General features: G+C 49.9%; 2 protein-coding genes across 3 annotated transcripts; one reads left to right on the top strand and one right to left on the bottom strand.

Annotated features, from left to right (window-relative positions):
* Positions 1–1052: 1052 nt before the first annotated feature.
* On the bottom strand, positions 1053–21027 carry HADHB (hydroxyacyl-CoA dehydrogenase trifunctional multienzyme complex subunit beta). The gene is made up of 16 exons (XM_054022649.1): positions 20948–21027; positions 20150–20224; positions 19745–19786; positions 17368–17464; positions 16119–16163; positions 14555–14654; positions 13353–13440; positions 12072–12259; positions 9481–9661; positions 8687–8808; positions 5516–5595; positions 5382–5429; positions 4411–4498; positions 3403–3477; positions 2710–2874; positions 1053–1602 (listed from the first exon to the last, which is right to left on the bottom strand). Exons 2-16 carry the CDS (start codon positions 20214–20216, stop codon positions 1567–1569), a joined length of 1422 nt encoding a protein of 473 aa, XP_053878624.1. The 5' UTR covers positions 20217–20224; positions 20948–21027; the 3' UTR covers positions 1053–1566.
* Positions 21028–21278: 251 nt separating this feature from the next.
* Positions 21279–60439, top strand: HADHA (hydroxyacyl-CoA dehydrogenase trifunctional multienzyme complex subunit alpha). Of its 2 annotated transcripts, XM_054022192.1 has the most exons (21): positions 21279–21436; positions 23179–23264; positions 26813–26854; positions 26952–27022; positions 28180–28313; positions 29685–29823; positions 31000–31119; positions 31196–31298; positions 36075–36197; positions 37121–37239; positions 38236–38292; positions 43923–44032; positions 46871–47005; positions 48024–48195; positions 49038–49124; positions 53193–53333; positions 54786–54854; positions 56418–56613; positions 57524–57638; positions 58329–58474; positions 59922–60439. In XM_054022192.1, exons 1-21 carry the CDS (start codon positions 21279–21281, stop codon positions 60065–60067), a joined length of 2469 nt encoding a protein of 822 aa, XP_053878167.1. In that variant the 3' UTR covers positions 60068–60439. The 2 variants fall into 2 exon arrangements, with proteins under 2 accessions (XP_053878167.1, XP_053878168.1); XM_054022193.1 differs by lacking the exon at positions 23179–23264 and having other exon boundaries at positions 21318–21436.
* The last annotated feature ends 5578 nt before the right edge of the window (positions 60440–66017 follow it).

Consider the following 66017-nt stretch of genomic DNA (forward strand, 5'->3'; position numbering starts at 1 on the left):
GCCTCTTATGCAGCCGTCCCAGTGCTTGTGGAGCAAGAGCATTATTCATGGCTTCCGAGTAAAGGGGGACCAAAACTAAGGCGATTTTGTGACTAGTATTTTAATAACCACGGGTGAACTCTGCTCTTAACCTCAGTTTCTGCCTCTGCTAATCCCGTGCATTATGTATTCAAAACCAGACCTACAGCACACGCTTCTTTTATACAAGGAAACTAGGGAAAATGGCATTGTTTAGTCAAAACTGTTTTAGAAAAGTCTGTTTCCTCAGTTGCAAACGGCACAAGTTGTTCTGTTTAATGTCCTGAGAATTTTAAGCATATGACAGAAAAAAAACCAAGCCCAAAGTTACAGGCTGCTGTGACATATCCCATGTAGTTGTAGCCATGTCGGTCTCAGGATATTAGAGAGACAAGGTGTGTGTGTGGGGGAATAGCTCTTATTGGACCGACTTCTGTTGCTGAGAGCGACAAGCTTTAGAGCCCCAGAGGTGTGGGAAAGGTGCTCCCAGCGTCACAGCTAAATGCAGAGTGGAACAAAGCGTCACCCGAAGAAGAGCTCTGTGGGACTGAAAGCTTCACTCTCTCTCCCCCCCAACAGAAGTAGGCTGACATGAGATGAATCCTCCCATAATCCTGGTTTGGAGAGCACAGCTGATCTGCACAGCCGACAGCAGACAATGGAACCGAGAAACAATTTGATCCTGAATTCAAACTCTTACATTGCTCCTATTTTTTCCCTTCATGGTTCAATGTACAGCAGACTTTTGTATTAAAACATGGAACTAAGCTGCCCTGGGGGAAGCTGGAGGGTTTGGAAGATGAGTAGGGACAGTTTCACATGAACATATTAGTTTTATTTCTTAGCATGCAATTCTGGAGCACAGTTCTGCAGCACAGTGTGGATTCTGGGGCAAATTCTGCGGAGCCCCTTACTCCTATTTTCAAGAGCCCAGAATAGCCTGGTGATGTTTCCAAGCAGACAAGCCTCAGAGTACATAGCGTGTGAAACCATCAGAGTAAGTGTAAATAATCAAGAAAAAAACCTGCCCAGTCTTCAAATTCTTCTCTGGTTTATTAAGGCTGCCAAGTATCTAAAGCAGTTACAGTTCCTTCCCAAGGCCATTTGGACTCTGCACCATCCTTTATACACACTACCTCCTTCAACTCAGTTTGTGCCTCCTCTTTGATAAGCCACATCCCTAACTGGACAGTTGCGCCTAAGAGGTGGAGCCTGTGGACGGATACACTAAATACTTGGCAATTCTGTTTAGAACAACTCTTCACATTCCTAGACTGCATTACTCATTTCTTCCATAAGAAAAACCCCGTTTATAAAAAGTTACCGGTTTTTTGGTTAACTGCAGGCCGAAGAGCCACGCTAACTGTTTGGTGGTGTATTTGACAGAGCGTTAATTTGTTCCAGGTCACTGACAGGGTAACGAGAAGATATTTACAAAGGCCACCAGGAATCCTTTCCAAGAAGGATCATAGCTATGTTATTAGTGCATTGAAATGGCATTGCCTGGCACAGGACACGTCCAATTCCATTCAGCAGTTCCTTGTCCTCTTACTGGGGGTAGAGTTCCACAATCATTGCATGGCCCTGAAATGGAGACGCAAAGCACGGTTACTCTAGGCTGAAAGGCACTGTCTGCAATAAACGTACAAGTCAGCAGAAGAGCTTCATTTCCAAAGGATGTTAGTCATATTGTAAAAAGCAACAGAGGGTCCTCTGGCACCTTTGAGACTAACAGAAGTATTGGGAGCATAAGCTTTCGTGGGTAAGAACCTCACTTCTTCAGATGCAAGAAGTGAGGTTCTTACCCACGAAAGCTTATGCTCCCAGTACTTCTGTTAGTCTTAAAGGTGCCACAGGACCCTCTGTTGCTTTTTACAGATTCAGACTAACACGGCTACCCCTCTGATACTTGAGTCATATTGTAGGAACAGGAAGAGATTAATAGCAGGCGTTTACTCAGTGGCAGCACGCTACAGACATGGGTTGGATTATCTGGTGCCATTCCCGAAGCACTGCAGGAAGCAATGCATTCCTTTCAGGGGATGGGATTAGAAAGCATGCTGCAGGCTACTCAGGGGTATCCCTCTCCCCCAAACTAGAATGATTATGCAGCTTCCACAGAGAGTCTCAGCTAGCCCTCTTTAGATCGGTTAAGTGAGGATAGGACTGGTCTGGATGTGGCCTCTCAAATTACTGCGTAACCCAATCTACTGCCGCTAACCACAACTGCCTAACAGCAATAGGTGTAATACTTCTCTAGAGCTTTCCAAGTGCCACTGGAGAACAGGTGCTATCTGCCTTTTTCACACAGAGGTCCTCGTTCCTTACGCGGGGAGATGGAACCTAACAAGCCAGACTTCAGTAGGATCCTCAGGGTTCGTGAGACACTGAAAACCACCCCCGCAGTAAAGAATCATTCCTCCCTTTCGTACTATATCAACGGTGACATGCAGCACTGGCCACCAAATAAGGGTCACTCTCGGACAGCACTGAAATGCTGCAAAAGCAAGACTGGCTGGCTCCTTAGCCCAGCTGCCTGGATGGTATTAAGGCCACCTGATGGTAACAAACTTCAAAGCTGCACCGATGGCCAACGTACACAGGACCTGACTTCTTGGTACCAAGAGGAACAGAGGAATTCCTGCCCTTCTCAGCAGAGGGCACAATGCCAGCAAGCCCATGCAGCATTACCTGTCCTCCCGCAGCACAGGCAGCAACCACACCGTACTGCCCTCCTTCTTTCTTCAGCCGGTGCGCCGCAGTCATGACTAAACGGCAGCCAGTGGCACCAAAAGGGTGGCCCAGAGACAGGGAGCCACCCCACTTATTGAACTTCTCCAGAGGCGGGGCTCCAACCTGCAAGAACAAACCAAAGGAACGGGCTTGCCAACCTCTGCCTCCAGGGAGCCTGTCCCGCTCCCTCGGAGTCCTTCCCGCCGCAGATGAGAACATAACCAACGTGGAGATCAGGGACTGAAGAGACCTACGAAGCCAGCTAGTCTCTGCTGCGTGTTTCACTGCAGTGTAAGCAAATGTAAGAGGCTTTATGGTGCTAGGATGCCATCTACAGCCAGTTAGCTGCTAGAGGCCAGTGGTTTAATCTCACCTATCATTTTTACTGAGAAACATTAGCCCCACAGCTCTAGGTCTTTGCCTTCTCTTGGTGCTGAAGTGCCAGAGGTCACGTCAGAGTAGCTACAGCTCCTCGAACTAGGAAGAACTGAACCAAATTATTGATTTTTAGGAAACCGAGTATTTCTCCCTTGGATCAACACAATACGGGCCTTAGAATTGCTATGCAGTTCAGATGTGTTTTTACAGCAAGGAACGAAAATTGCAAAAGCAACACTGACCTTAAAACCTGCTTCCTCATTATGTCCTTACCTTAGACTTTCTGCCCATGTAGTTTTGTGCAAACCAATCTGAATCCATAGCTTTCAGGTTAGCCAGAATCTGCCCCTAGAAGGGAGGGGAAAAAGACTCAAGGACTACAGCAGACTCAGAATGAAGTACAGTAAAAGGTGTGTTATCCGGCCCTGTACCAACCGGAAAGCTCTATAAGCCAGCATTTCTAATCTTCAGAGAAAGTCCAGTTTATATAGTCTGTCTGGCACCTGCCTGGCTCCACATGGCTCCCCGGAAGCGACAACAGGTCCCTGATGCTCCTAAGTAGAGGCTCCGCCCCCGCAGCTCCTACTGGCCGCGGCTTCCGGCCAATGGGAACTGCGGAGCCAGCATTCGGAGCAGGGGCAGTGCGCAGAGCCGCCTGCCACACCTCCGACTAGGAGAGGCAGAGACAGGTTGCTGCTTGCGGGAAGCTGCCCAAGGTGAGCGCCCTCCCCGCCCCCGGATCCAGCACCTCGAAACCCCAACCCCCTGCCCCAAGCCCCCTCCTGCACCCAAACTCTCTCCCTCTTAGTTAAGTAGCATTTTCCACTTACCAGCACCCCCCATTCCCAACTATCCCAACATGCCGGACGGAAAAGCTTTTACTGTATATGGTGGAGAACTAACAAGTTCGGGGTATCTTAGTGATCAAGAAGGATGAACACAGCTGGCTGTACAAAGGGCTCAAAGGAACATCATTTGCAAGAGCCTTGTCCCAGTCAGTTGACACCTTAGAGAAAAACGTTGCCTCTGATTAACTGAAGAAACTGTCTGCACAGAGCACCTCAGCCCAGACTAACTGTTAATGTACAAAATCATAGTGTGCATATATAAAACCCTACATCCGATGAAGGAAACCGAATAAGAAGAGAGCTCTTTCCACTCCTGATATAAAACCCAATTAAATATCCTTGCTATAGATCTTACGCAGGGGAACCCAGATCTGCAACGCAAGACACACTGGTATGTCACCTCCTCCATGCATGTTCCTGTGCAGATACTTACAGCGAAAGCTTCATGAAATTCAAACACATCAATATCAGCCAGTGTTAGACCAGCCCTCTCCAACACTTTGGGAGTACCATACGTTGGCCTAAAGAGTCAGAAAAGCAAAAGTGACATTAATGCAGGTGTTCCATGGACTCCTCCCCACTTCCTTCACTATGATCCCTATTATATCCTCCTCTCTCGCAGAATGGAGCTGCAGCGTTTAAGATGCCAAACAAGTACGTGCTCACGAAGCTTTCAGCCTCTCTCACTCAACCTGATGTACAACCCAAAAGCCACCACCATCCCATACAGAGATGCGTTAGGCAGGTGAAGACGAGCATTTCACCCCATTTCTAAAGTCAATTGACCTCTTTTGGCTTTGTGTGCAAGTCTGGGAAGTCCGGGCATCAAATCCGATTAGCTGGATTTTAACCACATTCAAATTCTCCAAGTCTTGAGATGTATGCTAACATCAACACTAATGAATCATAGAACTGGAAGGGACCTTGAGAGGTCATCTAGTCCAGCCCCCTGCACTCATGGCAGGACCATCCCTGACAGGTGTTTGTCGAACCTGCTCTTAAAACTCTCCTGTGATGGAGATTCCACAACCTCCCTGGGCAATTTATTGCAGTGCAAAGTCTTGTGACTTGTTACTTGGCTGGTTAAGGCAGCTTAATACTGCCACATGTATCAATAACCTGAGGCAACACCATGCCTTGCACATGCCTGAGTACCCATGTAACTGTGTTGCTATAATCCCCGCCTCAGCTCTTCCCTATTCTCAGTCATCTCCATTTGTTGCATCATGTCTTGTACCCAGATTTTCTCAGCCCTTTGAGGCAGGGCCCAGATCTGTGTCTGGCTGGAACGCGCCTAACTAAACGCTCAGATATTCTACAGCAAGCGAAGCATTTAGTGCTAGTAACTGATAATGTCCAGCAATGGTAAGTGTTTGACTATGCTGGCCAGAAGCCAGCACTTACCCCAGCAGGAGCTGGTCCTTTGGATCCTGGGACACGTACACAAAATCCCTGCACAAGAGAAGCACCATTAGTACCAGAACAGAAAACAAAAGCAAGCCCAGCTTTCAGAAGCCAGATGGAATGGTTCCTTGTACCTGAGGTAGGCCTTTGGTTTATATCCCATCGCCAGAGCCTTCTCCTCAGACATAATCAGAACTGCCGAAGCACCATCCGTCTGAAACAGCCAGACAAACTCAGTCAGGCAACTACTCACAGAGCGCTCACACCATGCAAAGGCGACAAGTCTCTAAGTGTTTGTACAGGGCCCCAGTCGCCATAGCAGACACAATCTTAGTACAAACTATACAAGAATGTAAATACAAATGCTGCTCTATAACCGTATCTATAACCATCCACCAGAAAGTTACATTACAAGTCACACTTGTCCGCGTGTAATTCATTAGGCTGTGGAACGGAGAGCTCCCAAGAAAACTGGCAGAAGCCTCATCACTTGGGATAAAGAACTAGGTAAAATACACCGTAGGGAACAATGCAGCACTGGTTGAGGCAGATGGTAAGATGACCTAAGAGTGGGTTGGCCAAACCAGTAAGGCTGCTGTGATAGCAATGTATCAGAGGGGTAGCTGTGTTAGTCTGTAGCCACAAAAACGAGGAGTCCAGTGACACCTTAAAGACTAAGGGCTTGTCTATACTTACCGCGCTGGTTCGGCGGCAGGCAATCGAACTTCTGGGTTCGATTTATCGCGTCTAGTCTGGACGCGATAAATCGAACTCAGAAGTGCTCCCCGTCGACTCCGGTAATCCTGCTCGCCGCGAGGAGTACGCAGAGTCGACGGGGGAGCCTGCCTGCCGGGTCTGGACGGGGGTAAGTTCGAACTAAGGTATGTCGACTTCAGCTACGTTATTCACGTAGCTGAAGTTGCGTACCTTAGTTCGATTTGGGGGTTTAGTGTAGACCAAGCCTAACAGATTTATTTGGGCATAAACTTTCGTGGGTAAAAAAAAAACACTTCTTCAGATGCATGGAGTGAAATTACAGATACAGGCATAAATATACTGGCACATGAAGAGAATGGAGTTACCTTACAAGTGGAGAACCACTGTTAACAAGGCCAATTCAGTCAGGGTGGATGTGATCCACTCCCAAAAACTGATGAGGAGGTGTCAATACCAAGAGAGGGAAAATTGGTTTTGTAGTGAGCCAGCCACTCCCAGTCCCTATTCAAGCCCAAATTAATGGTGTAAAATTTGCAAATGAATTGTAGCTCTGCAGTTTCTGTTTGAGGTCTGTTTTTGAAGGTTTTTTTGTTGAAGGATGGCTACTTTTAAATCTGTTACTGAGTGTCCAAGGATACTGACAGGTTTCAGAGTAGCAGCCGTGTTAGTCTGTATCCGCAAAAAGAACAGGAGTACTTGTGGCACCATATATATATATCATCCGAAGAGGTGGGCTGTAGTCCACGAAAGCTTATGCTCTAATAAATTTGTTAGTCTCTAAGGTGCCACAAGTACTCCTGTTCTTTTTTTCAAGGATACTGAAGTGTTCTCCTACTGGCTTTTGTATGTTACCATTCCTGATGTCCGATTTGTGTCCATTTATTCTTTTGCGTAGAGACTGTCCGGTTTGGCCAATGTACATGGCAGAGGGGCATTGCTGGCACATGATGGCATGTGTCACATTAGTAGATATGCGGGTGAATGAGTCCCTGATGGTGTGGCTCATGTGGCTGTGTCCTCTGATAGTGTCGCTAGAGTAGATATGTGGACAGAGTAGGAAATGGGGCTTGTTACAGGGACTGGTTCCTGGGTTGGTGTTTCTGTAGTGTGGTGTGTAGTTGCTGGTGAGTATTTGCTTCAGGTTGGGGGGTTGTCTGTAAGCGAGGACTGGCCTGCCTCCCAAGGTCTGTGAGAGTGAGGGATCATTTTCCAGGATAGGTTGTAGGTCGTGGATAATGCGCTGGAGAGGTTTTAGCTGGGGGCTGTATGTGATGGCCAGTGGTGTTCTGTTATTGTCCTTGTTGGGCCTGTCCTGTAGTAGGTGATTTCTGGGTATGCGTCTCGCTCTGGGAGTGGCTGGCTCACTACAAAAGCAATTTTCCCTCTCTTGGTATTGACATCTCCTCATCAATTGTTGGGTGTGGATCACATCCACTCTGACTGAATTGGCCTTGTTAACACTGGTTCTCCACTTTTACGGTAACTCCATTCTCTTCATGTGTCAGTATATTTATGCCTGTATCTGTAATTTTCACTCCGTGCATCTGAAGAAGTGGGGTTTTTACCCACGAAAGCTTATGCCCAAATAAATCTGTTAGTCTTTAAGGTGCCACCGGACTCCTCGTTGTTTTTTCGATAGCAGTAGCATACATACCGTAGATGTGGCTCTTTAGTAAGTGCGTTTTTAGCAGAATGCTGGTCTGGGAATTGGGGGGAGGGGGTGCCATTTTGGCAGCTACAGTGCTTGCATAGTCTGAGTTTCAGAGCATTGTAATTGGTTCATGTATACAAAACTAAATCCTAATATTTTACAGCACAGCGTCCTTGATGCATCGATTTTATGGTGTCTCAAAAGGAGAATGTATCTCCAAGTTAATCTACAGCTCTGCTGTAGGCAATGGCCCTTATATGCCAATATTTTGCAGTGGAGTCAATTCTGAAGTAGTATTACACCTCAGCAAGTTCCCAGGAACTCAGGCAGAACACGCTGTTGCTGCTTGTGAAACACCAGCATTACTTTATAGCACAAAGAAAGGAGCAGTTATGGCAAAACGTGAACAGGATCTAAACACTAGAGCATCTCCTTTATGCTGCACATGGGGACAAGAGACATACCTTGTGCATTCTGGGGGAGACTTTCAAAGGCATAAGGACAGTTAGGCACGCAACTTCATCCAAAGTCCCAGGGAATTGGGTGTGGAACTCCCATTTGTGCCTTGGGAAACCTTCCCCTGTCCTCTTCTGAGGGCAATTATAACGAAGCCAACAGGTAAAGCAGCCTCAAGTGTTTATAATGAACCTTCTGTTTTTATTTCGGGGGGTTGCTAAATTTAAATTTGTTTAAGAGAAAATGCAAGTGTCATTTTTCAACTTAAAGTGGATGACATTATGGAAAAGCCAACGAGGTTGGAGTAGTGTTCCTGCTTTGAGCTGGGGGTTGGACTAGATGACCTCTTGAGGTCCCTTCGAACCCTGATACTCTATGATTCTAGTGTTAAAGTCACAGAAATCTAGTCTAGGTAGCTGCAATAGGTAGAAAGAGCTCAGTCTCACATATTGCTACCCAAATGGATGGCGGTGTACGTTACCAGGAAGGAGGAGTTGGCAGCTGTGACAGTCCCATAAGGTTTGACAAAAGCAGCTTTCAGTTTGCCCATCTGCTCCATGGAGGATGGACGGACTCCATTATCTTTGATAACAGTATCTTTGCCTGTTAAAACAGAGCATTAACCTCAAAAGGACGTGGGCATCAGACCCCACTTGACAGAAAAGAATGTGAGAGGGAATCTATTTTCCATGGGAAAAGGAGTGTAAGGAAAGAATGGAGGCGTCATTCATTTGATTTCTTGCCAAAATAGTTTAGTGTTAAGGGAACAGTCTTGAGTACTGAAAGAATTCTGCTTCTTTCAAATGGATGATTTTCTGAAAATAAAAGCTTTCTAAGGAGCACAACTGCTATGTGGTTCATCACACTGGCACTTTTCCTAAGCAGGTTTTTAAACTAGACTAGTTATTCCTCGCAAACACACATTCCCCTGTGGTGTAAGTTGTTGCTTGTTAACTTTTGATACAAAGAGCAGGATTCCTCACCTGTGAGCTCCTGATCTGACCCGTACTAAGGCAATAATCACCAAATAAGCAGGGAAATGGAGTAGGGTGCTTCAAGATTTCGATCACAGACTCAGCAAGGACACATGCTCCTAGATCACTACTTTCTTGTGCAGGGACAGATTGTAAATGAAAGATTTTAAATCGATTTAACACTGCTGAGGAGTGAAAGCGTGCCGAGAGATACAAAACTCCATGACCTGGGCCCTGGCCACTTTCCCTTATAAAGGGAGTGGCGCTATTTTGGGTTAGCATTAGAACACATGGCTTTTACCTGGCACTTTGAAGGGTACCACATCAGTGAGCAGCCCCTCATCCTGGGCTTTCCTGGCCAAAGTGTGGGAACGCAGGGCGTACTCGTCTTGTTCCACACGGGAGATAGCAAAGGCGGCAGCCAACCTGTCTGCTGAGTGTCCCATGGTCTCACTGGTGGAAAACTCTGCTACAGCTGGGAGCTAGAGGAAAAGGAAGCACAAGGTAAGTATATGTAAATACCGTCTGTTCCAACAGTGGCTATGGGCAGCACACTATGCTATACCATTGTAACTTAATATTTGGATACGTTTCATACATGTAAATCCTAGACGTCCTCCACTGATAAACAGAGCAATTAGCTTTATACAGATAATGCACATTACCCTACGAAGATCCACCGAGATCCAATAAACTAGAGGAATCCCCACTTCTGAACCACAGATAACACAGGAATGCCCAAACTTGGACTGAGTAAGGGCCATACTGGCCACTTGCCAGGGGCTTGAGGCCTGCTCCCAGGTTGCAGACAATGAGGCAGTTAGCACCTGCCCTTGTATTTAATATGGCGCTGCAGACCAGAGAGACAAGAGGCCCCAAAATGAAGTGAGGCCAGGCAGCTTGGAGCAATGCATGCTGGGGCCTGCAGCCTCCGTGGCCCACACCTCCCTAGGAAGTAGTATGCTACACAAGTGGGCCAAATTCAAGTCATCCCTTATTTAAGATTTAGTCCTCCTCCATCCTGAGAGGATGGATGACAGCTTCATCCACATGCATGTGAGCCAAGACTCCCACGCTGCTGGGTGTGCTATTTTTAGGGCCCTTTATTTTCAGTTTTTATTTTAATTTTTCCCAGGAATTTATCAGAGTTTATTACCACACCAGCACAAATGGGGAAAAAAATCAGTGCAAAAAACAATTCATAATTTTTCTGGGTAAATATCAGGGTTGTTTTGGTGGACAGAAAGACAGGGAAAAAGTATTCAGTGGATTGATGCTTTGAATTCCGTTCAATGTGGTTTGCTGCAGAACTAAAACAGAACTCAAAACACAATGCCACCTCGGAGTTGAAGAAAACAATACATCTCTAGACCCCAAATAAAACTTTTCATTTGAATAAACAGTCACGCCATTCGCAGCGCATTTACTCAACTTCATCCTTTTCTCCTGTTTGATTTTTTAAAGCTTTCGAATACTTCCTTGTGTTCAGAAACGTATTCTGATACCGATTTTTGTTTTCCCACTTTAGTGTGTCAAATCTTTAAACCGTTATCTGCTAACGGCTTGAAATGCATACATGGTGGGCGTGAGATTCATCAGTACGTTCAGATGTGCATGCACTTCAGAGCTTGCGTGCGTGTCTGTTTATTGTGTATCTTCTAGACTAATGCCTTACTTCAATAGGCAGCTTTGCATACACACCGACTAATGTATTATCGTAATACATACATCTCATATAATGTACTGGATTTTCCTAATAAAACAAGTTACTTTTTATATATTTGAATGATACAAAAGTAGGGTAAAAGTCAGAAAAAAAATCTGAAAAATACTCTCTGTAAAACCCAAGAATTTTTCAGTAAAAATTGGTTTAAACTGCAAACGAAAGGGCTTAGCTATTTTCCAGTTCAGGGAGTCTGCAGCATTCAAATCTGGGTGTCTTATCTCTCAACTGCACTTTGAGTATCTCTGCACTTGTACCATTAGCTGACAATAAAGGAGACTCTATTAATAGTATGTGGGCAAAAATAGCCTCTCTGGTGAGGACAGAACTCCAGGAGCCCTCAAATCATTCACTGTGAATAAAACCCTTTTCCGACCTATTTCCACCACTTTTCAAGTCCCCTTTCCTCCGACCAGGAGAGCAGGTGGTGGGGCTTCCTTTACAGCATGAAATGGAGAGCCCACTATCCAAATGGGCAGGCTGCCTATTCTCACCTCTTATTATGAAAGCATTCAGTCTCCCGCAGGACTGGGTCCCTGGAGAGTCAATGGATTGTGTATTTAAGAGGTGTCAATCAGATGCACAATCCCATTAATAGTGGGAGGGGAATGCTTGCCTCTGTATTCGATGTGCCGAAAATGCACCTGATGCGTCACTACTAGCTTGAAGAGCAATTCATTTTGTCCCTCAAACTCCAGGTTCTAAGAGTTTCAGAAGGTCAAGACGACTTGCACGGCATTTAGGCTGGCAGGGTACATTTCCCCTTCACACATTTTAATGTCTTCAATAACCCCTCTACGCTAGCAGTTCGATGAGTTGGGAAAAGAGATATTTTGAAGTTTAAATAGGTGAAGCTCACCAAGTGCGAGCCTGACTGTCAGGGAACCATGTAGGCAAAAGGCATAAATAGTTCCTCAAAGCATTTTAGGAGCTATCCTAATTCACTGAAATCTTGGCCTAAACCTAAACAGGCAGCATGATGCAGAAGACACATAGTCTGCACCCCCACTTAACCATCACCATGTTGAATTCTCCACAGGGGCAAAATTAAATTCCTTTCCCCTAGAGCGTGTGTTATTTTACAAGCAGCTATCAAATGGCAAACTACGAAGGAGGACAGACTTGAGAACCCTAGATGCCTACTGAGAGATGAAAAGGAGGAGATTTACCTCAGGGGCAAAGTAATCAGGACGGATTTTAGCAACCAGCGCCAGCCTCTGGCCCAAGGTCTTGGCCCTGTTAAGGGAGAGCAGAGTCTTCCTCATCTTCCTGCTGTGACGAATGGGAACATCCGACATTAACTCCACACCACCAGCTACCACCACATCACACTGGCCAGATGCAATCAGACCAACACCTACAGGAAGCGATGGAGAAGATCATCAGAAGTGTGGGTGGACATCTTTAAAAGAAGCTGAAATACTTCTCTTCAGTAAGGGAAAGTAACAACTAATCAAGGATTTCTCAGGAGCAGATGCAACCAACAGAAACATCTCAAATCAAGGAGAATATTTTGCTTTTTTGCACAGTTGGTCAGCAAACAGATTTTTGATCAGATGAAAAATTGAGATAAAAAACAAAGTTGTCCGGATATGGGACCAAGCACCAAAAGTTCAAAATTTTTCACAAAATGAAACTCCAGAAACCTTTGTTTCAGGTCTATTGAAATGAAACATTTCAATACATTCAAAAAACTTTTTTTTTCTGATTTTGACAAAATTAACAATATTCTAAACTGAACTCTCCCGTCTTCTGTAATTTTGCTTCTACTTTCCACTATTTTCATGCAAGGCTTTGAGGCAACAATATCCCTCAAACAATTTGGGGTAGAAACCTGGATCTTCAATGTTTGCTCAGTTTGGGCTATCCTGAAGGTGATGTTAGCATAACAGGCTACAACTTTGTCAAGTTCAAGTCTTTCCCTTTCAGTTCTTCTGGACAATTTTGAATCTGAGGCCTGGTCCCCACTAAGTCCCCACTTCGGACTAAGGTACGCAAATTCAGCTACGTTAATAACGTAGCTGAATTCGAAGTACCTTAGTCCGAACTTACCGCGGGTCCAGACGCGGCACGGAGGCTCCCCCGTCGATGCTGCGTACTCCTCTCGGCGAGCACTTCCGGGATCGATTTATCACGTCTTAACCAGACGCGATAAATCGATCCCAGAACATCGATTGCCTGCCGCCGGACCCTCCGGTAAGTGAAGACGTACCCTCAGTGGAGACTGCTCCTGAATGAAGCTGATGACCAAGAGCTCCTGAAGGCCTGGAACACGTACTTCAAAAATCTCTGCTAAATGTTACTGAACCAGTGGTTCAATAGCCTCCCCACCTAAGCCTCCTCCAGACACTTAACCACGTTCATTGAGATGTGCAGGTAGGACAGGGGAAGAGAAGAGAGGCGGCTAATGCCATCTTCTAATCTACTACCTGTTTTTTCAGCCAACATACCTGTGGTCATAGCTTGGTTTGAAGAGATGCAAGCCATAGTGACCGTGTGAGCTGGAGTTTTGTCAGAGAAGCCAGCTCCCAAGGCAGCCTATGGGCAACACAAGATAATGATTAAACCCCCCACCAGCTCTACCTCACAGTACTTGCTTCTTGAAAACTTTTTCTATTTCTGAAAACTTCATGTACTTTTGCTTCACCCTATCATCTATTATTTATAGATGCAAGAAAATGAATGTAATTTTGTTTGAGAACTTGAATACACTGCAGTAGAATACAAGCTGTAATTCGCATATAACTGAACAAATGTTTGTGGCAGACCAAGCTTTCCTGAAAGCAAGGCTGTACAATGGGAATGAGAACAAGTTCTAACAGAGCAGGGAGTGGAGGCCTCTGTCACAAAAGAATAACTATTCTGGAATACGTCTTGCCATAAGAAGACACACCTTAACTGACACACAGCCAACTAGTTTAAAGTTCAAACCTTCTCTGGAAGTTAAAATTAAACCACAGTCTCGGTTGACTGACAGGAGGTCAAAGAAAACACTTGCACATACAAAAATAACCTGATGATTGAATCGGAGAAGTACTGGTAATAACAAGTGCAGTTAGGTGAAATTATGTAACAAGTTTTAGGTGGGATCCTGTCTGGTGGAAGGGCGCTGGCTGCTGTGCAGATCACCAACTGAGGTTTCAAAAGCTAGGTTGATTAGAGCAGAATCATGTCTAATGTTCTGGAGATGGCTTTATAGTCACAGATTTCTACACTTTTCCCTGCATTATGTGTAGTCACTTCTCTCTTTACATCTGCCACCAGGAAAGGCAGCTAAGCTAGCAATCTCCAGAGCATTCAAATGCTGCATCTTGGATCTCCCAGCTTTATTTTTCAAAAAGATATTGTAGTGTTCTCAAGTATTTCTGGCAAACCAGATCGTGATCCCAAGTGGACAGTTCAATGATTAATCATCCCTTATCAGGGCCCTGCCTTTCTGGTATTCCCCCAGGAGGGATTTCGCAGTGCACAGTATTAGAACTGACAGGGTAGATTTATGATTTTAACGGGATGGGAGTGCCATTTAATTACTTGCTGCACCACAGTGTGAATGGCTTATTTTCCCAATCCACAAGGAGCAGTGATGAACTGATTCTTTCCTAGAGGTTAGTTCCCTCGGGTTAGCTGTTTAAACCTGCTTCATTTAACCCACCTCTCTAGCAACATTGCTTGTTTTCACCTCCTGAATAACTGTGCCATAAACAATGTAATCAACAACTTCCTTCGGGACGTTGGTCCGGTTCAGCAACCCTCTGAAAGAAGAAGTCAGACAAGAAAATCTGCACCAACAAATAAAGTGGTAACTTTGCCAAGGTCCCCAGGCACCCAATTTCAAAAGCTAGCTTGCAAAACAGGGACAACAGCGAGCATGCTTCCCTAATTCAGAGAGGAGGTTGCATACATGGCTGCCCACAGAAAGAGCTGGAAATGGACTCAAAATAAAAAAGGGAAACTCCACCTCTTCAATAACCCCCCCTTCCCCCAATGCACAAGTGGTTACTACCTCTCTTCCCCAGCTTGGGGCAGCCTCAAGTCAAAACTAGGGGAGAGAACAGGGAGTCAGATGTCACACCAGCCTACCCCCCAGTGTTTGAACTCCTACTGCTTCTACAGGGATACACAAAAGACAAGCAGCAATTTTTTCATATTTCCATAGAAAACACCGTATACAAATGCTCCAGGATATCTGTACAAACAAGCCTATACACCTCTGCACCCCATTGCAGGGATATATATAAAACTAAAATAAACACAAATTTGAATTCTGACTTCCTCAAACTATCATGTAAAAGGTAAAAGTAAACATGATGCAGGTAGGGGTCCCTATGGCAGCTTACTAATGCTACTACCAAATCCAAGCGGCCAGTGCACCACTTAACCCCAGCACGCAGTCCGTGAATATAAAGTGCACTGTTTGCACGCCGCCAGTCAATCAGATTGACTCCTCTTTGAATCCCTCCTCTGGCTCCCCCTTGGCGACTGCATCAACCTCACAGCCAAGGCTTTGCATGACTCCAACCCAGCCTTCAACGCTTTCAGAGTCATGTCCCCACTGCCCATCAACAATGCCAGCCTTGACAAACTCCTCCCCCCATTCCCCAAACTCCTGCCTTCACACCTTCTTCCACACTGCCCCCAGAGGTAAATACGGAATGACCTCCCACAGTGCCAGGACCCCATCTTCCCTCCTTCAAATCCCTCCTAGTGACCCTCCTTTTCCACATGACCTGCAAACGCTGTCAAGCTGCAGGCTGGAGAAGGCATGGGAGAGAAGAGAGATGAAATGAGAGAGGAAAAACACACACAGTAATAAGGTAGCTTTCCCTGGGTCTCAGTCACTGCCCCAATTTGCTCATCGTTCATTTTTCGTATTATACAGTGCCAAGCACATTCAATAGTAGATCATTTGAAGCAGAGCTGGCCAGGAGGATGACACAATATCCCCCTAACATGCACTTAGACAGTGCCTTCCTTCTGAGGCTCTCAAAGTGCTTTACAAGCAGTCAGTAGTATCACCATTTTGCACGTAGGTAATCTGAGGTAGAGAGGTGAAATGACTTGTCCTTAATCACATAGCTGAGTGACAAAGCGGGGAATACAGCCTAGGAACCCTGGGTCCCAGTATTGTCATCAGCACTAGATCAACCTCCCAGCACAAAACCCCAGTGCCAGCTAGCTTTCTGAGCTCCTCTTCCATTTAATTCTTGTTTACTCACTGCAGCGAGGCTCTGGCCAAGTCATGCGGCATCAGATCTGCATATCTGGAAGTTAAGACACACAGGCTTACAAAATAATCCCTGTAGTTATTTTATCATATCATTCAGAGCATATATTAATAGAACAGACACAGTAAGGCATCAGATAAGTAATCATGGAGCTTTTTCACTTAAAAATGGCCATTTCACAGCCTTGTTTTGTGGAGACATGTCTACATGTGAAAAATCAACGTACAACTGCTGTATTAAGGAAAATCCTGAAACAAAATATCGCAACAGCAAAAGTCGAAACTCTATCCCTTATTTACTTCCCTATGTAGGGAATTGTTAGTAATGGTCCTGATACAGCTATGAAGTTAATGGCATTCAGTAACAGGTTTCTAACAAAGTCATCTGATGTAGTTTAAAGTCTATGCCTGGGTCTTGGAAGCAGTTTTCAATCATAGGTGCAGTCACATGAATGGCATGTGAAGACAAATCAGTTGGGCTGCACATTACTTACTGTGAACAGCGGACATATGTGAAGCCTAGAGAACCAAACATCCCAACCCAGCCCTTACACATCCCAACATACACAGGATTTTCTTTGTATTATTTAGTAATTCATCCTCAGTTCTCATCAGAATGTATTCTCTCCTTTCCCAAGCCAGACTGTCACACCAACTATGCCAGTTTCCTTATAGTTATAACAAAGAAGAGAGGAACCACTAGCTCACCTCTGCTAAGCAGAAGGTACCACATGTTTGCAGTTACAGCCTTAGTTGATTGCCATCTTTTAGGTGGTGCTAATCCCTGTCAAGGAACACTGGAGTTGCAAGATATGTATTCTAACTCTTGGGGAAAATCAAGTAACTTTGGAATGCCCAATCCCTTCAAGCTTGTAATATGTAGCAGGGCTCACACAGAGTTTCACCTGTATAACAGCAACCAGTGACCTCGCCAAGATTAAAAACACAATACAAGAAGGAAGGGATCAAAACAAACCACCAAGTTTATCAACCTGGTAAAGATCAGAAAAAACAAGTTGTTAAACGCCTTGCAGGTATTACATTCATTACTCTTTCCTATGATGAGCAAGAGTAGCTACAAATGTCAGAACACGTAGCAAGCAAACATCAGGCACTGATCGAAGTGAAAGCAGTTAGAGAAGTACAAATATACCAAGCCCAATGTTTTCCATTCTGATTCTACCTGAATCTTTCTGTATGATTAACCAAAGCAAAGAGGTGTATTTTCTTTTCATACTTACGAGGTGCCAGACTGTAAAAATGGAATGCGGACCCCATCGACCACAACAATATTCTTCACACCATTTTTGGCTAAGGTTTTCTTACTCTTGGGCTGGACTGTTTGAAGAAAATATTTAAACAGCTATTGGCTAGAATCTGAGCAAGTCTGCAGCAAGATTTTATTTTAAAAATAACTACTACTAGAAAGTTTGGGTAAACATTCCTCGGTGATTAAGTCCCACATCAAGTAACTAGGAAGCCTGGATTGAACTCTTGTCTCCCCCATGGCATGCAGCCTGATCTTGGGCAAGTCACTTTACTTTCTGTATCCCAGTTTCCTCATCTGTAAAGTGATTCAGCTAAGACCTTGCAGTGAGCCAACAGCAGAACTGGGAACAAGACATCCAATTCCTGACTCCCATTCCCAGTTACACTAGGATACTGTGGCACCAGGTGTCTCTGTAATGCTGGATCACAGACATTAGAAACGAAAGAGACCTACTTGAACACCAAATTTACCCTGTACCTCCCATCCTTAGAGTAAGATAAAGTAATCTATTGCAATACAGTAACCTCTGACTGATCACTGTCAGGAGGCATTCTGGACTTGGTCCTAGAAAAATACAATTAATAAAAAGACTCAGTGAGTCAAATTTCTAGTGCAAACAGGGATTAAGAGTCTCCTGCTTTGTTAAGACAACAATACAAAGTTGCTGCGTTTAGAAGACTGAGAAGGGCCATGGGATGTAAAAGCTGCTTAAATCCAGCTAAGCATGAGAACTTAAGCAAATGAAAGTGCGAGTATGAAGATTCTGCCTAGTACTTGTGTTATTATAAGTGGGTTATCTGAGTAAAGCTAAGGGCAAGCATGCGCTATTTCCCAAATCAGAGTTGCTAGGTCCAAAATGGTTCCGGGGACCACAGACACTAAGAATTAGAACAATCAACAGCTAAATGAAGCAGCACTTAAGAACCCCAGCAGGCATTTTTAGTATCTAACTGTATATACCCACACTAAAGCCTAGAGCCCCTTACTCTGCGCCAACTGGACCTTGTACCCAATACCACAAGCCTTTTCTGGCCAGGGACCATCTCTTGGTCGGCAGGAGGACCTACGTATAACTATCAAGCCTAGGCCGTTCCAGTTTATCCCCTTTTTGTATGGATCCTCCAAGTTAGGACACTCTCTCATCTGTTATGATCTGAGCTCTGGTTCAAGTCCTTCTTCTAGGCTGTGATTAGCCTCTTCTATTGCTTTTCTGCAGCTGTTCCTAACAACCTAGTGGGATCCTTAGGGTCTGTAGGGCTGCCTACACAAAGACCATCCTACCTCCCAGTACCAGAGCCAGACAAACTCTGTCTGTTCCCGACCCTAAGAGAGGCTTTGTCTCTCACTTTCTGAATTTCCCTCTGCTTAGATGAAGAAAACCAATTAAGAGTCAGTTTCACTGTCAGGCTCCTAATGCTGGAATGTTGAAAAAACTCCAGAGAAAGCTTTGTTTTAAAGTCCCAATATATTTCCATTGGTCTTAGGTTTTATAAAACAAGCCAAATATTAACTGACAGCCTCCCTTGAATTGTGCACATTGAGTTCTCCCCACCTCACCTTTTTTCACATTCTATATCAATAGGATATTAACTATCTTGACATAGCAGGATATAGAAACTCTACTGAATATTAGGATGTATCAGATATCAAGGTGTGTCATGTCATTTTATAGCTACCTGCTACCAGCTCGGATAGTCTTCAGCTAACGGTAGGATTTGCACTCCATATCTTCTCAACAAAAATTGGGGCTCATCTCTGACACATTAGACACATGTGAGATGCAAGGTGTTAGGTTTTAAGACTATTTTAAACATTGACATTTGCTATACGTTAGGAATCAGGAGCCATCTCTTATAGCCATAGAATGAAAGGAATAAGTACACAAATCAGAGACATTAGTTTTGTTTGTCCTTATAAGAAAGGGACTGACAGAAAAGGAATTTATATCCAGCCTGAAAATAAGCAAGTCCTACAGTCTGAAGGGTTGGAGTTTTGTTATTAAAAAAAAGAAGGTTAGGGAACAATTCTTTACAAAGCAACCTCATTGCATAAAGATTGGATTCTCTGTAATAAGGCAGTGTAAGATGAGCACACTTGCTTTATGAAATATGCTTAGGTAGAAAAATCAGATATTTAATAGACTTGTTCTTTTCACAGACCAGCTTGGATGTACTGAAAAAATACTTTGGTAACATATTTCTATGTTCATACTTTTAGAAATGTACCCCCCCCCAAAAAAAGGAAGATTACACTGCATTCCTGTATCTGTCTAGGATATGTGCAGGGATGGGGAGGCAACTTGCCAATTTACCCTTTCAGCAGTCAGGTTTTTAGTGTATTCACTTTACCTGCGGCATGTGACAGAGGGGAGCAGCTGAAGGATCTTGCAGCTGAAACACAAAAGACAGAGGCAGAACAATTACTGACAAAAAAAATTACTGATAATACTTTACATTTTTCCTACCATTGTAGTACATTTTAAACAAGTAATCTGTGGTAACTGCACATTTAGAGAAAAATGTTGTGTACATTGTGTATAACCAGTTTGTGAGTTTTTCACAGCAATGGGGGAGAAAAACACTTTAAAAATAGGAAAAGTGGTTGTAAAAAAAAAATTTACATGGTGGCAAGGAGACTTGGGTGCAGTTGGCACACCTGAATCTACTTTTAACCCATTTTTAAAAAACAGCTAAATGACAGTGTCCTTTTGCATGGCATCCACTTAATTTTTTAACAATAAGAAGAACACTTACAGAATCTGACAGCCCACGTGGAAGAAGCAGGGAGGCTTCTGATAGCACGGCTCAACATGGAAGTCATTTTGATATCTAAAGCAGCGGAGGAGGTGAAAGACAACAATTCGTTTGTTCAGAGGTTTCAGGATGGGCAAGCTACCCAATTCACACACAGCCAAAGGAAATGGAGATACAGATACATTTGTCAGTCTCTAAGGTGCCACAAATACTCCTGTTCTTTTTGAGAAGAGCCTAGGGTCCAGTGGGGGAGGGACTGTCTCTTTGTGGCGGGTTTGTACGGTGCCTAACACTGGAGCTTTAGGCGCGATGGCAATACAAGTAAATAATAATTACGCCTCTTGTAGGATCAGGGCAGCACAGGGTTCTGGGCAGACCCATTTTAAAATGCCGCCCGCCCGATCTCGCTGTTGGTTTGTTCATCCCGGCCCTGATTAGTCACCAACACCCCCTTGGGCTGCCCCCTCCTCCCGGGGATCCGATCGGGGCAGATGCCCGGGCCAGGTGGGACGAGCTGGGGCCGCTGCCCCCTGAGCTCAGCTCCCTGCAACCGCCCTGGGGATCAGCTCCAGGGCAGGGGCACAGGCCCGCCCCGCACTGCCCGACCTCTGCCCGCAGCGAGAGAAACCAGCTCCACACCCGCCCCCTCCCCGCCGCCAGCCGCCCCCGTCTCAGAGCCCCCCCTTCCGCCAGTCTCCTGCAGCCCCCCCCTTCCCACACCCCGGGGGGCCCCGCCCCGCCGGGCCCCGGGCGCCCCGTCCGAGCGAGGCAGGGACCAGGCCTGGCGCCGGGTCCCACCTCCGGGCTCGGCCGCCGCTCCCGTCACTCCGCGCTGGCAGCTCCCTTCGCCCTAACGACGCCCAAGGGCCCGCCCCGCCTCTCCCGGCCGCGCCCCGCCTCAGGAAAGCCCCCTCCTGCCGGTCCCATAGCTACCCGCGGCAGTGCCTGATGGGAGCGCGCTCCTCCCCACGTCTGTCCGACCCCCTCACACCCCACCCCGCACCTCGCCTTTGCTGTAACGGGCCGAGGGAAGGCTTGGGGGCGTAGCGAGGGGGGGCGGGCCAGGGTTAGGATGGGGGGAGGGTGAGTGAATCAGGCAACGCCAAGGGCAGCCCCGAGGGACCGGCGTATGAAAAGCCCCCGCCCCACACACGGGCGGGTCCTGTCGCCGCTTCTCTCATTCGACCTCCCTGAGCAAGATGGCGGCCGCGGTGCGGGCGATCGGGAGCCTGACGCGCTTCACGGCTGCTGCCAAGTACTGTCCGCCCCGCCGCGCCGGCCTCCCCGGTGAGGGGCCGCCCGGGGGCTGGGGGGGCGAGACTGCGTCTCTCCCGGGGGGGGGCAAGTCCCGCTCTCGGGGGGGGGGGCTGGGGGGCACCTCTGGGGCTGCGCTTCTGGCGGGGGGAGGGGGCAAGGCCTGCTGTGTGCGGACTGGGGGAGAGCTGGGGCTGCACCTCTCCCTGGGGGGGGGCAAGGTCCGTTCCGTGCGGGGGTTGAACTGGGGGGAGGGGGGCAAGGCTCGCTCTCTGGGGGGGGGGGTGGCCCGCACCTCTGTCTGGGCGGGGGTTATGGGGGGGCAAGGCCTATTGTCTGGGGTGGGGGCTCTGCCTCCCCCAGGGCGTCCCCTGCACGTGCTGGGGTCCCCCACTGCCTGCCCCAGGCTCCCTGTGCCCATGGGGAGGCCGCTGACTGCAGTGTCTGGGTAAGGAGTCGGTGCTGCCCTGAGGGGGAGGGGAGGGCTCTGTCTAGTGCAGGGCTTGGTCCGCGTTGCTTGTTTGCCCTAATCCCGCTGCTGTAGGGGCCACGCAGCATCTATTGACCTCCTGGGGCTGTCTGAGGCCTGGCACTGACCGGTCCTGCCTGGGAGGGGGGTAGGCCTGAGTGTTCCCAACTGACAGGTCTTGGGATCCTCTCAGGCACCTTCCAGCCACTCTAGAAGTGTCGTACTCCCAGTATCTGGACCTTACTGAGTTTTAAATCCCCAGCGTGGGGGGCTCTGAGGTTGTAATACGTCTCCACTGTTCTTTTTCCCACTGGCCTTCTTCACCCTGGGGTTTTGGGTGGTGATGGGTTTTAATGAATAGATTAGTTTGGTTTAAAATAAATTGCGGTTAATGGGCTCTATCCAGGAGTGTGGCTGTCTCAGGGAACTGGGATTCCAATGTAAAACCTGTCCACTGGATTAAGAGCCCACTGAATTTTGCACAAACCAGCTAACTACAATTGGATCTCAGTTAATTGGGGTGGCTACTGATTTACGCTATCTTTGTCTGATGCATAACTTGACTAAATCAATAGTCACAAGAACTAATTAACATCTGAGCATAGTTTGCTGGTTTGTGAAATTTAGTGGGCTCTTAATCCAATGAACCAGTCTTCACATTAGAATCCATCACGGCAGTTGTCATTAGTTTGTTCCCTTCTTGTTAGTCTAAGCAGAGGTGCTCAAGACACTGATCTACAACTATTCCTGGAGGGGCTTTCTCCAGGTCAGAGTGGAGGGTCCTTGAAGGCAGGGTTTCCTTCTGTAAATACACAGTTAGATAGTTTGGAGGGAGCTGGGTTCCCATATGAATTTAGAATTGTGACTTTGTCAAAATGATACATGATCAGGAGGGGAGTGCTAAAAAAAATAACATTGCGCTTTTAATTGCCAGAGGCCTCTTTGTCTTTTTAGTTTCTTGTTTTCAGGATTCTCACTTTGGCTGATATGCTCTCTTAAAAATGTGGTGTTTGGACTCCCCTATTCATCATAGTTGATAGCAGTCTGCCTGGAATAGTCTTGTTCTTCACACCCCCTAAATGGCTGTTTGCCAAAATGGGGGTTGGGGTGGGCAGGACTTCCACTGGCAGGGTAAAAACTGAGGACAAAAACAGTGCACATGAGGAAAGTTACATGATCTTGGAGCCACCCCTATTGCAGACCGATTCCCCCAGCTGCTAGTAAAACAGGCGGCTTATTGTAGGGTGGAAATGTGGGCAACTGCCTGCCATCCCAAGTTCTCTTTTTCTGCTCCCTTGATGCTCAGCTTAGTTCCAGATCACAAGAGGCCTGGCCCTATGGAGCCACCTATGGACGCTGTTGTCCCCACCTCAAGCAGCATGCAATCTCCTGGTGAGTCGGGGAGTAGGGAGGGGAGTACAGGAAAAGAGACCAAAGTAAATAAAATGGTTAGGAAAAAATGAGACAGCAAATGGTGTGGGGGGTGTCATCCATATTCCAATTCATTGCAAGGGAATGGGATACTCCACCAAACATTGGGAGCCACTCCCCTAAATAAAAGTTCTAGTGAGCTCGGCACTGTACTAATACTACTTTGCCCTTATAGTGCTGTCTGTCCAGAGGTTTACAAGGTGGGTAATTTCTCTGCCTCAGTCTCCCCATCTGTACAAATCCAGTTATGTTCTGCAAAATAATAGCACTGCATAGTTGTGTGTCGATCATATTACAAGTAAGCTGGTGTTTCTCCTGGTATCAAAGTGCCTAAGTCCAGCTGGATATTTTCCTCCTTATTCAGTCTCACCAGGAGTGAGTCTTGGTCAAATTCTGCCTTCAGTGACTCGTGTGCATCCCCTTTGTAAACTTGAATTCATTAATGTCTGTAAAACTTTTGATATCCTATAATGGGGAGTGCAGAGTTCTACAGAGGTAAAAAATCAATTCCCTCCCCCTCCCCCCCCCCCATTTGTTTGGTTTGCAATAGCTTTTTACAAAAAACTGTTAGAAGTTTTTTTATTAAGTTCTTTTAGGCATTGAAACAGTTCTTAACAAACCTTTTTTTCCTGCAATGTTGGAAATCTAGTAAAAAAATGGAATTGACTAGAAACTACCAACAGAAATGAAACTGGCTAATCTCTTTATTGCCCAAGCAGGGTGAAGAATACAACATAAATAAAGAAAAGTAAATCTAGATTTAAGTCTTTCAGTTCCAGTATAATGTTGAAAATATATAAGAAAATAAATAAATAGAGGCCTGCTGGTGTTCCTTTAAAAAGCGCAAGAGGATTTTATCTATAACCTTGATTTGTACAAATTCATGCTCCTAGTTGTACATGATTTGCAGTTTAAAGTAGCAATGTTCTTACTGTAAACTGACATTTTATTGTGGTTGAGTTTTAAGCCTGGTTACTGCTTTCCAAGAGGGTTCTGGCCTTTGCAACTTTATAAACACATTATCCTGGAAAATTTGTCATCAAAAGTATTTCACCGCTTTTGCATAGTTATTAGTAGGTCACCAAAATTTTTAGGTGTCTTGCAGTAATGATAGTGACAAGGTCCCTGCCCCGGAGACCTTGCAGTCTAAATAGACAATGTGCAGGCAAAGGAAGGGGGAGGGGATATAGTGAAGTTTAGCATGTTTTGTTCCAGATTCTTGGGATCTTTTTATCTTTGTGTACCTTTAGACTGTTTTGCTGAAACTTCTTAAAAATGGTTGTAGAGAGCTTCCCGGAAAGTGTTTAAGGGGAACTTAAGAAAAGAAGCAAAGGCGTGTTAGACCATGGAACTGGGAGGGGGCTAATTCAGCCAATCAGTTACTTGCATAACTTCATGAAATAAGAGATTCTGTATCTTTTAAAGGGTGGAGCTATTTGGTGAAATCTAGGATAAGTTGACAATGTCCAAGTGCAAACCCTTACTCTCCATATAAAAATACATCTGTTAGTGACCCATCCCCAGACTTTCCTATCTGGCTATACTCTAGTGCAGACTCCTGGGGGAGGAGGGAAGGGTTGGGGAAGCTACCAGTCGTGGTCTTGTAATTTAGTCTCAATCGTTCATCTCATTTCTTCCTCCTGCTTCACCTGATAGTGTGGTGCAACCCCAGGGCTACATTGAACAAGTTCGACAAGGCAGCGCACTCCTGCCCTTTATCACCGGAATGTGGCCTGCGAAAGCCGTACTGTGAAATGCTGCGTTTTACTCCAAATTACAAGACAGATCATTTCGTGCTGGGGCCTCTAGTCTCAAGTTGCTGCATCCGTTATAAAGACGCGGGCAATGCGAGCGCTACATTTTGGCGATCACATTTGGTTGGCTGGCCTTTCAATGACTGAAGCCTAGGCACTCCCGAGCCTAGAATTTTAAGGCTATCAAAGATTTCACACAGGGTTTGTAATCTGGGCCTCAAACTTGGTCAAAAATCCTCTTAAAAATACATTCTTGGAAATCAAAACCAGGAGACAAATTTCTTAAGATGTTGCCGAGAATAAATCACTCCCACCGTTTCAGAAAGGAACTAAATGTGACACACTTTTTCCCGTCTCCCAAAGCAGTTTACCTTGCTTATGTTCCTGGGCATGATGAAATGTAGGACAAAGGTCACTCCCTCCCTTCAGAGGAGGAGACCATTTAGAAATGTAGGGGAAAGTGCATGGAGCAGCTCTGAGCCAAGATGACATGGCTGTGGGGGAAGGGATAAGTGCTTATTTGCGAAGCAAAGTGCAGGGTGCCTGATTAATCATTGTCTGGTCTGAGGGGTTGATTGGAGATTCATCCCACCCTACTTATTCCCCCTCCTGGATTTCCCACGTTGTTTTGCCTTTGGGCTAGGGCTGGTCTGCCTCCTGGGTTGGCACCCTGTAAATAAACCAATGTGGTATTCTGTAATCTAATGGCTGGCTGCTGCCAACCGTACCAATTAGGATACGCTGTTTGAAGAGCAGCATTTTTGGTTGTTTCTCACAATAGCTCATAGCAGGGGCTCCCATGGGGAAAGCAGTTGCTGCCTGCTGTAGCTAGGGGCAGCCCAGCGTTGCATTGGAAGAAGCTTTTGTCCAAGGTGAAGGTCACTTGAACAGAAGTGGGAGGTATTTTAGGGTAACAATAGGGATAACTGGAGGCAAAAATGTAAGATGCTGGCTTCAGGGGGCAGGAAAGGGGATTCTTTTGCTGAGGTTCTGCAGGTCAAAGCTTAAATGTCCCTTTTCACTTATTCTGACTTGTGGGGCCCTCTGACTGCACTAGAAGAGGGCAAGCTTATCTAAAGATTTGCACATGCAGTTGTCAGGGGTGGTGACTGAGATTTTGTTAGCATAAAGGGCAGGGGGAGAGAAGAAACATGTATTTATGGTGGCTTCATTTGTAGCCAGTCATGCATTCCTTGTAGATTAGACTAATCCCCCCAGGGAAGGAGTGGAAGATGTCATCCATGTGATATTTAGGACTGCACTGGAGAATTCATTCTGCTAGGGCAGGTCTGCCGTAGCTGAGGAGGAATTTCTAATGTCAGATTTCTAGGCTTGGAACTCTCCAGGATGCACCATGTCCTGGGATCTCTGTAGTCTGAGATGGCTCTTTAGCTTGCTACACATGAACAAACAGATGTTGAACTATGCATGCTGACAGCAAAGGCAAACACTCCGTTCTGCTCGCAGCATCCGTGGTTAATACCAAGGTCTATGGACCTCTTGTGTTGGTATTCGTGATGCTGGAAAGTCACCAGTACAAAGTCTGTGGCACGAAGGTCACACAAACAGTGGCCTGCGTGAGTTCTATGCTCTTTTATTGAAGAATCTTTGTAGAAGCTATTGACTACTTGATATATGGGCGGGGGGGAGGAACTAAAAATCTCTCAGTGGTTACCTTGAGGACAATCCAACTTAAATGTGTCTGCACTCATTTTTTGGGAAAGCCTGTAACTCCTGTTAACTTCCCTTCCTTAGGTTACGCCTGCCGGAATGTTGCCAGCTCCTCTTCTCTTCAGGGTAAGTGTGAAGAGACTGACTGTGATTTGTGACCTTTTCTGCTAAAATCCAGTAAGAACATAAGTCTGAGAGATGATCTTTTGCCTCTTGTTTACAGCTAGAACTCACGTTAACTATGACGTCAAAGGAGATGTTGCAGTTGTACGTTTCAACTCCCCAGATTCAAAGGTATTGCTTTAATCCCCTCTGACTACTAGACATTCCTTTTTCAAAAAGGATAAAGTGAGACTAGAAGTAATAGCATTGGAAAACGATTAGAGGTCTAATGAGACTGGAAAGGCCCATTGTTTAGATCGGAGGGGACATGCTGTAACAAATGAGAAGATAGGTAAGGTGCTCCTTTTACTCTTTTCTACAAGAACAAGGGGGTCTCTACTGAAATTGAAGGGAAATGTATTTAAAGCTGACCAAGGGACATTTCTGTACCCAGTAAACTAACCTGTGGAATTCATTGCCACAGTACCTCATTGAGACCAAGAGCTTACTAGCTTTCAAAATAGATGATCCGTTTGTATGGATAATGAGGGACATCCATAGCTATCGTATATAGAACTAAACAGGTTAAATCCTGATGTTCTAGATCACAAACTTCCCCTATGGGCAGATTATTTCACAGTAGCACATGGTGAGAGTTCTGCTTTGAAGCATCTGGTACTGGCAACGTCAAGGACAGGATCCTGAACTCGATGGATCACTGCGATCTGCTGTGCAATTCCTGTATTCCTAGGGCACAGACTCAAGGGATCAGACTTCATAGCAGAACTCTGCTCTGAGTAATTTGGCTGAATACAGCATTATAACTGTACCAGGCTACAGGCTTCCCCATCCGTCCTGGGCCATTCCCATACTATGTATCCTCTCCCCTGCATGAAGCAAGTATAAGAAGGTGTAGAGCAAGAGGGAGTTACTTGCTCTCGGGGAAGTTGAAGGAGAGGAAGTATCAGGGGGTAGCCGTGTTAGTCTGTATCTACAAAAACAACAAGGAGTCTGGTGGCACCTTCAAGACTAACAGATTTATTTGGGCATAAGCTTTCGTGAGTAAAAACCTCACTTCTTTGGATGCATAGAGTGAAAGTACTTTCACTCTATGCATCCGAAGAAGTGAGGTTTTTACTCATGAAAGCTTATGCCCAAATAAATCTGTTAGTCTTGAAGGAGAGGAAGTGGATTTTTCCATTCCTGCCTGCCTCTAAGCTTTGGCTTTTTATAGCGGTTCTTTCTTTTCCCTTGGAATGTGGGGGACCAGAAGGGTATGTGCTCCATGTGGGGCTGAACTCTGCCTCTGTCTTTATTCTGTATTTACAGTGTTCATTTGCTGTCTGCAGGTCAACACTCTGTCCAAACAACTGCAATCAGAGTTCACGGAGGTAATGAACGAAATCTGGGCCAATGAGGCGGTCAAAAGTGCTGTCCTGATATCAGCAAAGCAAGGCTGCTTCATTGCTGGGGCTGATATCAAGTAAGTGTTGGGGAGTAAAAGCCACCTGCTGACTGGTGCTTTGTCCATATTGACTTTCTTAGCAGACTGGAATATCCTCTTATGATCTTATGTGACATGAGCTTGCTGTCTGTGCTTCCTCGGTAGCAAGGCAGCAGTCTGATCACCAAATCTGTCCCCGTGTATCTTGACACAGGTTGCTTAGCAGGACCTGGAGCTAAGATAGCTTGGAATGGTGGATTCCCCATCAGGGACCATTTTTTGGATGTCTTTCTAAAAGATCTGTTCTAGGAATTATTTAGGGGAAGTTCTCTGGCCTGTGCTATGCAGGATCACTAGATGATCACAATGGTCCCTTCTGGTCTTGGGATCTATGGAGCATGGCTGGTCAGTGCAGCCCACTAAACTCTAACACATTGCCAGCACTTCCCTGAATGCAGAGGTGCATTCTGGGAGGGAAAAATAGTTTCCCGACTGTGATTACCGTGAGCCAGACAGCCTAGCTGGTTTGAGCATCGTATGCTGGTATGTGAGCCACGCACCAAAGGAAGAGCAGGTGTATTATGGGCTGTAGGCCTCAGGTTCCTTGCACTGGCAAGTTGCTACCTTTTGGTTATGCAGAATTTTGGATGTTTAAACACAAACTGCCCCCTGGCTCGCTAGTCTGAGGGTTAACCGTGAACTCTGGCTTGCTGTCTGCTAAACTCTGCCTGCCCAGTTGTTAGCGCATCTGGACTTCAGGGTAACTTGGGAGACTTCTTTCCATACCCAAGATTTCATATTGTGGGTTCTCTGGAAATAGCAGCTACTTGACCAGGAGGCAGCTGTAATCTCTGTGCTCTTCAACAACTCACTGACTTCCTTACCCATCCCTGGGAAGGGAAGAGACTGTGTGAAATGAGCCGTGGAGGAGGAGACAGCAGCGCCAGCCAGAGCGAGTATTTTATCTTTTGAGAAAGGACAGGTTGAATTCAAAGGCTTCCTTTGGTCTCAACATGAAGATCCTGCTCTACTGGCTCTTGCTGGCAGCAGTGCCTATTCCAAATGACACTAATTGACTAACCATTTCCAATTGGAAGGAGTCCAGTGGCACCCCCGATACGTTTCTAATTGGCGGAGTGTGTGAGATCAGAGTGCTGCTTCACAAATTATCCTGCTCTCTTCCACCCTCCCAAAGGGGCACGTGTTTGCAAAGCCTTTTGTGTGAGCTCTTTCTCCCCTGGATTTGATCTGCATTGCTTGGCAGTCTAGGGCTAGGGGGTTATACTGATCCTGCATATCTCTTAATAAAGCTGTGGGGAGTAGGAAACAGTGCCTGAAGCACTCCCTGCTTTACTGACGCTTTCTCGGCACTGCTATGCAAATCTGATCAGTCTTTCTACCCTGCTGCAGTATGATCGAATCCTGCAAGACCACTCAGGAAGTGACGCAGCTTTCTCAGGAAGGACAGAAGATGTTTGAGAAACTTGAAAAATCTCCAAAGCCCATAGTTGCTGCCATCAGTGGTTCCTGCCTGGGAGGAGGACTAGAGGTACTGTAGGGAGTTGCAGGGCTGCAGGGCAGATGCTGTTGTCATTCTGGCATGAGGCTGCAGAGGTCTCTGGGCTATTTGGGAGAATTCAGCTGCATTCCTAAGAGGATAGAGATGGGATTTCAGGCCTCATGGCAGCCAGCAAACCTGCTGAATTCTGTTTATGGTAAATGGCCTAGTTTTGTTGCATTTGAGGTCTTTGGCGTAGTCATCCTGGTTAGCTTGTGAGACAATGAAATCTAAATGCAGGGATGGACCGGGCCAATATTTGGATGGGAGGCCTGCAGGGAAAACACCAGAGCTGCCACAAGAGACGTTGGTGACTTGACAGATGGCGCTTTGTCCCGGTGTTGAACCGATATCTTAGCGCTGTGCTACAGGGCATGTTAGTGCAGTTGCTGTTTTTCAGATGAGAAACAGAGTTCAGATCCTGACCACTTGTGTTCCTTTACAGGCCCTTGTCCGAGTGGGGGTGTAAAATGGGTCTCTTGGCCAAATCCCATCTTGAGTAATTGTACCCATCCTATCTACAGTTCCCTTGTCATTTCAGATGGGTACCGTGTTCCGTCCTAGTCTGAATGGTTTAATGTTACACGCTGTCAAATAGCTACTGCATGCCCCCTAGTGGGGATAGGAAGGTGAGCGGATCTAGTCTAGGAGGGTGGTAGGCAATAAGTGGTTAGCCTGAAGGTTGTAGACTGCAGCGCTCTTGTGGTGTCACTGGATGAAAGGCTTTGCTTAAATGCAAGATTGTTATTGCTAGGAATGAAATCTCCGGGCGTGTGTGTTGCATCCCTTGGCCTGTCTCTGTGCTCTCTAGACCTCACTGATCTAGTGAAGGGTCTGGGCTTGGTATCAGCATGGGGGTAAATGCCATCTTCAGAGCCACAGGATTAATCTGTAAATAAGATGATGCTCCGATTGCACTTAATGAGATTAGCCAGTAAGAACCAGGTGATGTTTAAAGGACCCTGACTGGGGTGTAGCAGGGATCTGTGACACCACATAGGACCCAATGTCCATCCCCAGAGCTGGAGGAGACAATGAGGGAGTCCCAGGCAGTTCTGCTCATGAGGGTGTCCTTGGTGTGTATTGATGGGTTCTTGCATTTTCACCCGTGAGATGTTCTGGAAGTGCAAGCTATTCTATTGGCTATATTTTTGTCTCCTGTCCAAGGTTGCCATCTCCTGTCAATACAGAGTAGCTACAAAGGACAAGAAGACAGTGCTGGGCACACCCGAGGTGTTACTGGGACTACTGCCGGGTGCAGGGGGCACTCAGAGGCTACCAAAGATGGTAAGTGAAGAGGATGAGCAGTCCCTTTCCTTCACGTCGCTATCTCCAGGTCTGATGCCCTCTGTCTGCCTTCCAGGTGGGACTTCCTGCCGCCTTTGACATGATGCTGACCGGGAAGAACATCCGTGCTGACAGAGCAAAGAGGATGGGGCTGGTTGACCAATTGGTTGATCCACTAGGTCAGTAGCTAAGACTCGAGAATTGTCTTAAAGCTACTTAGGAGGCTAATCTGTTGCCCTTTGGATTAATTCCTCCAATTTGATTAGATGGGTAGAGAAGTCCTTGATGCTGTCATTCATCTAGTGGGATGTAGAGTTTATCATCTGGGCTGGGTGCTGGTTTTCGGAGTCTCTGCTTTTGGGGAGGGAACAGGAATTGCAGTGCAGTGTATTCAGGGTGGGGAGCATATGTTTGACATAAGCTAAACTAATTTGCCACAGTTAGAATTCAGGGTGGGTAAGACCCTGCATTCTTCACTGATCATGTCTTACTAATTGAGCACATCAAGTGATGAATCCATGGTATGCCCGCATCTTGAATACTGCGTGCAGATGTGGTCGTCCCATCTCAAAAAAAGATATATTGGAAATGTTCAGAAAAGGGCAACAAAAATGATTAGGGGTATGGAACAGCTTCCATATGAGGAGAGATTAATAAAATTGGCACTTTTCAGCTTGGAAAAAGAGATGGCAAAGGGGGCATATGAGTCTATAAAATCATGACTAGTGTGCAGAAAGTAACTAAGGAAGTGTTATTTACTCCTCCTCGTAACACAAGAACTAGGGGAGATCACCAAATGAAATTAATAGGCAGCAGGTTGAAAACAAACAAAAGGAAGTATTTCTTCACACAACACACAGTCAACCTGTGGAACTCTTTGCCAGAGGATGTTGTGAAGGCCATAACTATAACCGGGTTCAAAAAAGAACTAGATAAGTTCGTGGAGGCTAGGTCCACCAATGTCTATTAGCCAGCATGGGCAGAAATGGTGTCCCGAGCCTCTGTTTGCCAGAAGCTGGGAATGGACAGTGGGATGGATCACTTGATGATTCCCTGTTCTGTTCATTCTCGCTGGGGCACCTGGCATTGGCCACTGTCGGCAGACAGGATACTGGGCTAAATGGGCCTTTGGTCTGACCCAGTCTGGCTGTTCTTGTTAAAGGTAATGGATATCCCAAGGCCTGGATTTCAGGGCAGTATCTGTGCTCTGCATAATGATAGGTGATCTGCTTTCTTCAGTGACAGGAGAACCCCAGAGCTTTGGGCACTCAAAATTGCTAATTCACTTTCAGTTAGAAGTGGAAAGTGCTAAATCTGTTGATCTCTGCTATTCCTGCACTGAGGGACTTTTATTGGCCGGGGGCTTATTGAAGAGGGGAAACTTTAGCGTGAAAGGTGAAAACTCAAGAAAGCTTTAAGCATCTGAAAACGGGGCTTAGAATGGAAACAATTGTGCGCTATTATGTTCTGGCAGCTGATCCTGCCATAATAGTCAATTATTGTGCTTGTTTCCCTGGGCCAACACCTGGTGAAGGGAGTGCGTAGGCCTCTTAAACTGTCAACTGAAAATGCTGTCTTCCAAAAGTGCACTGGTTAAGGCCCTTTGCTTCTGCATCTCTCATCTCACGGTCTTGTCTGGCTTAACACGGTCAGCTTTCTTCCAAGTCAGTCAATTGCCATTTACGAGTGTCCCAGTGTGTACGTGAGTTTGATGTAAACCCTGTATGGTCACTTACCCAGCACAGTGCTGCCCTTTAAAAAGGAGCAAATATTCCTTGCTGTACCTCCAAATCATCTTGGCTTATTTTGAAAGTGCGGAGACAAGGTGGGTGGTGTAATGTCTTCTGTTGGTGAGAGAGAGAGAGAGAGACGCCTCTGAGCCCACACAGAGCTCTTCAGAGCTGGTCTTCACTGGTAACTTGCATCAGCTTAACTATGTCACTCAGGTGTGAAAAATCCACACCCCTGAGCAACTTAGTTAAGCCAACCTGATCCCCAGTGTTGACAGTACTAGAGCAACAGAAGAATTCTTCCATCGACCTAGCTACTGCCTCTCGGGGAGGTGGATTAGCTATGCCAACAGGAGAACCTCCCCTTGGCGTCGGTAGTGTCCATGCTGAAGCGCTACAGGAGGGCCGCTGTAGCTTTTCAAGTGTGGACAAGCCCTAAATGCCAGGTAGAAGAGGATGGGACAGATTGTTCAGCATAAGTAATTAACCCCCATTGAAATGGACTATTCAAGTGAAGTGGGCAGTTAATGCCCCTGCAGTCAGAGGATAAACAGTGGGTTACAGGTTGATGTAATAAGCCATAAATCCAGTGTCTTTAAGGGCAAGTCTACACTAAAAATGCTGCATTGGCATCAATGAAACTGTGCCACTGTAGTGCTTAAATGAAGACACTCCGACACTGACGGGAGAGAGCTTCTCCGGCCAGTGTAGTAAATCCACCTCCACAAGAGATGATAGCTATGGCAACAAGCAAAGCTGTCACATTGACATCATGCTGTCTACATGGGACATAACTGTCGCTCAGGCGTGTGGATTTTTCACACCTCGAGAGATATAGTTATACCGACGTAGGTCTGTAGTGTAGACCTGGCCTAAATCCACGATTTTCAGTGTCTAGCAAAGTTTTGAATTTAAACTCCCAGGCTCATCTTTTGAAAGTATTGTGCAGGTTTCCTTTGAGGATGAGGACTGAGTGGTCAGATATGGAAAAAGTGTTCACCCCTGGGTGATGAGGTGTATTTGTCTTTGCGTTTTGTGTGAGTTCATTCAAGAGCATAGTGATTGTCTGATTTCACCCACATAGCTGCTGTTGGGCATTTAGTGCACTGCATGAGGTACATCACATGTTGTGATAGGGCTGTGTAAGACCCATGGATCCTGAAAGCTGTGTTGGGTGTGTGTATTGACCATTATAACAGTGCAGATATGCCTACAAGTTTGGCACCTATTATAGTAGTCTTGTGCTGCTTCGAGCTGGGGTGCCCTGGTTTGTGGAGAGCTTGCTTCTGATGGTGAGCTTGGTGAGGTTACGGGCTTTTTAGGAGAGGGTTTGGGATAGATTTCTTTCAGGAGTCTGGGTTGTAATAATTTAATGATCCCCCGTATGGGTTCCAGTGTTGGAGGGGGAGAGGTGGTCAGAATTTTTTTTCCCCCATATTGAAGCAGGTTCTCTCAGGGTATCTGGGTGGCCTATTCCATGATGCAGTCTACTTCTTGGATGGAGTGTCCTTGTTTAAAGGTGGTTTTGAGCTTGTTTAGGTGCATATCCCAGACTTCCTCCTTGGTGCATATTCTGTGGTATCTCAGTGCCTGGCTGTAGATGACCGATTTCTTGGTGTGTCTGGGGTGGCTACAGGATCAGTGAAGGTAAGTCTGGTGATCCGTGGGTTTCTTGTGTATAGTTTCAAGTATCAGAGGGGTAGCCGTGTTAGTCAGAATCTGTAAAAAAGCAACAGAGGGTCCTGTGGCACCTTTAAGACTAACAGAAGTATTGGGAGCATAAGCTTTCGTGAGTAAGAACCTCACTTCTTCAGACGCAAGTAATGGAAATCTCCAGAGGCAGGTATAAATCAGTATGGAGATAACGAGATTAGTTCAATCAGGGAGGGTGAGGTGCTCTGCTAGCAGTTGAGGTGTGAACACCCAGGGAGGAGAAACTGCTTCTGTAGTTGGATAGCCATTCACAGTCTTTGTTTAATCCTGAGCTGATGGTGTCAAATTTGCAAATGAACTGGAGCTCAGCAGTTTCTCTGTGGAGTCTGGTCCTGAAGTTTTTTTGCTGTAAGATGGCTACCTTTACATCTGCTATTGTGTGGCCAGGGAGGTTGAAGTGTTCTCCTACAGGTTTTTGTATATTGCCATCCGGATATCAGGAATGTGAGGTTCTTACCCACGAAAACTTATGCTCCCAATACTTCTGTTAGTCTTAAAGGTGCCACAGGACCCTCTGTTGCTTTTTACAGATTCAGACTAACACGGCTACCCCTCTGAAATGTGTGTATAGTTGTCTGTAGGGTTCCATTGCTGAAGCTGATCCTGGTGTCTAGGAAGTTGATGCCAGTGTGAGTGTGTTCTAGAGAGTTGGACGGATGGGTGGTGAAGTGATGGAAATCTACAAGGGAGGCTAGGTAATCTGTCCAGATGAAAATACATTGATGATCTCTCAGGTACAGTATCAGTTTTGTGATGCATTTTTTTCCCCGGAAATTCTTCCTCAAGCTGGCCCATGCGGCGGTGGACATATTGGGGGCCATCCTGGTACCCAGGGCTGTTCCCAGGCTTTGGACAAAGTGTTTTGTTGTTGAGGCTGAAATGGATGAGTTGAAAACGTTTGGGGTGCAGATCTGAGTGTTGTCCATGGTCTTGTAGCTATTTCAGGCAGGCGACGATGGTGTCGCTGTGAGGGATGTTGGTGTCTAGGGAGATGACATCCATGGTACAATGTGTTAACTACTTATGCTGAACAGTCTGTTTCACCTCGTATTTAGCTGTGACACTCTGGCTATCTTTCCCAGACCTGAAGAAGAGCTCGGTGGAGCTTCAAAGTCCAACAAAATAGATTGCCTCGCCCACCTTGTGTCTCCAATATCCTGGGACCAGTCTGGCTACAACACTGCATCCAACAATGGATAATATACCCACTGCCTAGTCCTGTAAGGTTGTTAGCCCACCTGCACTGGCGTTACTCAGAAAATGCCATAATATTGAAGCTAAAGTACAGCTTTATGCTTTCCTTAAAAGCTGTTCGCTCAACTCTTTGGTACTTGATTTCTGTGTCTGGTAAAGCAGTTCTGTGGGATGGGGTGGAGCTGTAGAGATCAGCAGAGGTACGTCCGCTTTGGTCTGGTCTTTACAGAGAGAGCTGGTTCTAACAAAATACCTCCCCATCCTGTAATCCTGCAGGCTGCGTTCCCCCTCTCTGACCCATCCCTTCTGTGTTCCCAGGACCAGGCACCAAAAGTCCAGAAGAACGAACCATTGAGTACCTGGAGGAGGTAGCGATTGGCTTTGCCAGAGGTCTAGCCAATAAGACCATGTCCCACAAAAGGGAAAAAGGGCTGGTCCAGAGTAAGTGTATGGGATGCAGGCAACAAAGTTTAACTTAAAGGCTTCTTAGTGGGTTAATTCAATTCTGCCTCTAGAGACATGATTTCAGAATCCTCACGGAATCCCTCGTGAATTAAATTGGCCTAGTTTTAGACAGCAGTAGCCATACTGCGACAGCCCCGTGAACTGGCAGGATTGCTGGTCTCCCATCAGGAGCAAAGTGTGCTGCACATCAGAACCAAGGTGCATTGGCAGAACTGTGTGGCAGGGCCCATGACAGGAGGAGTAGGGAGTGGGAACCAAGGTGCATTGGCAGAGCTGTGTGGCAGGGCCCATGACAGGAGGAGTAGGGAGTGGGAACCAAGGTGCATTGGCAGAGCTGTGTGGCAGGGCCCATGACAGGAGGAGTAGGGAGTGGGAACCAAGGTGCATTGGCTGAACTTCTGCAGTAGCTGCCCACAGTATACACTGGCTAGCCAGTGGAAGTGCCACGCTTTGCGTCCGAACTTGTGCACTGAATGTGGCTTTGATCCCCTTAGAAAAGCACTTCCACAAGTGGGTAATGGTTATAATCCTTATTTAATGGAGTTCGAGGAAGCCGCTAAATCTCGCTGTGAAGTCCTGCTCCACTGAAGTCAATTGGCGTTCTTGCCATTGATTGCCATAGGAGCAGCCTTTGGCTCTCCATGGGATTTATTACCCTGGAGTGGATGGTAAGAAGGCTCCGCTGTCTAAGTGGCCTGCCCTCTAATCAGATCTCTGCTTGCCGTATCTAATCATGGGGTTTTTAAGATGAGCACCTCTCTTCTCCTGCCATAGAAAGCTAGTGAGTCAGAGCTGCAGCATCCGCACTGGTCACTGTAGCTGACTAGCTAGTGTCCATGTCAGGGTTGGACTTGGGCATACGACAGATCCCTGAAGTGTTACCTTGTGTCCTCCTGCAGAACTGACAGACTATGCCCTGGCTGTTCCCTTTGTGAGGCAGCAGATCTACAAAACGGTGGAGAAAAGGGTGCAGAAGCAGACAAAAGGACTCTACCCCGCTCCCCTGAAAATCATTGAGGTAACCCCCACCCTGAGTCACATGACACGAAGGGTGCATCTGGGTGAGATCAGTGAGCGCTCTGGAGACAGGGATCATTTGTACAGCACCTTGCACAACAGGGTCCTAGTTAATGACTGGGGCTCCTGGGGGCTAGGATAATACAAATAATTGCCCTACGCAGAGGGCGATTGTCTTCCTCTTGCGCTTAATCAGGCCATAAATAGCTGTGAGGATTTGGCTAAGGGACCAATCAAATGTCTGTCCATTTAGTGGCACGAGCGGCTTGTGCATCAGATTCAGTAGAATTCACAAGTGTTTCCAAAAGGAAACACATCCCCGTTCAAATACACGTGTGCCAGTAGTCTGGTGGTGGGGAACACCAGAACCACAGTAAAGGGAAGGAAGTTAGATAAGAGCGAATACACTTCCTCCGTGAAACTTTCAATTGCAGCCCTTGCACCATTCTCACCCCATCTCTAGCTAGATACTAGGATTTATAATCACGTTGTGTTTGTACAAGACCAAGCACGCAGGGTAAAAATCTCAAATGCCTAAGTGACTTAGGCATCTAGAGCCCATAGGACCAATTAAATTTATGCTCCTAAGTCACTGAGGTGCATCTGAAAACTTTGCCATCAATGTCCTCTTATTTTAAAACTTTTTATAGCCGAGACCTCTTTCTGGGAGCCGCTTTAAGCTGCTCCTGCTGGTTCATGAGTACCAGTTAGCCTGTCCCCTGTGTTGTACACAACCCTACTGGAGTAATTCCAGATTCTAGGAACTCTGTGCACAAATTAAACTGATGGCAACTTGAATGCCCCCACCATTGATATCTACTCTATGTTGCTGTGAGCTCGCTTAGAACAACATGGAACAGACACGCAGGAGTTCAAAGAGAATCTCATGAATGGAACTGGCCAGGAAGGGCTCTTCCTGGTGCTAAGTACATTGTCCGCAAAAAGAGAACATAATGTATGACATGGCCCATTTTCACTGCCTCTCTTCTGCATGTAGGTTGTGAAGACTGGCCTGGAGCAGGGGAGTGAAGCCGGCTACCTCTCTGAATCCCAGGTAAACATACTGTGGAACTCTTGTTCTATTCTTAAGCTGCATATTGCCCTCAAACTCGCTTTCAGCCTTGCACAAGGGAATGCTCTTCAAGGGACAGCCCCGGAGAGGGTAGTGTTGGGCACTCATCCTGTGACCCTATGCTGCTGCTCTGGGTAGAATTGGGGCTGTATCTTCCATCTCCGCACACAGGTTCACATTTTAAACCAATGAGATAATGTAGTCAAATATTCACAAGTCTGGCTAAGGTGCCCCCTATTCCTGGGTCATAATGGCTGTGGTCTTCTAGTAGAATAGGCAAGTGTTCATAGTGAGATCACAGCCAGAGACAGAAGTGGGGGCATGAAACACAGGAACTGCCATACCAGATCAGGGCCTGATCTGTCTTGTCCAGTATCTGTCTGACAGTGGCCAGTACCAGATGCCTCAAAGACGATTGCAAGAAACCCCCAGTGGGCATTTATAGAATAACTTGCCCATAACGAAGCTTCTTCCTAGTCCCTGTCAGTGGTTGATTCCTGCCTTGTGGCAGAAGGGATAACCTCCCTTTGGCTGTCTTAGCTAATACAAATGTCTAATCCTATTTAGTACCTTGGGATGCTTTTGGCCTCTGCCACGTGGCAGTGGGTTCCACAGGTGGTTTGTGTATCATGTGAAGTATTTTCTTTGATCTTTTAACATTGTCCTTTCACTTTCACTGACTGTCCCCTAATCCTTGTTGTATGAGATACGTGCCGTGCTGATTTACAGTATCTCCTCAGCACTGTTTGTTGTTTTGTGTTCCTCTGGCATGTCTAAACCATTCTAATCCTAGTCTTATGTGGAAGTCTTTCCCCACTTGTCTCAGATCCCTCTATTTCTGTCCCTGGGTTTTGTTACAGGCTAACCTGAACGAAGCACAGGGTTCTGGGCAATGGGTTAGCGCTCACTTATATAATGGCTTTATAATTTCATTATTTTCTGTTCCTTTCCTTCTACGTCCTAACACGGTTTGTTTCCTTTTTTGATCGCTGCTCTGCACTGGGCAGGTGGTTTTTCTAGAGTTGTCCACAGTGATGCCCAGGTCTTTTTCCTGACTAGTTCCAGGTAATTTAGAACTCAGTGACGTGAATGAGCAATTCAAATTATTCCTTCCAACACCCGTGACCTTGTATCTTGCCATTGCTGAATTTCCTCTGCCATGTTGTCCGTTCACCTAGGCTGGGTACGTCACTCATTCTTTAGTCTTGACTAACCTACTTAATGTGTCATCTGCACATTTTTCCACCTCACTGTTCATCCCGTTTTCCGGGTCATGAATATTTAACATCTGCCCTAGTACAGGTGTACTAGGGGCATCCCATTGTTAACCTTTTGCCATACTGGGAACTGGCCACATTTACTCTCTGTCTCAGCCAGTTTTCGATCGGCATCAGAACTTTACCGTGCACCTTCCCATGGCCATTTGGTTTCAAAGAGACTTTGATAGCGTCCCTCCTGAGGCTATTAAGGAAAGTCCAAATTATTCAGTTCTGTTTTGTGCACATGCTCAACAAATCTTACTACATTAGTGAGGCCCGGGTTTCCTTTGTCGAAGTCGTGCTGGCTAGTCCCATATGCTGTTAAGCTGGGGGTGTTCTTTTTGTAATCACTTCAACCTGGGTACCTGGTACTGAAGTAGGGCTCACATCCTAACTCCCAGGATCCCCCGTGCCTCTTTTGACCCTCCAGTCCTGACACAGTAGCTGTTTTGGAAGGTTTTTGTTCCTGCAGGACTCCTGGGGTGTATCCTGTCTGATCCTGGTGACGCAGCCCTCCTAACTGTGAGGTGGTGCTAGAACAAACTCTTCTTGGGCTTTGATCTGATAGCTCCTTACCTAACCGAGCAGTCCAGGGTAGATTGCCCCAACATCCTTTGAAGAGTGGTGTGAGAAAATCACTCCGCTTATCGGCAATAGCTTTATATTTGATTACTCCTCTTTCCCCCCTAGGAATAGGTAGACTTGCAGATTCTCTTACTGGCTTTCTGTTTCTAATATGCTTCAAGATTCTTTGTTTTGTTTTGTCTCTGGCTTTTTGCCCTTCACAGTGAATTTTACACATTGCCTCCCGTAGTGTGGACTGTAGTGTTGATTTCCCTGGAGTTGGATTCCAGCTGGAGTAACACCAGGAGCTTTGCTGTTTAACCAGATTGACATTTCTTGTCCTCCTGCTTCCTTGTTTCGTTAAATGGCAACGCTTGAGAGGTTATTCCGACCAAAGCCTGGGGAGGTGACTCTCCAGCTTCTCCAAACCACTGACTTGAGAGCAGACACCGGCTGCTAGATGAGAGTAGAAACTGGTTTGCAAAGGGATGTAAACTGTGGCTTCAAGTGCATAAAGCCTTTGAGAGTAGGGTCCTTAGTGTGGTGTTTCCCAGGATGATCCTCCAGTTACTCCAGGAACCACAGGGAGCAGGAAGGTGTATGATCCTGAGCCTGCCCTTCGATGAGCGTATACCCTCCCCCAATGGCAGTGCAGCTCCGAATGCAGCTGGCCACAGGAGTCGCTCAGGCGGCAGCCTGTGGACTGCTCTCCTGGCACTCCGCTACACAGCCAGAGCGTACGTGAGCCACAAGTGGATGTCCCGGCTGTGAGTAGCGTGCAGGGAATGGAGGAAGAACAACAAAATGAGCAGAAAGCAACAACTCAAGACACAAGGGCTGGTGGAATAAAGCAGGACAGGAAACAGACTGAAATCAAGTCCCCAGCAGGCACCCTCATTCGTCACAAAGGAGGCACTGTCAGACAAAAGAGGGGAACGAGAGAAGTAAAGGCCAGATTAACACAAGGAAGAAAGGAGAGCAGCAGAATACGGACCCTGGACTTCAGAAAAGCAGACTTTGACTCCCTCAGGGAACAGATGGGCAGGATCCCCTGGGAGAATAACATGAAGGGCAAAGGGGTCCAGGAGAGCTGGCTGTATTTTAAAGAATCCTTATTGAGGTTGCAGGAACAAACCATCCCGATGTGTAGAAAGAATAGTAAATATGGCAGGCGACCAGCTTGGCTAAATAGTGTAATCCTTGCTGATCTTAAACGCAAAAAAGAGGCTTATAAGGAGTGGAAGATTGGACAAATGACCAGGGAGGAGTATAAAAATATTGCTCAGGCGTGCAGGAGTGAAATCAGGAAGGCCAAATCACACTTGGAGTTGCAGTTAGCAAGAGATGTTAAGAGTAACAAGAAGGGTTTCTTCAGGTATGTTAGCAACAAGAAGAAAATCAAGGAAAGTGTGGGCCCCTTACTGAATGAGGGAGGCAACCTAGTGACCGAGGATGTGGAAAAAGCTAATGTACTCAATGATTTTTTTGCCTCTGTCTTCACGCACAAGGTCAGCTCCCAGATTGCTGCACTGGGCAGTACAGCATGGGGAGAAGGTGGCCAACCCTCTGTGGAGAAAGAAGTTGTTCGGGACTATTTAGAAAAACTGGACGTGCACAAGTCCATGGGGCCGGATGCGCTGCATCCGAGGGTGCTAAAGGAGTTGGCGGGTGAGATTGCAGAGCCATTAGCCATTATTTTTGAAAACTCATGGCGATCGGGGGAGGTCCCAGATGATTGGAAAAAGGCTAATGTAGTGCCCATCTTTAAAAAAGGGAAGGAGGAGGATCCGGGGAACTACAGGCCAGTCAGCCTCACCTCAGTCCCTGGAAAAATCATGGAGCAGGTCCTCAAGGAATCAATTATGAAACATTTAGAGGAGAGGAAAGTGATCAGGAACAGTCAGCATGGATTCACGAAGGGGAAGTCGTGCCTGACTAACCTAATTGCCTTCTATGATGAGATAACTGGCTCTGTGGATGAGGGGAAAGCAGTGGATGTGTTATTTCTTGACTTTAGCAAAGCTTTTGATACTGTCTCCCACAGTATTCTTGCCACCAAGTTAAAGAAGTATGGGCTGGATGAATGGACTGTAAGGTGGATAGAAAGCTGGCTAGATCGTCGGGCTCAACGGGTAGTGATCAATGGCTCCATGTCTAGTTGGCAGCCGGTTTCAAGTGGAGTGCCCCAAGGGTCGGTCCTGGGGCCGGTTTTGTTTAATATCTTTATTAATGATCTGGAGGATGGTGTGGACTGCACTCTCAGCAAGTTTGCAGATGACACTAAACTAGGAGGCGTGGTAGATACACTAGAGGGTAGGGATCGGATACAGAGGGACCTAGACAAATTAGAGGATTGGGCAGAAAAAAACCTGATGAGGTTCAACAAGGACAAGTGCAGAGTCCTGCACTTAGGACGGAAGAATCCCATGCACTGCTACAGACTAGGGACCGAATGGCTAGGTAGCAGTTCTGTAGAAAAGGACCTAGGGGTCACAGTGGACGAGAAGCTGGATATGAGTCAACAGTGTGCTCTTGTTGCCAAGAAGGCTAACGGCATTTTGGGCTGTATAAGTAGGGGCATTGCCAGCAGATCGAGGAACGTGATCGTTCCCCTTTATTCGACATTGGTGAGGCCTCATCTGGAATACTGTGTCCAGTTTTGGTCCCCACACTACAAGAAGGATGTGGAAAAATTGGAAAGAGTCCAGCGGAGGGCAACAAAAATGATTAGGGGTCTGGAGCACATGACTTATGAGGAGAGGCTGAGAGAACTGGGATTGTTTAGTCTCCAGAAGAGAAGAATGAGGGGGGATTTGATAGCAGCCTTCAACTACCTGAAGGGGGGTTCCAAAGAGGATGGAGCTCGGCTGTTCTCAGTGGTGGCAGATGACAGAACAAGGAGCAATGGTCTCAAGCTGCAGTGGGGGAGGTCCAGGTTGGATATCAGGAAAAACTATTTCACTAGGAGGGTGGTGAAACACTGGAATGCGTTACCTAGGGAGGTGGTGGAGTCTCCTTCCTTGGAGGTTTTTAAGGCCCGGCTTGACAAAGCCCTGGCTGGGATGATTTAGCTGGGAATTGGTCCTGCTTTGAGCAGGGGGTTGGACTAGATGACCTCTTGAGGTCCCTTCCAACTCTGATATTCTATGATTCTATGATTATATAGCCAGAAGGAGCCACTGATCTTCTAATCTGTGAATATTGTGCCAAGGGGTGGAGGAAGCACATGCTCTTCAGAAGCCATAGATAATGCTAACTACAGGAAATCCTATCCTTGAAAGAGCAGTCTTTTGCTTGTTCTTTTAGCAGCCCCAAGTGGGGGGAGGCCACTGGAACTTGATGGGTCACCACAGAGGCGCAGTGTTCTGTGGCTCTCAGGAGGTCACAGAAATCATAGAATCTCAGGGTTGGAAGGGACCTCAGGAGGTATCTAATCCAACCCCCTGCTCAAAGTAGGACCAGTCCCCAGACAGATTTTTACCCCAGTTCCCTAAATGGCCCCCTCAAGGATTGAACTCACAGCCCTGGGTTTAGCAGGCCAATGCTCAAACCACTGAGAGATCCCCCACCCCAAGAAAGGAAATCCCTTGTTCCTTTCTCCCTCTAGAGGTTTGGCTATTCTGTACTTTCACTATGGGTGGCAATACTCCACCTGCTTGCACAGCTCTAGAACGTCTGCCCTGTTCTGGAATGCTGGCATATTCTTTTGTCCTGTTGTACTTGCTAAAAATGCTGGAACTGTTGAATCCAGAGGCCAAAACGTCTGACTTCCTTTCCCACTTCATTCAGAAATTCGGTGAACTTGCAATGACTGCAGAATCCAAGGCGTTGACGGGCCTCTACCATGGGCAGGTGCAGTGCAAGAAGAACAAGTATGGGGCACCAAAACAAGAGGTCAAGTAAGTTAAACACAGACTGGTTAAAAGATAGTAGTCAGAGCAGTAAAGAGAATCTTAGACCTAGCCATACGCCTCTAGCCGGTAGGGTCCGACATGCAGGCCAGTTCTATTCAGCCGTGTGGCAAAAAGGCCGTTCCAGTGTCCTCTGGAAGGTCTAACTTCTCACCAGCACGTAGAGTCTCCCCACTTGATGATACGTTTTTCTAGGTGACCCTTGGCTGGGTCACTGCTGTCAGATAGAAATGTGTTCAGGCTAGGATCCGCCCTGAGGTTAACCAGCGTTCCTACTAGGGACTTTGTCTTCCCAGGGATTGTCTGCTGCTTGAATTGCATTGACTCTGACAAAGATCATGAAATTTGCACACAGATTCTTGTAACTTGCTCTTGTTTAACGTGTGCCTCCGGCTGCCTATTGGGTCAACTTTAGGCTGACCCCCTGCCCTAGACTCTGGGATTGAGCAAGATCCTTGGGGTGATGCAGTCTGTCATGCTGTCTGGAGTGGCTTATGACCATGAGTGCCAGCCTCAGGGCAGACTCAAGAAATGGCATGGATCCCAAACTGGTTGTGTTGTATACTTAAATTTCACCAACTGAGGAACAAGTGTGAACGTCTCAGATACAAGAACGGCCTTATAGTGAGCCATAGACAGTCCCCTTGGGTATTCCAGTCTGTCTTGCCACCCAGGCAATCTTGACTTGGTGAGAGATGGTCCCTTACACCAGAAATCACAGCAATATTCACAGGTTACTCCCAGGCCCAAAGGACCAGTCACTTACCCCAGGTCACTTGTACTATGATCTCAGACCAAAGACAACGCTTGCAGCCAATCTAGTAACAAACTAAAGGTTTATTAACTAGGAAAAAGAAATGAGTTATTTACAAGGTTAACGCAAGTAAACGTACACAAATGAGGTACAATCTTAAGTTCAAAAGGGTAGAAGCTTCTTCTACAATATGCAAGTTTTTATGTCCTTTAGGGCTAACCCAAGCCAAGCAGGTTGGGGATCTCTTGCTTATGTTTAAGAATCTTTGCCCTTCAGAGTCCAGACAGCTTAAAGTGACCAATTTCTCCTTAACAGACATTTTTATTCCCTCTCCTTCCCTCCCCTCCCCCCCTCCCCCACCCCAGTGTTCAAGATGGGATGTGGGCTTATGCTGTTTACCTCCTCAGTGGTGTGGGAAAAGCAATCAACAAAGTTCTCTGTCCACAATGGCTTGTCTAGTGTCTGTAGACCTTTTTTTTGTGCGGGGAGAGGATAACACCTCTTGTAGTAAACTGCTTGGTAATGCTTCTCCCCTGACTGGGGGGAATCGACAGTCTTGACAAACATTTTTATATGACATGTACAATGCATGTATTAACATTCCATGAAGTCTAAGCCCATCCTTATAACTCTAATCTCTACTTTTAACAATACTAACGCAAGTGAGCCAGACTGTAGAGCCCCGCTTGGGACTAGTGTAGAGTCCTGCAGCGGGACTGGGATCCCATGGGATCCGCTACCATAATAGCGGAAGCAGGATTTAAAAGTCCCGCGCAGACTCCACCAAACTAGATGCACTTGTCAGTGTTCAGTGAGGCCTGGGGGCCTTGGCATGAGCTGGTACCTTGGCTGCCAGCCTCTCACTCCCCTGCAGTTTGCAGGTCGTTTCCTTGAGCACTTTCATTAGCCAGTGGCCCTGTTGATGCTTGGCAGGCTTCCTGCTTCTGAGGTACTTCAATATTTGGGTTCGTTTGTCTTGGATGGTTTTTTTGGCCTGCCTAATTATACTTTTCCACTTGACTTGCCAGAGTTTGTTCCCTTTTATTTTCCTCAGTAGGATTTGACTTCCAATTGTTAAAGGGAGTCTTTTTACCTCTAACTGCTCTGTTTAGCCATGGTGGCATTTTTTTGGTCCTCTGTTTGTCGTGTCCCTCCCCCCCCATTTCCCTTTTTGAAGTTAATTGCTATTGTGGAGAGTTCCTTTGGAATTTCTTTTCTCCCACCCCCGCCCAGGGTGTGAAATTTAATTACATTATGGTCGCTATTATCAAGTGGGCCAGCTATATTCACCCCTTGGGTCAGATCCTGTGCTCCACTTAGAACTAAATCAAGGCTTGCCTCTCTCCTTGGGGTTCCAGGACCAGCTGCTCCAAGAAGCAATCATTAATGGTGGCTAGAAATGAGTGTTTTGCATAGGAGTGTTCGGCACCGTGACTGGTATTATATAATCGTGTGGGACACCTTGGCCCCCAAGGGTGAATATAAGATCCCTTGCTGTGCAGCCCTCAACTCAGCTGGCAACGTAACTGCAGGAGCTGCAGCCCTGAGGCAGAAGTCCCTTTTAAGGGCCCCCCTCTCTCTGATTCTGGATTGTTGTGTGGATTCCGAGGGGTCTTCGCTTATGGCATGTATCGGGCAGTAGTTACAGTGAGGACATGGCTGGCTGTGGCATCAGCTAAAGAATGTGCGGCAGTCTGGCATACAGGGCTTAGGTGATCTGAATGCCAAAGGGCCTTCCAGACACAGAGCCCTTGGACAGCAGCCCTCAGAGCAGTCCCTGCGAGCCTTCCTCCTGTTACTCTGCAGTGAGGTTTTTGGGGGTGTCTTTGCCTGGGGAGAGAAAATCAAGATGGCAGGTAATTCTCTCTGGTGTAGAATAGCAGAGCAATGCTCGTTCCCTGCACCTGGGACGGCTTCTGAGAAACCCCATCAGCAGTCGGCAGATCCTTGCATTATGCATGCTCCCCAGTCAGGCAATACTCAAGTGTAGGATTTACCTCTGCGGGTTTTGTTTTGTCATGCGTCTCACAAATGAAAGCAGACCGCTAATGTGTCCTCCCCTTTCGCTGCAGGACCCTGGCTGTGCTGGGAGCAGGGCTGATGGGAGCTGGGATTGCCCAGGTGTCTGTGGATAAGGGGCTGACGACCATTCTGAAGGATACGACGCTGCAGGGTCTAGGCAAGGGACAGCAGCAGGTCTTCAAAGGGTACGTGAGCTGCAAACAAGCAGGGCTGGGTTGGATGGTGCCTCCTTTAGGCCAAGTACTGCTGTCTTTGCAAACTGAGTTGGGATGATTGGCACATCCACTCCCTGGAAGCCTGCTGCGTGTGAAGGGGCCTCTCCCATCCCCATGGCAGAGTGGGGTGTTTGCTCCTACAACGACCCCATGCGGGACAAGAACACTGCTAGTTCGGGGGGGGAGAGGTGATTGAGCAAAGGAGTTAAAAGGCTGGCTTGGCATGAGCATCCCACATGCTGCCCTGATCATGCCTTGGCATTCCTGCTTCCCCAGGCGTGTTCCTTGTGCCTGGCCCAGGCTGTAGCACTGAATATAAACAACTGGGTGGAGGCCTGTAGCAGGACCCTGGTGGGGGTAGTGAGAACAATGGGTGAGACTCACCTACCCCTGAAGGGCACTTTGCCAAATATGGGCTGCGCCATGTGTCTCTACTTGCAGGGGAGGAGTATGGCCTTGTCCCCCTCAGCATTCCCTGGGACCCGCAGGCCTGTTGCCTGCTGGAGGGAGTTAGTTCGCAGGTACTCGTTCTGAGTCACTGCCCCCAAAGCCCCCTCCCACTGCTGCCAGGGCAGGTTTGCTTTGTGTAGCTCAGCTATTCCCTGGAGCAAATCTGGGCTGCTCAGCGCTAGCGTGTTAAGGAGTGGGGGAGCTATAAAGCCTTGTTTCTGGTTCCTCCTCCTCTTCCCATGTGCCCCCGGAGGCTGCAGACATGATGCTTGCCCTCCCCAGCATTAGAATGACGCAAGCATTAGGTTTGCCCCCCAAGCACCGGGGGGCACTTGCCAGCCCTCCAGGTTGCCAGAGGAGCATCCCTCGGACAGCCAATAGATGGGCCAATGATCCTTGGCTGGATTTGATGGAGGTGTAAACGGCCCCCCCTGCTGGCTGGGAGGGGAGGGATTGACACCCAGGGTACGCTGTGCATTGCTTGTGCTTGTACTCGCTCCGCTGGCCCTGGTCTGACCAAGCTCCTCCTCCTCTCCAGGCTGAATGACAAAGTGAAGAAGAAGAACCTGACCTCTTTTGAGAGGGACACGATTCTCAGTAATATGACGGGGCAGCTGGATTACAAGGGCTTTGACAAGGCCGACATGGTGATCGAAGCTGTGTTTGAGGACCTCAGCATCAAACACAAAGTGCTGAAGGAGGTGGAAGCGGTGAGTTTTCCCGTCTCCAAACAGCTTCCAATCAGCCTGTGGTACGTGTACGGCAGAGCCTGCTCCACCCTCTCCATATCCCTGTATGATGCCTGGAGGAGGTTACTCTTCGCTATCTAACTTCAGTGCAGGGGAGGGCTGCAGACCGGTCTCCCTGTTCTGTCTCGCCAGTTCTCTTGGCAGGATTGTGCCTGCTGTTGTCTGGCTTGCCACCTCCTTCTGGGACTTGCTGAAAAGTCTGTCTTAGGGGTTTGAAGTGCAAATGGGGCATCTCAACTACCCCATCACTCCTTAATCCCTTGTTTACTGCCTCATACAAACTTGCTGCTTCCCCGCTTGATGTCCATTGCCACCAGACTAGTGGGCTTCAGCAAATTACTCTATTTGTGTTAAAGGAACCGGTCTCTGTTCCGGCATGGTGCCCATTGCAGTGGCAGCTGATCACCTGATTGGGGTGTGTTGGCAGACCCTGCGGGCCCAGGACTGGAATAGTTTTGTTGAATTGCAGGAGCAGTGCATTTGGAGGAGGAAATCTGGTGTTGGCAGTCCCAGCTCAGAGCTGGAAGTGAGATCTGGCTTTGCCACTGACTCGGGGTTGCTGAACATCTCTGGCTTCAGTTTCCATATCTGTAAAACTATCCTACCTAATGAGGTGTTGTGAGGCTCCATTCACGGTCTTCTTAAAGAGCTTTCAGATCCTTTGGGGAAGGGTGCTAGAAATGCACAGTGGTACTAGGAGTCCTGAAAGGACTGCTGAAGCCTTGAGTCCAAACTACCTGCCGCAAAGTGTCGCTTGTGGTGCTTGTACACCCTGTTTATGGTGCCTGTTCTTGTTTCCCTAGGTGGTCCCTCCTCACTGTATCTTTGCCAGTAACACGTCTGCTCTCCCAATCAGTCAAATTGCTGCTGCTAGCAAAAGGCCGGAAAAGGTGAATACCAGAGTCCCGCCCGCAGTTCAAACGTAGCGGCTTGGGACAGAGCTGTGAATGCCAGTGGGATGTGGGTTCCAATTGTGGTGTGCTGTTGGAGACGGGCAGTCATGGAGAGGTGGGACTGCTCATTACATGTTTGGAACATGGAACGGTGCAACGTGAGCTCCCAAGAGCAGTGCTTTGTGTTGCCTTTTTTCACCAACCTGTGGATACTGGGGAGGGAGTAGTGGGGAGCTGACTTTTTGTGCATTGGTGAGACAGGTACTGGAATGCTGCCTCCAGTTCTGGTGTCAACACTTGAAAACCTATGTTGGAAAATCAGAGAGGGGGTCAAAAAGAGCCACAAAACTGATTTGAGGGTGGGGAAAAAATGTCCTAACATGACTTAGAGTCAATCCATTTAGCTTATCAAAGACTGCGGTGCCTTGCTTAGTGTGTAAGTACCTTCACAGGGAGAAAATACCAGGTACTAAAGGGCCATTTAAGAACATAAAATAAAAAGAGCCATACTGGGTCAGACCAAAGGTCCATCTAGCCCAGTATCCTGTCCACTGACAGTGGCCAATGCCGGGTGCCCCAGAGGGAATGAACAGAACAGGGCAATCGAGTGACCCATCCCCTGTTGTCAGTCCCAGCTTCTGGCAGTCAGAGGCTTAGGGACACCTGGAGCATGGGGTTGCGTCCCTGACCATCTTGGCTAATTGATGGACCTGTCCTTCAGAGGGACTGGGGGCAGTGGGGACTGTGGGAGAAAGGAGCCCTTGCTGAATTGCAGGAGAGAGCACGCTCTGAGGGCATGTATTGACCATGGTCCAAGGACCAAAGTGATGAGCTGCTTAAATCTAACTGGCTCAAATGGTTTCAGCTGGTTCCCTTGCCTCCTGGGGGCTCTCAGTCCTGTCCGAGCAGTGGAGGTATTCCCATTATGTTGGGTCAGGTGACAAGGATGTTACCCCGTCAGTGGGAGCGGGCTCCCCAGCTCAGCCTGTGGCGGATCTGGGGACATGGTGAGGGGAGTTCCCCTCGAGGCCTGAACTGAATGAGCCGTCTGTACCAAGAGTAATTCCTCTCCTCCATTCTGTTATACTTATCACAGTAACAGCTCATCTGAAATGCAGATTGTTCATTCAAACTTGCAAATGAGCTTCCGCCTCCACTTCCTCTTGCTGGATAAATTGCCCCTGTAATGATGCTTTATGGAAAACCAATAGGAAATCCGTTAACTAATTAACACACTTTAATTAGTGTTGCGGTCTGCAGCTCTCATATAAGGTGCCTCTGTCTTAGGCAGATGTTAGTGCTAAGTGTAGCTTCCAGTGGGCACGAAGGTGACAGCCTGATTACATGACTGCATTAGTCAAATAGGCCACAGAACTGAATTAGCTAAACTTAAACTATGCTCCTGTGGGAGGGTTGCACTTACCTCTAATTAGTGTCTGGAAAAGAAGCGATTTGCACTTAAATTCAGATCATCACTGTAGCAACTACCGAAAACACAGTCTACAGCACAGGGAATTCACTCAACATCTGGTGGTTCTTTATAACCACTGCTGTTGTGTTTTTTCCATTTCCAAAGCAGTGAACAGACGTTAGTCCCTTCACCCGTCTTCCCCAGTGAGATGGTAGGTATGTACATAGCCTTGCTTTACAGAGGGGAAGGTAGCAGAGAGGTCGTGTGACTTGCCCAATGGCTGAGCTGAGATTAGAGTAGAGAGGATAGGTCCATCAATGGCTATTAAATTCACAGTCCATTTTGGTCAATTTCACAGTCATAGGATTTTAAAAATCGTAAATTTCACGATTTCAGCTATTTAAATCTGAAATTTCACGCTGTAGTAATTGTAGGGCCCTGACCCAAAACGGAGTTGTGCAGGGGGTTGCAAGGTTATTGTGGGGGGGCGTTGCAGTACTGCTACCCTTACATCTGTGCTGCTGCTGCTGCTGCTGCCTTCGGAGCTGAGCGGCTGGAGAGTGGCGACTGCTGGCCAGTAGCCAGCTCTGAAGGCCGCGCCACCGCCAGCAGGAGCGCAGAAGGAAGGCTGGCCTGGTACGGTATTGCCACCCTTACCTCTGCGCTGCTGCCTGCAGAGCTGGGCCCTCAGTCAGCAGCTGCCACTCTCCAGCGCAGAAGTAAAGGTGGCAATACCACGACCCCCCTAAAATAACTTTGCAACCCCCCTGCAACTCCCCTTTGGGTCAGGATGCCCATTTGGAGAAACGCTGGTTTTCCTCCGTGAAATCTGTATAGTATAGGGTAAAAGCACACACAAGACCAGATTTCACAGGGAGGATACCAGATTTCACGGTTCATGATGTATTTTTCATAGCCATGATTTTGGTAGGGCCCCAGCTATTAGCAAAGATGGTCAGGGACACAACCCCCTGCTCCGGGTGTCCGTAAGCCTCTGACTGCCAGACATGAGGACTGGACAACGGGCTGGATTGCTTGATAATTGCCCTGATCTGTTCATTCCTGCTGAAGCATCTGGCAACAGCCACTGTCTAAAGACTAGATGGACCATTGATCTGACCCAGTATGGCTGCTCTTAGGTTCAGAGGATAAAGATTCCTGCTTCCAAGCGCCATGTTCAATCCACTAACCTGCTGCCTCCAGACTGTGCGTAACGCTAATGTCCTTTTTCTTTCAAACCCTGGCTTGTTAGGGAGTTGTATATTAGCTTAAAAAAAGCCAAGCGTGATTCCTGTGTGAGAATGAAAACGTACCTTTTAAAGTGATATTTTGGTCAGTACTTGGCCACTGAAGTTAAGATTACAAAAGAACATCTCCATTCTGACAACTTAAAGGCTGAGATTTTTCCCTCCTGTTAAGTTTCCTAGAACTTTCAACCAAAGTAGGGACCCCATCCTTGGTGTAACAAACAAATACAACTCTGCTTCCAGGCCACCACTTCAAATTATAGAATATCAGGGTCGGAAGGGATCTCAGGAGGTATCTAGTCCAACCCGTTGCTCAAAGCAGGACCAATCCCCAGACAGATTTTTGCCCCAGATCCCTAAATGGCCCCCTCAAGAATTGAACTCACAACCCTGGGTTTAGCAGGCCAGTGCTCAAACCACTGAGCTATCCCTCCCTCTAAGATTTTAGTAGCAACTGAAAGCTTCTGTCTAAAACTAGTCTGTATCCCTATGGAAAACTGCACACCTGAAAACCACTATAAAAACCAGACTTCCAGAAAAGCCTCTACAGAGCATTATACAGCCTGTTCCCGGTTTCTTCGCTGGGATCTGTGGGCAACAGCAGCGCCTCCAGAGAACTGGATGAATCCATCCCCACCTCGCTGTCCAGGGGTGGTGGTTGTAAGCGATCAACACGTCTGAAAAATCCTTCCTGGGGGGTGTTGAGATGGGCACCAAGGTCAGTGGCTACTTCTGAAAAGTTTGGCCTTGGTGGCCACCATGTTCCTGTACTAGCCCTGATCACATGTCTCAACCCTTCTGCCTGCCCTGGTGCAGCTGGCACTGTTTAGACCTGGGGTGGTAGGTAGGAAACACATTGGTGACGTTGGGCGATTGGATCAGCGCACGCACATCTGGAAGCAGCATAGTTAGTGTGTGGCTGGTCTCACACAGCTACCCTCAGTCAGCAGGACACATTGAATCCAACAGGAGTTTGTCACTGGTTACATTACGTTCACTATCCTGGTGGGCTGATGAAGGACATCTTCCTGGCCCTACATTCGTAGCATTTTTCAACTTGGGTCTTCACATGAACTCACTCAGCCTTTGGAAATGCAGTGGGTCAGCCCATTCACACCACCAGTCTGCTCCTGAGAGGTACCTGGGAACCTCTGAGCGTAGCTGACCTGCAGTGGTTGGAGGACGGTTGTATGGACATACTGAGGTAGTTGACACAAGCCAGCTGACCACCTGCAGGAAAAAAATAGGGTCGAATTAAGCCCTTAGCTACATTGTTAAGCCTTGAAATGGTTCAGTTCCCTAGTACGGACCTGCTTGTGATTCCCCGTCGAGCTGTGTCCAAAGAGCTGAAAAGGCCGGTCTCTGCCTTATTTTCTGTATGCTAAGCCCTTACACCCTTCCCGGCAGGTGATCGGCATGCACTACTTCTCGCCAGTGGACAAGATGCAGCTGCTAGAAATTATCACCACGGACAAGACCTCCCAGGACACAGCTGCCTCTGCTGTAGCTGTCGGACTCAAGCAAGGCAAGATCATCATTGTAGTCAAGGTAAAGTACTCTTGCTCGAGATCCTGGCAGGTCCTGAAGCCGCTGACGGTGCCCAAGATGGCAGCTGGATGAATCAAGAGGTTAAACAGGAGCGTGAAAGTCTTTCAGACTTGCTAGGTTGGGGAGGGGTTTGAGTTTCTCCACTACTAAAGGTTGAGGCTCTCAGGAATTGGACTAGGCTGGTATTAAAGCAGCAGGCCTGAAATGTACTGGAGCTGTTCACTAGTGCGGAGAACCCAAATGTGGAGGCTGGGGTGAACTAGAGTACAGGAGGGGTCCACCCTCCAGCCATGAAGGCCTGGGTAGGTTGGGGAAGAGTGCTCCATTTTTCCTGCTCTTGGAGGGCTGGGGGCTGCAAATGAATCAAACACCTTGCTGGAGGCTGCTACCAAAAGTGGGACCCTGAGCAGGGACTGGTGCCTGGGTCAAAATCTCACTGCCGCTCTTTGTCCCAAGAGCTGCAGGCAGGGTGGGTTTGCTGCTGTCGGGAGGTTACCCTGGGTTACCCTGATCTAGCGGCTTACGACGACACACATCCCTGGGCGTAGGGCTGAGGGAAGTGGGAGCAGATCTGGACTAACAGGGAGGAGGTGGAGCCTGGTGCAGGTACAGAGTCACACGGAAGAGGAAACAGTGCCATGACCTGTGGGGAGAAGGCAGTGAAGCCAGAGCTGAAGTGTGCCTGCACCACCCCGGTTAAGGGATTCCTAAATGACTGACCGTGCCCTCGAATCCAAACACCGCTGTTGTTCCTTTGAATTACAGGGGTGGCTTTCCTAGGGTGTGACCTGGTAGTAGGCGAAGTCTGGGACTAGCAAGAGTTGGATCCATTTGTCAAACCCTGCACCTTGTCACTCCCACTTCCATTAGAGTAGGGGGCTGGGACTCTGAGCCGGACTCCCTGCCGTGCCCGGACTGGTCTGCACTTGGTGGTAATGCTCTGCCTTGACCATTAGTCTCTGGAGAACACTCCCCCTTCTCTCTGAGCGAGTGTTAATCTTCTTCCCCTGCCCACTGCTGCTGGGGCAGTTAGTGTGCGAGGTCACATCCCTTCCTATGAGAAGCCCCTGGCACAGACCTGTGAATTCCACCCCGCTGAGCACAACCTTGTACAGAACGGACCCTGCTGCCGAGCGCTGCAGAGCTGGGGCGGTGACGCTGCCAGCTCCAGAGGTTTCTGGACACTATTGTATGACACACATTTCAAAAACTTAGCAGGAAGCAGATGTGTGAGGAGCTTCCCACATTCCTGTATCTTCCACTCAGGTCAAAACAAGCCATTCTAGGAGTTGATAGTGCTGGAAATCCTGGGCGGTTCAGTGGCTCTGCATTCTAGGGCTCTGAAATCTAGCTCAGGAAGCAGTTCTTGCAGTTTTTAAGTAGGCAGGGGGTCCTTGGTCTTGCAGGGCTTCTGACGCTAACCTGCCTTGCTGTCCCATTTGCCTCTCCCAGGATGGACCAGGTTTCTACACCACCAGATGTCTGGGGCCAATGCTGGCCGAAGTGGTCAGAGTTCTCCAGGTGTGTATTGGAACAGTGTGCTGCTGGAAAACACCGGGGTACAGAGAAGCTGCCAAGTGTTAAAGTAGATGAGATTCTCCTGCTTCTGCCTACAAAGTCAGGCTGGCCCAGAGCCCAGCCGTGTCCTAGAAGGGTGTATATGGAGCAACTCCTCGCTGGGTCTCCAGTCTCCCAGACTGGGCAGACCACTACAGCCCCAGTGCTACTAGAAGATAGGACTCCCCTATCTTCTAGCCTCTCTCCCCCCCCCCCCCCCCCCGCCCTCCCTCCCGTCCCCAGGGTGTCTGTTTTAGGAGGATGAGAATGTGCCCACCAAACCACAGATCCCAGCCAGCCGAGCGGCTTGTGGGATTGTTCTAAAGAGGAAGTGGGGAAGGATGGAAAGAGGTACATCATTACTGTCTTGCCATCTTGTCCTCGGATATCGAGTTCAGACCCAAAGCTTGACCCTTGATCATCTGAGTGAGCTCCATTTCCATGACCCTGCGCTTGGCCAGCGTGCTGGGTTATTGGCTGAACGTGCGTCCAGCCACAGGGGTCTCCTACCCAGGAACCCCCAGGCAGCTCAGTTGGTGTCACGCTGTAGTTGAACTTGTGTAGAACGTTTGGGAACTCCCAAGCTGCTGTTCCCCCAGTTCCTCAACCGGGGATTTGCCTGGAAGAGACGTGGTGGAACTTTCCCGCCCGCAGTCCCCTCTGAGCCCTGACCCAGTGGTGCTGTCTGCTGTTAAACTTCGCACGTGAAAGAGCAAGTCACTTAACCGCTTCCCCACCTATCCGAGAGAGACAGCTGCCTCTCAGAGGGTTGGGAGTTAATGCAGACCTTGCAAAGCACTTTGAACTCACTAGCTGGAAGAGCCTAGTGAAGGGCAGAGTTATACAGCAAGGGGCAGAATAGACCTCAGCCCGGGCAGGAGGAATGGAGTGGCCAAAATGTCTCCTGACTGAAGCAAGGGTTTGAGTTGGGAGAGTAGCAGGTTCTAATCTCATCTCTAGCACTGCCTTGATAGAAGGCTTTGGCAAGCTGGTTATCTTCTGCCTCAGTTTCCCCATTGGTGTAATGGGGGGTGCTTGCCCATCTGTGTAAAGCCTGCAGGTCACTGGGTGGAACAAAAGTGCAAAGGTCTTTACGAAGGTTTAGGAGCCTATACTCGGGCCGTAAGTTCTTTGGGGCTGGGACGGGTACCTTAGCACAATGGGGGCAGAGTCCAGGACACGAGCTCTCAGTGCTCTATTGATCCAGTAAAGTACAGTGCTGTGCCGCCCAGGCTATTGGGTGCCACATGAAGGGGCCCCCTTCCCCCCCCCCTCACCGAAGGAATCTTCTGCCTGGGAGCAGCCTTGCAGCTGGCCATCCCCAGCTCCTGACAGACTTCCCTGGCTTGTGCAGTTCCTGAAGCCATTTGCCCAGCTCCCTAGTAGGGTGTTGAAGCCAATGGCCAGAAGCTGTGATGTACCAGCAGGGACTAAGCCTGCACTGTCACTGGGGCCCACGTGGGGCCAGGCTCTGCATCTCCACAGGCCTGAGGGCTCATAGGGCTTGCCCCTCTCTGCCCCCTGCAGGAAGGCTTTGACCCCCGGAAAGTGGATGCCCTTTCCACAGGGTTCGGCTTTCCCGTGGGTGCCGCCACCCTGATCGACGAAGTGGGCGTGGACGTGGCTGCGCACGTGGCAGAGGATCTCGGCAAGGCCTTTGGCCAGCGCTTTGGGGGCGGGAACGTGGAGCTGCTCAAGCGCATGGTAGAGAAGGGCTTTTTAGGTGAGTGGCCCCAGAGTGCGTGAGCTGGGCTGTTCCGTGCCAGCTCCTCCTCCCTCTTGGTCCCCGGGCTGGGCTCCCGACAGCTGCCTCACATTTGTGCTCGAGCCCACAGAAGCTGTTCCCTGGGACGCAGCGTTCCCTGCTGGACGGGGCTTGAGCCCTTCCAAGTCGTGGCCTGATGAGACCATTATTGACCACCTGTTCCTGGGATGGGCTGCAGCTCCAGCCCCCTAGAGCTGCATGAGATGCAACTGTGACAAAGCCACTGCTGGCCACTAGAGGCCACCGTTCCTTAAATGTGCCGACTGCTCCACAGGGGAGTGTTGCATGCTGGGACCTGTAGTCTGTGTGGGCTACGTCTTTGTATTAAGGATGAAGACAACTGCATTGTAGATATGGACTGCAATTGGCCAACAGGCTGCACTTGGGTCACTCGGGTCTTAATTTTGGGATGTCCCCTGTCCCCAGCAGGCCCCTGCTCTTAAGCATTGATGAGATGCAAACTCTGGGCAGGATCTGCTGTCCGGAGAGCCGTGGAAGCCAGTCACTCCACCTCTCCTCTGCCTCAAAGCATCTCCAAGGCTCAGACCAGTGGAGACTGGCAGTGCTGGCTGCTTCTTGGCGAGGCCCAGCAGATCTGCTTGACCACCCTTCCTCTGATCGCCTGCCCCTTCCCTCTGTACATGGGGCTGAGATCCAGACAGCCTCATCCCTTCACTGCAGTGCCAGGAAGCTGCTCCCGGGTGCCATTTGAGCGTGGGGGGAGCCTCTCGTCCCACAGGTACCTGCTGCTTGTGCCGGCAGAGAAGCACGTACCAGGTTAGCAGTCCGTATGGCCCAGGCAACCCAGGGGAGCAGTAGCAGTTGGGGGGCAGCTCAGCCAGTGACTGACATCCCCCCTTCCTGGCAGGCCGCAAGGCAGGGAAGGGTTTCTACGTGTACCAGCAAGGCGTGAAGAACAGGAGCGTGAACTCCAGCATGGATGAGATCTTGGCACAGTTCAAGGTGCCCTCCAGGCCCGAGGTGTAAGTAGATGGGTGTCCGAACCCAAAAGGGTTGGGGGGGGGGCAGCATGGGGTGGCTCTGGGCATCCCAGCCTCTCCCAGCACTGACGCATCTTCTGTAGCCTGCTGCTGACAAACCCTCTGGGGGCACTGTCACAAGGGCTGTGCTGGGCCTCTAAGCAGAGCAGCCCGGGAGCTGGCACTGGTCCCTCTGAGACTGGCTGATCTCCAGTTTAATTGGCCATCCCTCACCTCTAGGGTGCTGGGGGTCACTGGCGGCTGCTGGTAGCACAAGGCACTGGGGGGTCTTCCTGTGGAATGCCCACTGCCGCGGGGGGCGGGGGTTGTACTACAATGGACACGGGTACTGTGCCTCGGGAGACAGTCTTGGTGGGGAGCCGTATGGTCCCCTGCCCCTCCAGCTAGGATCAGCTACGTGCTGAAATCAGATCTGTCGCATGGCCTGACATGTCTCCTATAGTTGCCTCAGTGTGAGGCCTGACAGATCTCTGCCTTATCGTGGGGGTCCCTGGCTGAGTATCAGACTGGTCCTCGCTGCCTCCTCCGGTCAGAAGGCAGGTCCTAATGCCACTCCACCAGCTGTGGCTTCTGCTGGCCCTGCCCCCCACCCCCGTGTGCTCTTGGCTGGTTCTCGAGGCCTGGGCCCCAGGCTGCCCTGCCCATGGTCTGAGTAACGTGGCTCTGTTCCAGCTGCACCGACGAGGACATCCAGCTGCGCTTGGTGACGCGGTTTGTGAACGAGGCGGCCATGTGCCTGCAGGAAGGGATCCTGAGTAACCCGGTGGAAGGAGACATGGGGGCTGTGTTCGGCCTGGGCTTCCCGCCGTGTCTGGGAGGTGAGTGGCTTCCCCCAGCTGCCTGACTGAGTAGGGAACTGGACTAAGCTGTGCTGGCAGTAACGCTGGGTCCACGCTAGGAGCGCTTTGGTATGGCAGAGCAGTATCGCAGCACCAGCAAAGCCGTACGCGGAGTCCTGGCCTACGGCTTAGTCTGCGCTACGCAGCTATGGGGACTAGAAGTGCATCTGATCACCGCCTAGCCAGGGGTCTGTGCTGGCAGAACGCTCTGGCTAGATGCAGCTGCCCACAGAAGTGTTTGTCCATGTAGCGTCCTTCAGGGAGGTGGTGTAGCTCTGCTGGCCAGAGAACTCCTCCGCTGTCACCACTAGGGGGCTCTGCCGGCATCGCTATGCCAGCCAAGACTGCCGTATGGACAGGACCCGAGTCACAAGTGCCTGTGTGCATTCGCCCTCCCGTGTGTGGAGTCCTGGGACTGTCGTGGGAGTGAAGCTGTGCACGGGGAGTGTTGATAGCATAGGCAGGAGCCAGGCACTACTAGCCCCTGACTTGAGCACTGAACTAGTCTTCCGAGAAACTCCGCGGTGTGGGGCAGCGTGGCTCGCCGCGGGGCAGTTGTCTAGAACGCCGTCACGCTGCACCTCCCCAAGCATGCCAGGGCCAGGGCTGGGCAGGGGGCTGCTGAAATCAGAGTCGCGGCTGCAGATACAAGGGACCCCTGTCATGTCGCACAAACTGCCCCGAGGGCCGAGCTCCGCACACCCAGGCTGTCGCCTGCGACCACAGGGCGTGTCTGGGGGTGGAGCCTGCAGCCGATTTTAGTATGGAATTCCCCACACTGCTGGGCTTGGCGCCCCGCCTATGGCCCAGTCTAGCTATTCCCCTGGCTCATGGGGTTCAAACACTACCCTGCCCCTTAAATCCTAGAGTAGGTCCCCTGGCCTGGGGGCCCTGCAGCTCAGCGGTGAGGTTGCTGTGCGTGAGTCCAGGCCTGCTCTGCGCACAGCGAAGCCCCTCGCTGTCAGTGGGGTCCAGTGCTGGCAGCCGGTGTCTCTGCTCCCCTTCCAGCCGGCATGTCCCGCCTGAGCACAGCAGGACACTTGGCTCCAATGTGCAGCAGTTTGCTCCTTGAAAGTGTTCCTGGCCTTGATTGTGAACGCTAAAAGGCCCCTGAGCACAGCTGGGATTGTCCTAAGAGTAACGGTGGCAGCAGCGGTTACGTCCATGACGCCGCTCCCACCACTGGAACTGCTTAGTCACCCGGGCAGCGCGGGATGCGGGGGCTTGCCTAGCCCTGGCCAGCCGCTCAGCCAAGCTCGCTGCTCGGTATCCAGCAACGCTCAGCCCGAAATCCAGGGGCATTTCCCCGGGCCTCGAGTCCAGCGTCTGTGCCCGTCTCCCGGGCCGGGCACTGCTCTCCTGCAGGCTCTCGAGTGGTGCCCTCTCGCCCAGCCTCCCCCTCTGACTCGCCCCGTGTTCTGTGCAGGCCCTTTCAGATACGCAGACTCGCTCGGAGCCAAGCAGCTGGTGGACAAGCTGCGGAAGTACGAGGCCGTCTACGGAAACCAGTTCACGCCGTGCCAGCTGCTTCTGGATCACGCCAACGACGCGAGCAAGAAATTCCACCACTGAGCGTGTCCAGTGCCTCCAGCCATAGAGGCCCTCGCAGCCAGAGCCCGGGGAGAGCCTGCTCCAGCCATGCTGCTCCATTCCCTCCGTTTCTCTCAAAGCCGCGGGGCTGGGGGGCAGTGAACTCCGGAGCTTTGTAGCCCTTAAGTGCCTTAGCCGCTGTTGGGTCTCAGACGCTCGCTCTCCCACTCGTCCCTGGCTGGTTGGATGTTGCGCCTCCTGTTTGAAGCCGGAAGAGGGGTTTTGTGTTGTCTCCGCCCAGTGCACCGTGCCCTCCAGAGCCTCCGTCCAGCAGGCGTTAGCCCCCTGGCCGTGCCCAGCGCAGCTGCTCCCTGCCACGGTTCATGTTTAACAATAAACCACCGATCTCTTGTTTCTGGCCTCTCCCTGCTTAATCCTGTCTCGGGCCCTCCCGTGCCGAGGGCTGGAGCCTCTCAGGGGTGGAAATAAAGCACTCGGTGACTCCTCCAGCGTGTCTGGCCCTATGGGACAACCTGCTTTCTCTGACGGTTTGCTGACAAAGGGGGGCCTGGTGTTAATGGAGATGGGGGGGGCGGGGAGAGAACAGCCTATTCAGTCACCGCGGGTGTCAAACAATAGTTCAGAGCCTCTGGCTCCTGGCTGCCCTGACCCACTAGGGTTAGAGTGGCAGATGGAGCCTCCTGTAATTGCAGATCCATCCCCTGAAGGCCAGGAAGGGCTGCCACGGGGAGAACTAATTTTAAACTAAAAGGCTTTAAATCTCTCTGCACCTGTCACGGAGAGCAGGCTGGCCCCTTCCCCTCCCCCTACCAGCCTGGTGCTTGTGCTGCCTTGGCCTGCTGCAGCTCCCTGCGCCCTCAGCAGGAGCTGTTTGGCTGTTCCCCCTACTCCTCTGGCTCTCATCTGCCTGTTACTGGGGTGAAAACAGAGCCCCCCTCCCCCCCCCGAGCTACCCCACCCTCGCTCTGCTGCGCCTTGTGTACCCTGGGAGCTTGGAGACCCCCACCCCACCCTGGAGCTATCCAGCCCTGGCCCTGCTGTGCCTTGTCCCCTGGAGACCCCCCCTACACCTCTGGAGCTATCCAGCCCTCGCTGCGCCTTGTGTCCCCTCGAGCCTCCCACCTGCCCTTTAAGCAAACATTTCCTCTTGCTCTAAGTTTCCTCAGTTCAGATCTGGCCACCTGCCCTAGTTCGACCCCCTGCTCCAGCCCTGGCCGGGGGCTGCCCAGCTCCTGATGGTGTTTCCATTCGCCAGGCTGGGGGCTTTCCATGGGTCTGGCGGTACGCATCAGAGCTCTGCCCCGTGCAGGGCCTATCGACTCTCCTCTCCAGCTGCCTGCCTGGTTCCAGCACCACGGCCAGGGGCTCGGCTCTTGGGTGTGATTGTTGTCGCTCACAGCTGCCAGTGTGGAGCCAGCTCCGGTGGGAAGTGGGGCCCTTGCCCATGGCCGTGTGCTTAGAGGTACAGCTGTGGGCAGGGAGGCTGTGGAAGTGCCTAGATCCAGGGGCTGCAGGCTCCCCTCCCTGCGGTGCAGACCTCACCCCCGAGGGCTAGGACCAGTCGCTCCCGTAGCATCCAACCAATGGCTGCCTGTGCCCCCATGTTTGCAGGAGGTGTCCGGCTCTCCCCTAAGGGCCAGCAGACACCTTGCTTTGGCTGTTCAGGGAACTCACGTCTTGTCTACACTGCAGCCCCCAAAGCCTTGCCCTGCCACAGGCTGAAGGCACCGTTCTCTGCCCTCCCCTCCCGCCTGGCAGCAGCCGGCTGTCTCCTCTGGGCCTAGTCTCCCGCCTTTGCTGGGGAAGGTTGGAGCAGCCCAACACCCATTACCCTGTAGCCACTCAGCATAGCCCGGACCCCTGTCACCCCAGGGGGGTCAGCACGTGGGGCAGGTCTACCCCCATGTGACGAACTGGGCCTGTTCTCACTGTGGTCTGTGAATGCTGACAGGGGAGTGTGACTAGGATGGTCTGCATTGCAGGATGGGATCTGCCCGAGGGCGCATACCTGAGTGTGTAACATGAGAACCCAGGAAGGGGTTGAAGGGGAGGCGACTCCTTAGCCCGGGAAACTGAACAAAGGCTGTGGGAGGGGTCGCTGAAGGCAGAGTGCTGGAAGCAGGCAGGGAGAGAGGGCTGGGGGGCAGAGATGGCTCTGACCTCCCAAGGGGGGCTGGGCTGGGATGCCCGGGGACCCCAAGATGGACCTAACTGAGGGGGTCCCTGTTGTCTGTGCCTGCAAGACCTGTCTTGGACTGTATTCCTGTCATCCAAATAAACCTTCTGCTTTACTGGCTGGCTGAGAGTCATGGTGAATCACACTCAGGTATGCGCCCTCGGGCAGATCCCATCCTGCAATGCAGACCATCCTAGTCACACTCCCCTGTCAGCATTCACAGACCACAGTGAGAACAGGCCCAGTTCGTCACACCCCACCTCTCAGCTAGGCTCACACCCATCCCCAGTGCAAGTCCCGCTCCCAGGCTGAGTGACTCAGGCCAGCATTTGTCCGAGTCCCTGTGGCACTGCTCTGTGCCGGCCCATGGGCCAGGGGTGGTACCAGCCTGGGGGTGGGCATAAGCCCCCCCCCCCCCTTCCCATCAGGCCCCACCCCTGCTTCTCTTCCTCGTGAGGCCCTGGCCAGGCTGGAAGCTGGAACCGGATCCTCCACCTGCCCTGGGGGGCGCAGTCCAGGGGGCAGGAACACGGGCCACAGGCTTCGCTCAGGCCCCCTACGCAGGGCAGGTGGAAGGGCTGGGGCTCCCCACGGCGGCCTGGGTTCCCTGGGCAGCTCTTACCGTGGTCTGGCTTCTGACCTGGCCTGGGAGAAGAGGCGGAGCAGAGGGTGGGGCCCCAGAAAGAAGAGGTGAGGGGGCTTCTGCACGTGCCCCGGTTTTGCAGTTGGAGATGGTGGCCCTGCTGTCCGTGCTGCTCTGCCTGTCTCTTGTCCCGCTGAGCCTTCCCCCAGCTACAGGCATGGTCAGCGCCCCCCACCTGGAACCCCCTGCTGCTGGCCACGGCCTCGGCCCTGCTCCTTGGCTGCGTTGGCCATGGCTGGAGCTGCCCTGGGCGGGAAGCTGAAGCAATCTCGTCCTGTGGGGCAGCTGTTGTCGCTGGGTGCTTGGGGGAGCCATGAACGGGTGGGTGCACATGGGGCTCTCCCTTGCCCCCTTCAGCCCCCTGCCCCTTGCAACTGACCAATGCCAGGGGGTTACAATTCAGACTGCATTTCCCCCACCGCTGCCCCGCTCTGTGTTCAGCAGAGGACCCCAGCCAGGTGTCAGCGCGGCTGCCTAGAGCCCTGGCCGGCATGTCCCTGGGGAGCTGTTCTGATCCTGGGCCCATGTCCCAGAACGGCCCCGGCGCGCGGAGATCTGACCTCAGCCAGCGCCCTGCGGTGTCACAGTCACCCAGGGGCAGCCGGGCTCTGTTCCAAGGCAGCCGTGGGGGAGGGGGGTCTTAGGGCCAGGCCTGCTCCAGAGGAGCTGCTGAGGGCGCGGGCTGCTCCATGTCACCCTCCCCCTGCTCCAAGCGCTGGTTTCACGTCCATTCCTGCCCTAGCACAACCCGCCTCGGCCTCTGCCAGGGCGCAGCTCCCGAATGCTGAAAAGAGCAGGGCTGGGTTGCTGGAGTGGCCCATCCCCAGCTGTGAGCTCAGGGCCTGTGCGGTGGGATGTGGGGATATGGCCCTAGCAGCTGCCGTAGATCCGTGCGGGTTCAGGGATCCAGCCTCAGTCCCAGCTGCGCGCGTAGGGCCTGTGCGGTGGGGCGCAGGGATCCGGGCCCAGTTGCTGGTGTAGGACCTGTGCAGTGGGGTGCGGGGATCCGGGCCCAGTTGCGAGCTTAGGGCCTGTGCAGTGGGGCGCAGGGATCCGGGCCCAGTTGCTGGCGTAGGACCTGTGCAGTGGGGCGCAGGAATCAGGGCCCAGCCCCTTCTGCGCAGTGGGGCAGGGCTCAGTCCCTACTGGCCCAGGGTGAAGGTTGGAAGCAGCAGTAACGCCATCCTCCCGCCTCTGGCTGGGGCAACGGGCATGCAGCTGCCCCCCAACCAGCTTCTTTCATCCCTCCCAGCTCCCAGGCCCTCCCGCCCCTGCAAAGAGCTGTCCCCGGAGGCCAGGGCTGCCTTTCTTAATCTTTATTTCACTAATCCACAAGGATTAAGTTAAACCACCAGAACCAAACCCAAGTCCGGCCCTGCCCGGTGGGGCTGAGAGCACGGTGCCAGCCAATTAACCCGAATGTGGGGTGAGCGTCCGAGTGCCTGAACTGAGCCAGCCGGAGCCAAGCTCCTCGGGGGTTGGGGGAGAGCAGCCACAGGCCACTGACTACCCCAGCCCCTGGGGCAGGCGAGTTAAACACCCGGGTAGTTAATGGCAGTGCCCCGCACAGGGGCTGAGGGCAGTTCGGGCCGTGTCCTTAGTTCCAGTGCCGGGGTGGGTGGCAGGTTAAAGACGCGGCTCGGAGCCCGCAGCCGCCGGGGCTCGGACGCTGTCCAAAAGGCCGCGCTGGTTTGCAGCCACAGGCGGGGCGCTGGGGGCTTGCCCCGAACGGAAGGTGCTAGCGGGATCTCCGGGCACCCCGGTAGCTGCCAGGCGGCTGCCATGTTCCTGTCCGGGCAGCCTCCGCAGCAGAGGTGAGAGGTTGTGCTGCACAGAGGGACAATGACCCCCCGTGGGCTGGGGCAGCTGCACAGTGGGGGGAGGGGAGGTTGGGGGGCAGTCGGAATGGCTGGGTAAGAAGCGTGGCGCCTGCACCACTGGCGGGGGGGTGAGGCAGGTGCCCCCCGTCCCAGGACAGGGCCCCGCGGTTGGCCACGCACTCAGCACCAGCCTGCATTTGCCCAGGGTTCGGGCGCCCCAGCCAGGCCTTGCACCGCAGCTGAGATGCCCTGGGAAGGGCAGCAGGGACCACTGGCTCCCTAGCCGGGGTGAGGCCGCAGGAGCTCAAAGGTGCCAGTCCTGGCCCGGGGGCAGAGCCCTGACCAGCCGTTTGGGGCTGAGTCCCTCCCTTAGCCCCCGTGGGAATCTCGCCTGCCCCTCATGCGCTGAGGTCCCTGGGCAGTGGCTGGGTCCAGCAGGGGCACCCGGTGCAGCAGCCCAGGCTGTCACGCACTGCAGGGCCAAGCACCCCTCCTCTGCCTGAGCAAGGGGCCCGGGCGGTGGGGGCTGCGGTGCCAGCCGGCAGGAGGCAGAGCGTAAAGCCCCAGATCAGCCTGCAGTGCTGCCCGCGGGCACGGCCTGCCCCCTGCCACAGAGCCCGACGGGGCCTGGGCTGCATCCCGGTTCTTGGGGGCAACCACTCCGGGAGCTTCCTGCAGCCCCGCGGCAGCACAGGCAGGGCCCTGCCCCCACGCGGGGGAGGAGGGGGAGTAGCAGCCCACCAAACATACAAGGAAATGAATTGCAGCAAACTCTGCTAAGGCTCCGCGGTTAAATGCAGGCAGGCCTGGGGCTCGGGCACTGTCCTCTGGTCAGCTCTCCAGGGCAAGGCTTGGCCCCTCCACTGGGTCAGGGCTAGGCCCCGTGCTCGGGGGCGGGGAGGGGGTGAGTCCGGCATATCCAGCCCAGCACTCCAAACCCCAGCCCTGCACGCAGACAGCCCCAGTGTTAGCCCCTCTGGGGTGCAGTGCGCCCCAATCCCCCGGCTAGCCAGCTGTCAGCACTACCCCCAGCCCTCTGTGCCCACAGCCAGACCCCTCATGGCTCCCGGGCCCCCTCCAGCCCAACGCCCCTTCGCGCTCCGCTCCTCCTGGGGGGGCCCAACACCCGCTGCCTCGGGGCCCTACTGGGCACACAGGGGAGACACTGAATGCGGGGGGGGATTTAGGGGCTGCAGCACCCCCAGGAGGCAGTCGTGGCACATGCTGAATGGAGGGAGGGCTCGGGGCAGAGAGGGAGGATGGCAGCATGGTATCGGGGTGGGGGGGAGGCGGGCCTGAGATCCACCCCTCCCCCCCCCAAGCATAGGGGTA

Source organism: Malaclemys terrapin, chromosome 3 (assembly GCF_027887155.1).
Source record: "Malaclemys terrapin pileata isolate rMalTer1 chromosome 3, rMalTer1.hap1, whole genome shotgun sequence".
NCBI classification, from domain to species: domain Eukaryota; kingdom Metazoa; phylum Chordata; order Testudines; family Emydidae; genus Malaclemys; species Malaclemys terrapin.

Excerpts from the sequence above, each read along its gene's own strand:
- HADHB (XM_054022649.1), bottom strand. The coding sequence starts at position 20,216 with ATGACTTCCATGTTGAGCCGTGCTATCAGAAGCCTCCCTGCTTCTTCC. Across the intron at positions 17,465-19,744 it reads CCCTCTGTCACATGCCGCAG|TCCAGCCCAAGAGTAAGAAA; the intron begins GTAAAGTGAATA and ends TTCTTCAAACAG. Across the intron at positions 12,260-13,352 it reads AAACCAAGCTATGACCACAG|GTGTTGGTCTGATTGCATCT; the intron begins GTATGTTGGCTG and ends CGCTTCCTGTAG.
- HADHA (XM_054022192.1), top strand. The coding sequence starts at position 21,279 with ATGAAAAGCCCCCGCCCCACACACGGGCGGGTCCTGTCGCCGCTTCTC. Across the intron at positions 31,299-36,074 it reads CCAATTGGTTGATCCACTAG|GACCAGGCACCAAAAGTCCA; the intron begins GTCAGTAGCTAA and ends CTGTGTTCCCAG. Across the intron at positions 54,855-56,417 it reads AAGTGGTCAGAGTTCTCCAG|GAAGGCTTTGACCCCCGGAA; the intron begins GTGTGTATTGGA and ends TGCCCCCTGCAG.